The 72,089-nt window shown below is 38.2% G+C and overlaps 1 protein-coding gene across 1 annotated transcript; it reads left to right on the top strand.

Moving 5' to 3' along the window:
* Positions 1-17,707: 17,707 nt before the first annotated feature.
* On the top strand, positions 17,708-55,570 carry SLC28A3 (solute carrier family 28 member 3). Its single transcript, XM_054004476.1, has 18 exons — positions 17,708-17,764; positions 25,256-25,360; positions 29,287-29,369; positions 31,864-31,955; positions 33,338-33,527; positions 35,390-35,534; positions 36,756-36,869; positions 38,219-38,296; positions 42,785-42,865; positions 43,833-43,913; positions 44,914-45,039; positions 45,354-45,484; positions 46,252-46,420; positions 48,058-48,255; positions 50,283-50,364; positions 51,182-51,280; positions 53,693-53,816; positions 55,333-55,570. Exons 1-18 carry the CDS (start codon positions 17,708-17,710, stop codon positions 55,433-55,435), a joined length of 2,058 nt encoding a protein of 685 aa, XP_053860451.1. The 3' UTR covers positions 55,436-55,570.
* Positions 55,571-72,089: the final 16,519 nt, after the last annotated feature.

The following is a 72,089-nucleotide window of genomic DNA, read 5'->3' on the forward strand; positions in this document are numbered from 1 at the left end:
CTTATTTCTGTGATGGTTTATCAGTAACCTCTCCACATTTCAACTAATTACATTTTTACAATGACATATTTTAAGGCTATACTGTATTTGTCTCCAACTTTGAAATTCATGGGCAACCATAAATTCAGAATTTTAATACAGTGTTTTAATGTTTCTTAAGAGAGGAGAGCAGGTGTAGGTATGGAAAACCTCCAATTCAAAAAAAAAAAAAAAAGCAAATAAATACAAAGCAAGGAATCAAAGGATTTTAAAGCCACATCAGACTCTTCATGGGGAGTGGGAGGAGGAGAAAAAGAATACAATATACATTCTAGCTGCAAATACGTCTTTGAGACAAGATACCTGCACCAATTTTTTTCATCTTGCTTAGCTCAAAGTGCGTAACACTAGTATAAAATCAGATCTCCTTGCTGGGGGTATCTGTCTTACAGATATGCTTAAGCAGGATTTAGAGCCAGAATCTGGGGTGAATGCATCTGTATCTGAATCCATTCAGATGCGAAAATGAAGCTAGGAAAGGTATATTAACTCTCCTGTTTGACCTAAAATTTTGTGAGACATTATTGGTTCTGTTTCTAAATTTGACAAGGATTGTCTACCTCCCACAAAAGCATACAAGAAAGAGTTCTTTGATAAGTACTGTCCAGTTGAATGTTGCAAGTACATTTCTTAAACACAAACTCTGACAAAAGTTCGTTCACTGCTTTGTCTCAAAATGCAGCCAAAAGAGATTGCCTCATTTTTGTAATAAACAGCAAATAAAGCAGTCATATAGGCAGCAGAGAATCAGTTTGTAAGCCTCCTCTGATGGGATTCAAGCCATGAAAATACCCAACTGACCCTGTTATCATCAGAAAAGATATAGAGAAAATTAGGAATATGAACTCGCATCCCTTTCTCCTACCACCTTCTCTTTTTGGTCTGAGAAATTTTATACTTTTTCCCCAGTCATGATATATGTGCAGGAGAAAAGAACTTGTTGAAGACAAGCAAAAAGTTGAGGAGCACAGGTTGAAGACCTGTACCAGCAAGCTTGTCTACATGGAGTGCCTTAAGATCAAACACTGAGGGTAGTCTAGCATATTAAGATAGCCCCTACCAACTCCTCAACCCCTCTTTAAAGGGATAAAATTTAACCACATCCCTGCTTTCAGGTATTTCCTATTGACTTATTCAGGTTACAGATTTTCTGGGGCACTATTCTGAAATACAATGCCCTTACTTACAATAAAATGAGAGAAGGGCCTACAGCTCTAAGGTTTATATTTCGGTCCTGCACCACAACTTTGACTTCCAGATGTTCATATTTATTGGTTTGAATTCTCATTTTTTAGTGGCATTAGGTCAGCTTTCATAGTACTCTCACAGAATATGCCAGAAGAGCACTAAACAGTCCATCCTTCAAGAACGACCTCATGTAAACAATTACCACCTTATTTCATACTGGTTCAGCATGTAGCTCACTTACAATTTGTCTTTAATGAGGTGATAAGTCTTTCAATTTAAGACAAAAACTGCAGCGACACCTTTGCTCTTCACAGATGTGCTATTTAAGATTTCTCTTTTTCCACACCCCAGGTGGTAGCAACTGCTATCTTGCTGTAGGTTGCCCCCCTTGCAACACAGTGCGTGTGGATGATTCCTATCTCCCTGGCCAGCAAACCAGCTGCATTAACTTCAACAGTTCATGTAATAGTTTGAATTAACTTAGTTTATTTTGCTTGATCTGAATTAGTAAGTATTCCAGGACCAGTTTAACAAAACACAATAGTGGGAGGTGGAAATTTCAAACCATCCAAGAAAGATACCCACAGGGAGAGAACAGTAACATCTTTAGGTGATGCTACTGCACTCATAAGGGAACATCTGTCCATTATATAAAATGCAGTTTCAGAGTCGATAATACTGGAGCTTTAAACTACTGAATTACCAGACATTATCAATTTTATTTGAATCAGGTGTAGATATATAATTGTATTTTTATCAAAATAACCATTGCAAACAATTCCTGATCCAATAGAAAGTTGTGGCAAATTATGTTTGTTCCAAAATAAAATTTGCCTGCAATGCCACAAGCAAAATACATTAAAACCACTTCGGGAGGGGAAGGTAAACATATTACTTTGGTAGGTTTTATCATAGTAGTGCAGCTTTTTTGATCCATATACAAGTACTGCAAAGTCTAGGATTAACATCTCTTGAACTACATGTGGTTTAAAATCCTGGCTAAGTTTCAGATCAACACTTAATCTCAACATTTAGACCAGACATTTAGACCATTTCAACAATATTGCAGCTCCTTTAACATCTAAGATAAAGGAAATCTATAAAACTAAATTAACCAGACTAATAAAAGTTCCTTTAGTCAAGTGAAGTCTGTATGTGGAGAAAAGCCCTGCCCTTGCCATTTGTATAGATGTGCTGATGAACAGCTGAGTGGGTGGTTGCAAGAACACAAGTCTTCTCTGCTCATCCAAACCGGTTTTAATTGACAAGGGAGACAAAGCTTTCTACTTTCTGGCTGCTGGTTTAGGTCCTCTGTGCAAAATCTAAAACTAAAATAAAACCCCAAACCAAAACCAAAACCCAAAACCAGAATCTACAATGCAATGCACATTAAAAAAACCTCCAAAACTCAAAGCAGAATCACCACCAACACCACCAATAATTTTTAAAAGACCCACAAAATCCCAAAAAACCAAACAAGCTGCTCACAAAAATTTGCAACTCAAAACCAGCCTCCTATAATTTTAAATCTGTAGATTATTTTTTGTTTGTAAAACTGGGAAGGCAAAGAACTAGCTCAGAACTGATATTTGCACTGCAGATATTCTAGCCTCTGTTCTCTGAATTGTTTCTGTTTGCGTTGGGTTTTTTTTTGTTTTTTGTTCTATTGTTTGAGTGGAGTGTGTTCAGTTATTATTTCTATTATTATTTCTGTATTTCCTAGAGGCACTAAAGAGAATCTGGGTTCGAGTAAATTGAGTTATCCAAGACATTTAAAAACTTGCGTCTTTTTTTATGAGTGGATTTTGCACTTTTAGTTTAAATTACTGGGAGCTTCATATAGTGAACATCTTTTCAAATGAAGTCATTATCTCTGTGTACTCAAGAAGATAATGGGACACTCCCTCAAGAAGATAATGGGATAGTCCCTCTAAAAATCCCTTTTACCATAAAATTTCAATGAAATTTTTCTGTTTGGGTAAAGCAGCAAATAGTATTACATACTCCTGAGCACCATCTACTGGTACCTGACTAATTCTTTATTCACTAGAGCAATTACTGTTTTTTCTCAGTGAGCAGCTTTGTATTTCTATGATTTGGACTCTTAAGGGGGGTGGGGGATCAGAGCTGTGGGGAGACTTCCTGTTTTACTAAAAAGGGGAGAAGCTGACTAAATTGAAAAAAAAGATTGTATTTCACAAAAATATTCCTGTCACCCACAGCAAATGCATTACAAAGCTATCTCAGTTTTTACAGCTCATTTTTGGAATGCATCAGTACCTTGGAATGCACAGTTCAGGACTTGTAACAACCCAGCTTTTACACATGCAACCCAGGGCAACAGGGGCTTGGCTACATAGACTCACTTGGGAGGACAGCAAGAAAAGATTACATGAGATACTAGGGTATAAATATATAATGGGTCTTAATAAATTATGTGGGTTTATCTCACAATGGCTATAGTCATTACAGTTCCAGCATGAAGCAATAATCCACTCTCCAGAAGTGGTGCCTTGGGAGACAACAGCAACCAGTGTTTCTGTGTTGTCCTTCCAGTATCCCAAATATTGACCTGTCTATGGAAAACAGTTGGCTAGGAGTTTCCATGGGAAATGGCTTTTCATATAATTGTTTTAACTGTACTCTGTAAAAACTGAAATTTTTCATGAAGAGAGTCCAACAAAACAGGTATGGCTGTATCCTCTCTGGACTCTTAACAGCTAGCTCTGGGAAAGCACTGGAACCACCAAGGGCTGCAGTTGCAGAATGGTATCACATTCCTACTAGGTATCCAGAGCTGGAGAGAGCCTCAACTGTAGGTTTCAGAACACCTAGCTTCTCCCTGGGAGACCTATAGCCAAGTCAGTAAGTTCAGAATGTGGATTCACAAAGGAAATAATAAAAGACCTTTACAACTATACCCTAAATAAATTATTTGAATCACTGATAACTAAAGGTCCTCAAATTCTTCATCCCACAGAAAATGCTAGAAAACTGATTTACTTTTTCCAAAGAGAAGAGAATATTTTTTGAAATTTCCATGGAGGGGAATTTCAGTTGCCAGAGTGTTCTGAGCAAGATTACTCAGTGCATTGCTATCTTCCTAAATCCAGCAATTGCTAGTCATTCCTTCAGGAAATGAAAAAGAGACCAAAGCTCTCTGCTCTCTCCAAACACATACACACACACACACATACATATACACACACACACATATCTTAATATCTCCTGGAGCCATAGTGATTTCAGCAAATGATTTCAATGGACCCTGTAACTTTTGAATTCTGATTAGTTCAACTCCTAGCTCCCAGCAGTACTGCTTCACTTAGCATAAATTATTTATTTATTACCAAGAATTTCAAGGGGATGAGGAATAATTCAGCTTGATAAAAACAACAACTACCAGAAGGAGACTGAACTTCCCATGCAGTAAGAAGGGAAAATTAATGTTCACTGCTTTTCAAATAAAAACATATGGAAGGACGACTCAACTGGACATGAAAATCCCCCAGTCTCATCACTAAAATTATTAATAAGTGGATCAAGTATGTAAAAGCAAGCAATACTAAATATATACTGCTTTATATCAACTAAAGACCTCTCTTAGCATTTGAGGGAGACTGAGTTGTTTTCTTGTGTGATTTTTTTTAAATCTTGATGTCATTTTTTTTGGGCAAAAAATCCAGAGTTTTGAGCATTGTGAAGAAAGCCATAATGTAACATGAATTTATTGCATACTGTAAAAACTATCACATGAGACCAACAGATTCTCTCCTCTGAAATAAGCAGGAAAAGAAGAACTGAAACTGAGAGGAGGGGGACCTTAAAATATATTTTCAGTCTAATTAACTGTAAAGAGCTGATTGCATTAAGGAAAGAAAATATCTACCCAGAACTCTTCATTGCTCAGTTTTACTGGGGCATCAGAATGTAGCTTTTACTTAGTGGTACCATTTTAATCTGCTGTTCATGTGTACAAAAACAAAAAAAACAGACAAAACCAAACCAAAACTGAAACACGAGCATTTACACAAATTTTATTTGATAATAAGGTAGGTTTGATGCAATTTTCAGAGCACAGAACAGGTTGAAATTGGGTATTGGTATATATGTGCTAAGGTGGTTTGTGCATTCCTGCTCACTGTAGCCCTTGTATTGAACCAGGGTGCACTTGCCAACTCCCACTAGATGGTTTCTTGACGCCTTTCTTCCTCTGCCATTTCTGTGCAGCATTAGTAGGGGATTGGTTTGGTCATCTGTACAGGCTAGACACTCTCAGTTAATCACTTCCAAAAGTATCACCAGTGGTGAATCAGTAGGAAGCTGTGCAGGAGGCTGTTCATTACACCTGGGGACTGCTCTCACCTACTCACCTACTATGTTTAGAATTATTCTATAGCACCTGCAAGTTAACAAGTACTTCAGCCACTGCAGAAGAATTGTAGTCCCTTGAAGACAATAATTATTGGAGGCTAATGCTGTCATAACAATCCTATCTTCACTTTTAATCAATAAAAATGAGATAAATGTTATTAGCTGCACTGTGATAGATTTCAAATCTGTTTACCTAGCTTTTGTCCTGAGATCAAACACACAGGGTCAGCAAGAGCTCCCAAGGTAGAAAGTCAACAATAACTAGGAAAATGAAATAGTTAAAGGAAAATAGTTTTTGGCAGCTGTGGCATTAGGACTGAAGAGACTAAATCATATTTATTGTTCTTCCACTCCTCTTCTGTGACTCCCTTCTGCCCTGCACCCCTTTCCCAAAATGTCTACAGCTCTCCGGAGACTGCATTAAACAGAGCTAATGGAGTTACCAGTGGAAGAACCCAGAACAAATACTGCCATCAAGTGTCCAACAGGCCTGTTTGCAATGCAGACTCTTCCATCAACATCTGCACATGGAGATGAGGGTGTTAACTCACGGCAGCCATTGATGGTGGATGTTCATCGACAATTCTCTCTGATAAAAACTCAAACAGTTAACAAATCTGAACGTACAGATCAATGCAAACCCATCCTCCTGGGGACAACAGAGATACATTAGAGTCTAAAAAGTGTAGCCAGGATGGGAAATCATCATCCCCATGTCTGGGCTTCTGTAAGCTGTACAGCCTATTCTATTTCCTGGAATGCCTCAAAATTGAATTTAAGTGTTTTCTCTTGGTTCAGAACTTAGGTGTGCTGTCAAGAGCTTCAGCAGAAAGAGCACTTAAGGGTGGGATCACTGCTGCCACCCTCATGGGCTGCCATTAATGTGGGTGTCAGTCAATGCACTGACCACAGTGCAAAAACACCCTACAACATCCAAAAGGATCTCCCAACCCACAGGGCACCCCCAGGGCACTGCCCACCCAAAGGCAGGAACCAGCTCCTGGGCCTTATCCCTTCTTCCCCCTTATTTACTTGGGAGGTGACACCACACTGCCTGCCTGGACCTCTGATTTACTGGCAACAAACCCTTTCCCCCTCTTTATCTTTTGATCTTGCGGCTCAATTTCAACAAAATCTAACTGAATGTATGTAGTTTTTGAAAATTGGTGATTTCCAGTAAAAACTAGAAACCATAGCTGAGTTTTATTCTTATTAATCTTGTGAGATGGCTGATTCATAAAAATGGCAGGGAACAGATGCCTTTTCATTAAAAATATTTATACTTCAATTTTTCACTGTTTATTATTTTAGGCAGGTAATATATGAAGAGTTCTTTGTAGTCATCAAAAAAAAGTGTGTCCTCTGATGATGCTAATTTTCACTCTGTAACTTACTATATGAATAATGTAAATAAAAGTTTTGAGGGAATTGTGTTCAAACAACAATAATCAGTACAAAAAGCAGGAGCAGGAAAGTTTTCTGGTTAAACTGTCGTCAGAGAAGTTTGAAGGAGACTGATGCTGAACAGAAATTGTGCAGCTTCTTAAAGCTTAGGAATCACCAGGACAGGGTCTAGGAAGTTGAAAGGCCGAGAAAGAGATTAAAGAAATGGTAAAATTAAAGGATTAGGAAAGCCAACTGAAATTATAAGGAATTTACAATAAATAAAACTGTAGACTAAAGCAGAAACATCATTATATGGAACAACCAAGGTAAAAACATAGAAGAGATTAAATAGAATACATAGCTTCAGTATTACATGTGGCATAAAGGTGAAGACTAAAAGCCTGAATATGACATAGGAAGATAATCAGATAATCAATATCTCTAAATGGAATCCAAGACTCTTAACAAAAATATAATTTTATAGGCAGCAGTGGGTTAATTATTCCATGTGTATTCATTATCAGTATAATAGTAATTAGTACTACTGACCATAGTTGAAATTTGGGATCCTTATATTGACAAAGAAAGGAAATCCTTACTTAGGAAGGCTAGATGTAAACAAGATAGGAGTGATTTAATATAGGTGTTGAAAAGAGGAAGATTACAGTTAATCCAAGTAGTATAGATACCACAGCAAAACAGAAGGTGGGATTTCAGTATCAACAGAGGACATGTTCCTGTGTCTCCACAAAGGATCTGGGACCAAGGATGACCTCCCCGTTTGAGAGCTCTCATAAGCAGCAGGGGAATCTAGCAGTCTCTTTCAAGTCCAACTTCGACACTTGTACGATGTGAATGTACACTAAAGAGTGCATCTGTCAGTATGCATGGACCAGATACGTCTTTTTCCAGGGAATTATTTCCCTGGATTATTTCGTCAGGGAATCAGGGTATACATATGAATAATCATGTACGAGAAATAGGAAGAATAATGCTTACATTCACTATTCGGACCTGAAAGACAGCTCAAAAGACCAGTGCTTGCTAACACTGTCACTTTAGAATAAACAGAGACTTCCTGCTCTGACAGTCTCTGGTGTGTGGCCTAGCTGGAGAGCCCCACACATATTGTATTTCTGCTACCAAGAAATGTTACTCCTCTGCTTAAAATTGCATAATTTATTAGAGCTTGTTTCCCCATTCCAAGAAAGAAAGGGGTCAGGAAGTGCACCTAGCCTTTCATAGTTCTGCACATCAATCACTACGAGGACGGTAATACGATTCCCACACAGTGTGGTTTGGTGCTGCCTAATAATTAATCTTATATACAGCTGGTGCAAGACAACTCTGCAAGGCAATTTGCTTCCAGTGGAATTTTCGAATATACTTTAAAGCACTTATGTGTAATGCTTTGTAAAATGAATAATCCATCACAAATAATTAGAGCTGTCCTTAGAGGAATTGGCTACTCAGTCAGAAACAGATGTGTCGTGTTACTGGTTAGGCAGGGCCTGAAGAGTCAGTTTTTCTGATAGAAGGTCTGACTTGGATGTTAGTTAGCAACTCCAGAGGGTGTCAATGGACAGTCTATTTAATGTGAAAGAAGTCCACAAAGGAAGGTAAGAATCGAAAAAGAAGTAGCAAGTACTTTTTCAGTGGTTAAAGGGACATGTGACAAGCTATTTACTGTTTTTTTTTGTTGTTGTTGTTTTGTTTTTTTGTTTTTTTTTTTTTTTTTTTTTTTTTCCATGTGGTATTCACTATTCAACTGCCAATTGCTAGTTTTCTGCAACACAATATCTTTTCTATCATTATGCTCTGCACCCGGTTCCATAATTAACTAGAACATCTTGCCCTCAGGTTGCAATTCTTTCCTGCTTTTAAACTAATTATGTACTTTTTAGTCCAATGGTAAACAAATTATTTTCCCCCTCACTACTTTTAAGCTAGGTTTGACTCGTCATACATACTGAATATGCCTGACTCACGCTACTGTGTTGTGTTTGGGTACTCAACAAAGGTTTGGAAATGGATCCTGGAAGGATTAGAGTTTGGCTTTCTTCATGGTACACTCTCACCTACTTCTTAAAAAGGTCTCATTTATTCACCACTAACATTCAAGGATCTCATAAACTTATACAGGACAAAACACGTGGAATTAAAGACATGTAGAGAAATTCCAACCTGTCTGCCACAATTCAAAGGAACTATATGGGGAATAAGAAGACTAAAGTGAACAGGATCCTCTGTGTAGAAGCTTTGTGCATATGTATCACCAAATTTCAAGAGTGTTTTTAGTTCAAGATAGATAAACAAGCTAGTGTCATCAATCTTTGTATCTAGGTCACACAAATCTGCTAGACAGCACTCTGTTGAAAAATCTGGAAGAAAAATTACACTAGTGGTAGGGTGAAATAAGATAGATTAGTTTTTTCTGTCAGAAGCACAATAAAAATTGTCTTTAGGTTATGCTGAGTCAGTTTTATGAACAGGTTACTCTATCAAGCAGTATATTTTAAGAAACTCAAAAGGTCATTAGGTCAGGAAATATTTAGCTGAAATTGTACTAATGAACCAGCAATACATACAGCCTGCGGTACAGAAACATTATAATAAGCTTTGGAATGTCTTTACGCACAGGCAAACGAGAGCTGCAAAAATGAGTCTGCAAATACAGATTTCACACTAATAGATTAGTTGCACAAACACAGGATCCACTGGTGAAAGGAGGAATAATTTATGGTACTGGTTGTCCAAATCCACTTGTGCCCTGTTAAGCCCTTTACCTTGACAGACAAGATGTAGTTTTGTGTCTCTTGCATTTTAAATGAATATCCCAAATTTCTTAGTGAGGAGTGGGAGATTGCAACTCCTTGTATTAAACCGCGCGTAGAACATTTATTCTTAGGCATAATTCCAGGCTGGCTATCTTGCAAGATGAGTTTGACTGTTTCCTAGACAAAGCAAACAGTACAGGGCGTGGGTGAAACGGTCTTGCTGGGATGACACAGGGCACAAACACCTCCAGACTTCAACACTCAGTACATTTCAGCTGGAAGAACTGGTCTGGGCAAGTCTGCTGTGATGCTGGGGCAGCCCAGAGGGCTCCATATTGTTCTCTAAGCCGGTTCCTGCCTGAAAGCTATTAGGATGACAACAATTCATCTGTGTTAACAGCGGTATGTTAAGAGTGCTATTTAGCCACTGTTGACCTCTTCTCTTAACACTTCTCAGCTGCTGCAAAGGCTTGAACTTCTAAATATCCATTAGCAATTCAAAAGATCATTTTAAATAGTGCTTCTCCCTCCCCTGGAGGCAGCAATTTTGAAAAATGCCCTGGAGTTCAAACCCAGTGCGCGTGTTGTCCTTGGTTGGTGTAGTATTTCAGAACCCTGGAATTTATTTTCTATTCTGAAGCATGTTTTACTTTGACTTCTACATATGGTCAATAAATGCAAAATACACAGACAGAAAAAATATTAAGAGGGCGCTCAATCATATTTAAGTATTTCAACGAACCAAGTTCTTGATATTCAAAGGGTAGGATTCTTTCTTGTAAAAGGTTTTCATGCTTCTGTTTCTTTCAAATTGCATTCAGCACTCAATAAATGACCTCTAATAGAATCATGCTGGGTGTTCCCATTGCATCAAGCAGAGAGATGCTGTATCATCTAGTGCACCTAGGGAACCAGTATGAGGGAGACATTTAGCACAGTAACTTAAAATTCAACCTCATTTGTCTTCAAGACTTTATCCTCCATACTGGTCTCATTTTGGAAGATTTGTTCTTGCTGTAGACCTCTGGAATATTAATTCAAAACCTCAGTGTGTTCTTGCCCTGCTTCCAAGTCATCCACTCCACTAAAATTTATGTATGTAATTAAAGTAGTATTGTTTAGTGGAAGTGTATGAATACTGTATTTGCCAGTCTCTCAGAGGAAGTATCAGCATCACACAAGCAAAAAAAAAAACCCAAAAAACCAAAATAAAACTCAACCAAAACAAACAGACAGACAACCAAAAAGTAAAAGTTAATGAGTAAGAAATTTGCCCCAGAAGAGCTTGTATTATATAGCATTTCATGTCCTTGGATAGGCCTTGTTACCTGTCCTAGATAAAAAGTACTTCTAGTACTAGCACACCAAATCAGAGGTACTCAGAGTAGCATGCATCCTCTACCTCCCATAACATTTTTTTAATGTTCTTAAGGAGCCCCTGACACTAGAGGTGCTGTAAATTAGAGCATAACCCTTAGCTCTGTTATTCCAAAAATAGAAGCTTGCTGAACTGCCAGTATGACCAGGTGATGGTTTTTAAAAAAAGGAAAAATAGGACCATTTGCTGGCAGTTAAGACAGTCTTACAGAGACTTCAAGGTTAAATCTCTCATCAATGCTGCTGCTTTTCAAATCTAAGCAACTTGGACTGCAGTTGAAGGTACAGTTCCGTATAAAAGTTCTCAACCTCACTATGATGGTTCCAGCTCTATAAACTGTGCTGGTTGCCATTTTTATAGCAGTGAATCTTTGTTGTCTGCATAATGAGTGTCTCCACAGGGAACCACACTGAACACTGTATATTCACAGCAAATTACCTTGGATCCCAATAACAATGAGTGATTTATCATTAAATGTAAGGAATGTAAGTTCAGATTTTTTTTTACTCTCTCTTCATTTCCCAGCCAGTGATGGTTCCCACTACCAGGTTTAAGCTCCTGCTTATCATCAACCTCTTGCAGTTCCAAGCTCCAGAAACCCTATTAAGTGTGCAAAGAAAGCAATAATCACACAGAAGAATAAGTTCTGTGTTATGAGTATAGCTTTTCTTGTAGACAGACATCTAAACACTTTCAGAACTTTTGCCCAGGTTTTTTAGTTTTCTGATCTATGGCTGTCCTCTTTTTACTCCTTTTGAAATTCTTTATTATAAGGAAAATGTTAATTTATGCTGCTAGAGCTTGAAAATCGATATTGAGCATACACTGCACTGTCAGGATATCTCTATTTACTTATGTAGGAAACAGTTCAAGAAGTAGGTAAGTAGTATTGTTTGGATAGCAACTGCAACAAACAAATACACAACAAGCACTGAAGAAAAAAAACAAACCAACTTGTAAGATTCTCATCTCACTTTTAAACAAGTAGCAATAGTTTATGTTGGTTTATACCAAATTGTTTTGTTTTAAGAAGAATACTCTCTGACCTGTACACACATTCACAGACTGAGTGGTAGTTACAAAAATTATTTCCTGTGATCTTTTGCAGTGATAATGTAATGCTTTTGTGGAGAACCAAATCTCTCTAACAGGACCGTCAGTCACTATGCAGATGGTGCAGGACTCCCCACTGGAAGCGTTGCAATGGCATTTTCACTGGATCAGATCAGACTCCTGAATTGTATAATTGAGATAAATTTTTACAACTCTAGTGATCCTGCTAGATTCTTGTCCTATAAGTAGGATAACTACCCTAATAAGGACATAATAAATTCCTATGGGCTAATTTTAAGTACCTACAAAACATTCTAATTATCTTGGCAGTGGATGAAAGACTATTCGACCTTACTATTCCTACATATGCTGGAACAGTTTCTAGTCGTTATTCAAATTTTCTTATCTGTGCACATTTTGGCCCAGAGGAGCTATCAGGATTACTCAGTTCCTCCACCCAGGATATCCATTGGCACATCTCAATGTGCACGTAACACCTCTCAACTTGTGTCAGCCCCGTATGGGAGCTGCCAACATAAAGCTCTGGGAATCCAGCACTTGGGGAGATCCAGTGTCAATTAGGTAATTGCTTTGAGACAAAGCAAGCTAGGAGTTCAGTGAAGTAATTTGTCACAAACGAGTCCATTGTCTCACCCGTACAGAAACAAGCTGGGAAGTTCCCCTGAAGCACTACAGGTACACCCAGAGGCATGCCTTTGTATACGCAGTCCTTGCAAATGCCAGCTACAATGCAACTAGAAAGAATTTGACTTTCTTCCTTATATCACTATTATAAATTGATTTCCCAACTGGGTTGGTCATATCTGCCTTACAGGAAGTGCAACAAGTAATTGTAGCTGTAATTAACTTTGCACCTCAGAGGTCCAGTTTCCACAACAGGAGTGATTGGCTGCCCAGGTTTCCTTTTTTTTTTTTTTTTTTTTTTTTTTTAACTTTACTTTTGCCTTTTGCCACAAGGACAAACACAATAGCCCTCAAAGCCCTTGTCTTTCCTCTGAGGAGTCTTAACCCCCAAATTCATTGCTTTTGTTAAACATGCACTTCTTTTGAAGTGTTTTCATCCTGTGAAGGGGAAACTTTAATTCAGCTGGGAAGTATGCAAATGTTTCATTTCTACTGTCACAGAAAAACGAGGAAGTGGAAAAAAAAAAAAAAAACCAAAAAAAAAAAAAAAGAAAAACAAAGAGAAACAAGGAAGATAGTAAGTCTGCTCAAATTCATACTGATTTCAAAAGATCGCAGAGGGAGAGCTGTGAGACAGAGTAAGAGCTGGAGATTTACTGGGCCAGGGTCTATGACTAGCAAGAACCAAAAACTGAACTCAGAGCAGAACCTGGGAGTAATGGAGGCAGCACCTGGCCACTCATCCACCTCATTTACAGTCACTTTGTACAAACATAAACGATTTTTAAAAATAGAGATCCAGGGGTTTGTGTCCACATGTCATCAAACTTGACACCATTTTGATTTTTTTAAACTGATTTTATCTTACTAAGAGCTTTTCACTGTCTGCTTTTCCTTTAAAAATGTAAGAGCAGTACCTGAGAATTTGGAGGGGAAATTGCCATTTCATAAAAACAAGTCCCAAAGTCACACTCTCCAAGAAAGTGTGAGGGACAATTTGTGTTGAGGGACAATTTTACACGCATAAAAAATTGTATTTCCTTTCCCCAAGACAGTACTTTCTTCCCTTTGCCTTTTATTCTCAAGATAATGTGGAGGGTTATAGTTTATCTTTGACACTGGTATGAAAATATTTCTAAAAACTGAATAGGCCATACTGCAAAAACCTGAAGCTTGTAGATTATAGACGTTAAAAAAAAAATCTTTTTGGCCCATGTTTTTTCAAATATGGAAGGTACCTTTTTCACTCTGAGAAGTCAGAAGAGGGATAAGCAGTACTGGCTAGATAAATGTTAGGATATAGAGCAAAATGTAAATCAATCTTCTACTTCCCAACCATTTTTCAATGGTAACCAAGGTCTTTTTCATTCACCTTCCCTCTGAGGTGCAGTTTACTTAGGGCATGTATGAAAAATTATGATTTGATTATCTCAATGCTTTTGAAATTTTTCACTGAAATGTTCTTGAAATCACAGCTGAGTAATATTAACGAACCTATACATAATGAATGGGATCAATTAAGAATGTAAAATTTTGAATTTCTGAACCTTGCGGGTTCTAACTATGAAGTTGCTTCTCACAGTTCAACAATGAAAAAAACCCAGAATGACTTTACTCTTTTTTAGATACCTTACTCATTTCTTCATACTCCTGCTAATCTTCTCTATGCACCTAGCAAATTATTAAGAATTATGTTGCTATATATTTGCCTGCTGTGTGTACAGTAAGCTGTGCTGTTTGTTAATATTTTTATACTACCCAAAAAACCTTTCTGGCTTTCACCATTCTGTGTGCCAATATCAGAGCAAATTGAGCATTGCTGTGCCCTTACTTGAAGAAAAAAGAGGTTCTGAATGCTTTACCATGTGACTAGGATTTCAAGGCAGAATTATATAGCAGTGGGAAGGTTTCATTTGCTAACAAAATATTTTATTTACTTGACACAGTATTCCGTTTCTTTGCCACTCAGACCTCTAAGCAAAAAGCCATCTGAAAGCCTTTCCTACTAACAAGATTTCTTGTTTCCTTCACCTACATTAGAATACAAGGTAAAACTCTCTAAGGGTGTGGCAACATTCTTCTTCCTTAAAAAATTTCTGGGGAATGAGAGAAACCACCTTTCTCATGTTTTGAGGACAGGATTCAAGAAAATAGCTGATTATATTCAAACCTTTTAAAAAAACATTAATTAAACAAAAGTTTATTCATTTTCTACATTTTGGTCATGGGTATGATGAAATAACAGTAGTTTGCTGTGTCAGCTCTACAATAATATTGTAAAAATACCCAACATGTTAACATTAAATTTTCTTTAGTCTGTATATGAAAAGTAGTTTCTGCTTTTCCAGATTGTTGGTTTAATACAATAAAATGCTTTTTTCCCCTAGTTTCTCAGGCCTGCCAACTGAAAAAAGCATCATTCTGTCAATAAATTGATAAACTTCTACCACTAAAAATGAAAGTGAGAAGCATCCAGAAAAATTATTCCTTCAAATGAAAATAAACTTCCTCCATGTATTTTTCACACTAGGAAAAATATAAATCTCATTTATATGTGAAATTCAGTGAGACAATTAGGCCTTTTGATTGGTCTTCCTCTAAATAAGACAGAGATTCCAGAGTTTATGCAGAAATAGTGGGATGGAAGTTTCCTATCACTATTCTTTCAAAACAACTCTAAGATTATTGTAAATTTTTTCTCTGATATTAGTCAGTAGAATTTTGGCAACTCATATTTGTTTCAGCCTAGCAATTAATCTATTTTTGTAAAAACACCCTAAAATTTAAGAATGTGAGTCTTTAATGCTTTCTCGCGGGCAAAGGAATCACATAAGAGAAAAACAGACATCCAGGTTTGTTATCAGTTGAGATGGTGAGATGCAATATTCCTCAGACACATAACATATCTTGATATAAAAAAATCATATCTTCAAGTAAGTATTAAACTAACCAGAAACAGGAAGGGTTTGCTGTAAATCAAATATTAAATATAATTCTGACTTATCATGTAAAAAAAAAACCAGTTAATTACCTAATTTTCTTTAAATATATGGTCCTCTGTCCACCAAGAAATAACAATATTTCATAGTTTTTATAGTGAGTTCAGGATTTTTCTTGGATGTGTGGGTATTTTTGTTTTAAAGATCCTATGAGTTTTCTAACATAAAATAAAATTTAAAGGAGGAAACCACACTGAAATTATTGAGTCAGTGTTATTCTGAGGTTTTTTTTTTTTTTAATGAGAAAAATGTTTCAAAAATTATCTAATGGCAATGAGGAACTGTCTTGTAACTGTTAGGAGGGTAGAACTTTCTTCCATCCATGCAAATGCAGATTACAGATTTTAAGATTGTATAGACTGGATTTCAAAATTATTAATTTCATTGTTTCCCCTACCTTCCTGTGGCAAAAGCATGTTCAAACCTGGAGGTGGGAGAGAAGGAAGAAAGGAAGGGAAAGCAGCTGAGGTATGCAGAAATCAGCAGGCAGTTGTATAAAAACTTCCGAAAGATATTTGCAGTTATTTCTTGCTGAAGATTATTGTGCAGAGAGAAATAATTAGTCAGAAAATGTCCTCTATTCACAGGGCAAATGCAATCACTAATAAACAAGTTGACTTCAAAACCTGGGTCTCCAAAAATATTCTGAACACTGCAAATCTAAAAATCATTAAAAACCATGCACTCCTGGCCAAAAAAAAACCCTCAGCTAGTCCTCCTTTTTGAGCAGTAGTTATAATATTCAGAAAGCACATATTGCAACAGTATGATTTATAATACTGTAAAACAGTTGGAAGATTACTCAGAAAGATGCATCATCTTAATTTTCATGTAATTGTTCATTATTTTGAATAATATATTCAGTCATGCCAATCCATTCTGGTTTTATACGTAAAACAGGGCACAGTTTTTTGCTTTTTACAGGGTGAGGCATAACTTGTGACATTTTCCATCTGCATGTAAAAAGTTATGAATGTAGGCAGCTAATGAATTCATAAATATGCTTTGCTGTATTTCCAAGAAACAGAACACTGTCATTTTTGCTGTTCTTAATGGCAAAATTTTTATTGACACAAATCCTGTCTGACATTGGTGTCTGTAATAGTGCTAGAGTTTTCAGGACTTATACAGAACAAGCTGTATAGACGAAGTCCATAGTCAACAAAAAACATGGGTAAGAGGCCCAACTGATAGTTCTAAGAATATCTATTTTCAGTACTTGCAAACAGTAAGCCTGAAAAGTATCATAAAACCTCTTCAGTTAAAGATGAGTGATCTGTGGACAGATAATCAAAAGACTCTGTGCCATGAAATACAGGATGCCAACTGAAAGTGGTTTTACCAGCACTTGTCAGAGTTTTGAGTGTTGTTCACATTCTCGTTTTTTTTCTCCTGCTAGGTGAAGTCCCCAGCTACTATGAAAAATAAAGCTACCATAATATCACAAAAATAATGACTTGAGAATACCTTTAAAAAGGGGGGGGGGGGGGGGGAATTTATTGGCCTTTCAAAATCTGAACGTGGAAGTTTTCATCCCACGCAAGTGAGGAAAGACAGAAGTCATATAAGTACACACATTTGCCTTTAGGACCACCCAGAGATATACTGTGTAAAATATGTTTCTTGCAGGTATCCTCCATTCTTGTCTCTGAAGGCCGTTTTCCATGCCGGCCAAAAGGGGCTGTGCTAGTGGAGCGAGAAGGTGGAGCTAAGTGGGAGTAAGAGTAACCTGAGAAGGCCTCCAGCTAGCTTGACTTCAAGTGATACCGGTCCTGTGGATGCATTAAGCAGGTCCTGGCTGATTCTGCCCAGTAGTGCAAGTAGCTTCCAACATTCCAACATTCACCCAAAAACTCCATACCAGGCACATGGAGCTGACGGAGACCAACCGTGATCACTCAGGAGTGCACAATTTGGCCTTCCAGGTAAGCGTGGTTTCCTTTGCTTTCTGGGAAAGAGGAAGGAGTTAAAAACATTGAACAATGTTGAATTCAGACCCCGAACAAAGAAAAAGCATTTTCTGCGCTCTGCCTGCAGGTATTTTACAACATTCTACGTGCTGATACCCTGCCAAAGTACACGGCTATTGTGAAAAAAAAAAAAAAAAAAGCTGAGCACAATTGACTTATTCAGGAGTGTGCTCTACTCAGTGGTATACAACTAGCTTTGAAAAGTGTCCTGACTTGGTAATATTTCATAGGCTGGTGGATCTCACAACTGGCTCCCATTTGCTGTATCAGTTGCTGGCTTTTCCTGAGGATAGGTCATTTACAGTTCTGTTGAAGAGAAGGTCAGCATTATGCAGCAAACACATAACTCATCAAAGCAATGTATTTCAATAATATGAGAAAAATTATAAAGTAATAATGTAATCATAGTGGGGCATATCATTCTTCCATGCATGAAGTAAGCGCAATTGTCTTCTACTCTCGAGAAGAGAACAAACAGAAGGGACCAACCCAGAAGGTTTTGCATTTTCTGGGCATAAAGTAATATTAACAGCCATTTAAAAACCGCAGATTTCATGAGCGGAAGCACAAACCACTGCAAAAAAGCAAACAAACACCACAAAAAAAAAAAAATCAAAAACCCAAAAGTATTTAGTTATTGTTTCTTAGTGCCCAGCATCCCTGTGCTTTCACTGGAATTAGAGCAGACACAAACAGAAACTTGCGAACCCGCAGCCGGGCTGGCTCACTGTACTTGTTGCTGAAAGTAGAATAAGTCGGGGAGAGACAGTGGCTGTGAAATACTCTCAAGAGGGCTATATTAACAAAGCAGATCCTTGCTCTCCTGTGCAGTCTCCGATCCTTACACTGCCCCTGATCTCAGCTAGCAGGAAGTGGCTAGCTGAGGTGGGTATCTGCCCACACTATCCAAATAACACAGAACGGTCTCTGTGGATGCCAAGCATGTGGACATAACATCATCGACATTCAACCACTCTGTATATTTATTCATTGCGCTATATGGACAGAGAGGCCCGTCAGGAAATATTTAAGGAATGTAGGTAAGAGAGTTAACTCTTAAAACACGATCGCCCAGTGGTTAGGGCTTTCTCCTGAGTAATCAAAACACCCTCAACTCATTTGTGCTTCGGAGCAGATAGATAAGCAAATTGAACTTCGGTCTGTCAGTTCAAGTGAACGAGATAAGAGGTTTTATCCCGTGTTTTCACACAAAATATGTGCCTAAGCTAGTGCCATCCGCTTCCTAAATCTGTGCTTACGAACTCAAAAACGCTCGGTATTGAATTCTCTTAAATGGCATAAGCTGAAAATCACCTTTTTTCTCAGAGATCTGTGTAGCACAGTGTAGTCACCCGGATTAACCCTCTGCCTTATGCAGCTGGCTTACCGGGCCATTTTTATTTACTTTTACACTGTCTTACCTCTGTTTCAATATGTAAGTCACTCCCTAGAAAAAATAAGACACAGAAGGAAATAGGTAAAATTCCGTACACAAACAAATCACAGTAAAAGTCACTGAAAAGTAAACAATCTCATAATTTCCCACTATTTCTTGTGTTTAAAGCTTTTCTTGCACAAATGAACATTTTAATTCCTCCAAAATAAATGTGTCTTAATGTATTAAGCAATGAGTATCTTGCCTGAACCACAAAATATAAAAACGTTCTGGAAAAGGTGTAATTTAAACCATTTTAAGTATCTGTGTAGGTACCATTTTAAGTATCCATAGGTACCTTCAGATGCACCTGAACCACTTAATGATTAATGCACAAAGGGATAAAGTAAGAGAGGGACAAAGTAAATCCGAATTAGGCAATTTGCAAGGTATCCAAGTTAGTAAAACAGCTCTCAATGTAATACAGAGCAGCTCAAAGCTAACAAGTGATCGGTGAAGGATCATATCAGATATTTATTAAGTCAAGAATGAGAAGCATTGTGCTTTCTATTGCAAAGGGACACTAACAGGATGAAGAAGTTGTAATAATATAGAGTAGTCTGCTTTTTGATTTGTCACACAAATGGTCAAAGGGCGATAACTATGAGCTCTTTTCAAATTCTCAGTTGCTATTGATATGTAAACACACCTCCATTTGTACTGTACTAGGATTTTCACTGCATCACCATTTTCAATGGTAGTGTAGTACACCCTCATTTAACAAATGTTAACTTTCAGATGGGATATGCATCCATGCAGCACGAAGTTAATTACGAAGTTAATACCATTAACTGCATTTTTTAAATGCCCGGTTCTGCAAAATATCAGCTACTTCTTTTGAACACTATGCAGTTTCCACTTGAGCATAGTGTTGAAATTGCAGGTCCTGCATTTTTTATTACCCTGTGATAATGCCAGTACCTGGGAGACCCAGAAGCAACTTTCCCCCTTATTAACAGCTCAAAATGGTCTCAAAAGACAACAGACAATAAACCCCAAACGTACACCTCTGCTGTTTCTCTCTTTGTTTCTCTCTTTTTGATATTAGGAGTATCTCAATTACCAACAGCTATTTGGGTGTAATACAATGAGTGAGCTTTTTCTCTAGGTTTTAAGAAGATACATAGCTTTCTTTACCCATACTGCCAGTCTTCTCTACCACACTTCTACCCTTCAGTAATAAAGTATTTAACTTAATAAAACCCAATGCAGTTGTTAAGACTTACATGCTAAAGTTACCTGCTTTGGATGCTGCCTCACAGGTAGAATCAACAGATTGCTGTACTGTTTATAATGAGACATCCAGATTGTTAATTTTTTTTCATCTTAAAAATGTAATGTAATTTAAGGAATTTAGATCATTATCCACAATTCAGAAAATTGTTCCTCCTAAGTGTTATGTACCAGCATAACAGATTGTGTATCTATAGCTACAATAATATCATACATAATGTGTGGAAATGCTACTGTGTCTCTTGTCTTCAAGGTGGTTTAGTCAGCCTCATACATGGCACTGGCTGGCTGGAGGACCACTATACTGCCCCCAGTTTCCTGCTCAGAAACCCTGTATCACTAACAATCACCCTAAAACTGATATTATATTTACTTAGCTTGTCTTTAGCCCTCATTAAAGAGGCAAAATTTTTATCTGATCAGTTCTGATGATTCAGATCTCTGATAACATTAGACATCAAGCCACACTTGCTCCATAAGGAATGATAAAAGCTGCATCTTAAAAAGGAACAGTAGGTGGGATGAATAAACTGCCCTACAGTTAAAAGCAACACAGAGGCAAACGTAAATACCACACAAAGGGAAGATAACAGCTAATAAATATTTATTGTTCACTGGCCTCCTATTCCTAGCATTATGATGCATTAAACAACCCATACCTGTTTCTGTAGCACAGCACGGTCTTAAGTTGACTTGAGGAAGGATCCCCTTTAAAATTATTACCTTTGCTCACAGTGCATAGGACATTTCTATTGCCATAATGTATGCATCCATTTAATTCAAACAAGGATAAAACATATCCTAAAAAATGCAATTTCTGTTTATTTCCATTTTTCACAGCTTCCTAGATACTCTTGTCTGGTTGGTTAATTAAGACTATAGATGTTATTAAGAATTTATATTTCATGAGCATCACTGTTATGTTCACCCTCGGAAACCAGATCCAGACAGAAAATTATGTAATCCTGCTCCACATTTTCTAAACTGGCTTTCCAAAGCCTTTTTTTTTTTTAATTAAAAATCCGTACATTTCAGGATAATAGCCAACTATCCTATCGTGACAACCTAAATTTTTTAAGGAAAACAACTTAGAGGTGGAGAGTCTTATTTACAGTCCTTTTCAAAACAGCCCACGAAGATGTAGCCTGCTAAATTTATATCTGGCAGAACTTTTTTCTTATCTGTTGTTTATACAACTCATTTGCTGTAGTTTAGTGCATGGATAATTAACATTCATCCTTCCTGCCTTGTAGACTGAGTTTTCTAATTTGAAAGGTATTTATGAGTGCTGTAATTATTAATTTAAATAAATTCTTCCTCAATATTTAAAATGCATTTTAACTCCAGAATCACGCACTGGCTAACAAAAGTTAGTACATGAGGGAAAACCTAGATGCATGGTGTTCAGGGTTACTGAATATTTAAGAAAAGCAAGTTTGGAACTGTAAACTAGATGGCTTCACTTCTACTGGGCAAATACAATTAAAAATCTTATGAGATGCAACAAAATCCGATATTATAACTTGAACTATTTACTTTTGAAGCATCTGTTTTCCTAAGTTTCTTGAGTATCCTTATTCTAATCTCCAGTATAATGTAAGGACCGACCCTTAAATTATAAACAGTTTAAGCAGCTGCCTCCATGCAATGTTGGCCAGCCTATTTTCCTCCTTAACCAGCATAAGCAGTAACACCATCTACTCCAGAGTGTCTGCTATTGTTAAAAACACAATAGAAGTTATTAGCCCTTTGCAAAATCCATTCTTCAAAATCAAGGAGGAGATGGCAGGGTACATCAATGAATGTAGTCCTGCAACACTTCTGGGTGAATTAACAGCTTGTCAAGAGGGAACTAAACAAATATTGAAAGAGCATACACAGTTGGGATAGCTATGTCCTTGTCATTTAATCAAGTATTTTACAAGAGGGGAATTCCAAGCTCTTAAAGTAAAGCAGTTTGTGAAAGCAGAAACACTGCAAAGCACTTTTCATATTACAAACATTCAAAATAGATGGACCAATACTGTAATACTTTAACTGTGCACTAAAGCAAAGAAAATTTTCCTATCGAAGCTTCTCTGTGAACTTCCTGCTCTCTCATGTCACCTGGAGGTCGAGCAGGTTCAGAAGTGACTTTACATGCTGCTGTACTGGCTTGTGCTTATAACAGGATTGTGCTAACTGTAGTTCCTAAGGCTTGAACACCCATTTTCTCTTGCACTGTTTTGTTCTCCAGACATTTACAGGGAGCTTGAAAAGGATACTGAGTAAATGAGGTAGACGTTTTCTGCCTGTGCTGAGTTGCTTACATATAGCAATCAGCAACAGTAGGTGATAAACACAGACTAAAATTTTGTTGAGTTCCTTCAGCACCTCAGACACTAAGTAAGCAGGAAAAGGGAACAGGCAGTTTTATTTGTCGCTTGAATATTTATCTTCTTATTAGAAATTTAAAATGGATTTTTTTTCCTTCAAGCAGTAGGGTTAAATAACGTGTTTTCACCAAACAAAACAAACAAAAAAAAATCTATAAGGGGAGAATGAAGACACAGTTCTTAAAAATCAGCTGTGAAATAAGAAAATTACTCAGCTTCATAGCACTCATTCAAAGACTGTTCTAGTCAACAGAAATCTTACTAAAGTAAACGTGTTATCAATAGTAATTAACCAGTTTCTACTGAATCAGTAATAATCCAGAAATGTGATATGATCAGTTGAAATAGCAGCATTTTAAATTCACAGAGAAGGACACCAGTCTATCCATCTGCAGCGTGGGCTACTGAATTCCAGCAACTGTGTGATGTTCTTACTGGTTTTGTTACATTACTCATACATTCATATATTTTAATTATTCTATAAATGAAACTTCTTATGTAATTATTGCACTTGAGCAGTGGGTTCACCAAAGTGACTTCTAGAGGTGTCTTCCAACATAGATTATTCTTTTCTTCTGTATTTCATAAATAGCAACTTGCATGCTTATTTTTCACACATTTACTGAAAAAAGTTCTAAGAAATCTCTGCTTTTTCTTCCTCAGCAACAAGTATAGAAATCTTCAAAGACACCATTCTCAGGAATGTGTGTATGTGAATTACAGAAGTATAGCGCTTTGACTTTGCTGTGCTGTCCTGTGTAGTATTTTAATATATTTCAATGCTACAGTTAATCTCTGCTTCTTGTGATTTTTTTTTTTTTTTTTATTGTATGGAGTGTTCAGTAGTTGTGTTTGTTGCTGGCTGCAAGGGCAGTTACAGCAAACCCCTATGATGGTATGGTTAGAAGGCACAAGTAACAAGTGTTTCTGAAACAGAAATACTTCTCTTAAGGGAAGGAAAAGATACTCTTCACCCAGAAGTGAGAAAATTGACATATCAAGGCCGCAGCACTTGAATAAACAGCCTCTTGTGACTCCTCTCTTCTCCGATACACAAAAAGTTACAAAACCACTTTGACTGAAACTGATTTTTTGTGACCTTTAGAGGGCAAAGTATTTTTTAAGGAAAAAATTTACTGAGCATTGTTCTAGTTGCTTCTAAGGCCATGCTTCTGCTAAAAGGCAAAATTCAATTTATTTCTAGTAGTACTGCTTATTCCTGCCTTTAGAAATTTTTATTAATTTACTATGATTCCGGGTTATTTTGTATTGTTCATGTGGAAGTGATTGTTTTCATTGTAAATACTAATTTACAGAGTCTATTACCATGTAAATAATGAGATACTTCATGCAGTAAAACCCAGTGAAATTACCGTACTGTAACTGCTGCCATAAGAAACCACTGAAATACAAAACATTCACAACAATTGCAGATGTAAGTTATCTGAAATTTTGTTTAGGCAGCTTTCTTACAAAATCAAGAACTAGATGTTCTAGGTCTGTTAAAAAGAGGTAACTTATTCTTCAAAATTATAAGGAACAAGAAAATTGAGATTCAGGATTTATTTTTTTAAAAAATTAGAAATAATTGGGCTGGTAATGTCAGTCTTCATCTCTCTGATAAAAGGTATACCTTAGACGATTAATGTGGTAAAGCTAACTCCTCTCTTTAAAGATACCCTGAGTGTTTTATTCTAAGAGCAATACAAGTACATGTTCACATTTACTCCATATGTATAAGGAGCATAAATACTGGAGCAAAGGTACAAACAATTGGGGAAGGCCCTAAAGAGTCCATTTTGCCCTTGGTGAAACAGCCTGGATTTTTAGAAACTTGTTGAACCAGTCTTGAGACAATGAACAGCACAATTCACCATGGGAAACGTTTAGTCAAGAAAACAGCAGATTCACATTAGTTGAGCACCATTCATGACCAAGGCACCTTTGTGCTCTAGTGCAGGGACCCAGCCAAGCTTTGCACACCAAGTTTTGGGCTCCCTTTTGTGGTAAAGTTACACAGAGAATTGTAGAATCATTTAGATACTTAAAGACATATAAGATCACTGAGTCCTACCATTTTCCTACCATAGCACCATCATGTCCCCAAAGTGCCACATCTACATGTTTTTGGGACGCTTCAGGCATGGTGAATCTGTTACTTCCCCAGGCAGCCTGTTGCAATGTCTGACCACCCTTTCAGCAAAGAAAATTTTCCCAATATCTAAATAATAATATTTTTTTTCCCAATAGTCTAAACCTCTCATGGTGCAACTTGTCCCCATTTCTTGTCACCCATTCACTTCCTTCCATGGTAGCCCAGGCATCAGATTATAAATCAGTTCTTACTATACACAAGAAAGGCTTTCAGCTTCTGATTTGAACCAATATAATTTCTGCTTCTAGAATGACAGTGATGATCATGTGGATGATACAAGTCTGAAAGGCCTTGGAGACAATTCACACAGAATCAAGAATTCACAAAATAAGGAAACTGTGCATATTAATCAGGTATGTTTTTTCCTTTTTTCTTTCTTCCAAATAACCTTATGAAAGTTAGTAAACCTCAAAGTTAATGTCAACAATGTATTAGTTTATCCAAGACAGATATTCTAACAAAATCTGAATATAATTTAACATGTATAAATGGACAGGGAAGTATGTTCTCTTCTCAAAAAATACATTAAAGAAAAAAAAATTCCATGTGTAGGGTTCAGAAAAAATGTATTCCAATGTCATAAGGGCTTCATACAAGATACAAAAGAGGCATCAGAAATGGTAATCAGAGGGAAGACTGGACAAGGAGTTGCCCTAAAAGCATTTTCTCATGAGAAGGTGAAAAAAGAGAATCTGTAATCATTGGTTTTAGAGATACAATCTTTCAGTCAGACAAAGAATTCATAATACTAAGTGTCTAATAATAAATTAATATTTAATTATTAAATAAACGTCCTAAATAGGGATAATTTCAGGCAAACACAAATTGAGGCAACAGGTCCTGTGTAAAACTGACCAGAGGAGAAGAGAGCACAATGCAGATTATTGTAATAATAAACACATTCATTTCGACTTCTTTTGACTGTATGTTTGTTTAAGCCCACATACTGAGTATCCCACTATGAAAACATGAGTCAGGTTAAAAAAATCCGCAGGTATTTTATGATTGTTAGGTATTAATATTTTTACATCCTCACTCCAGAAATAACTTGCTACTCTAAACATTCTATTCTGTTGTAATCATATCTACTTGCCAAGTTTGGTAATGGTACTCAAAGCAGCATATAAGAAATACTTGATGCAGTTGGTACTCATTTCTATCTTCTACTGTTTTCTTGAATATGATCAGAGGCAACAAAGACATGGTGCAAAGTAATGTCTCTGCTTTCAGAGCTGAATCAATTACAGATATACTGTGATGGAAAGGATCACTTAGAATGTTCTGATAAGCACTCCTGGGAACTAGATTGGAATCTGAGATCCTAGGAGAGAGAGGTGGTAGATGGTGTCTATACCTTCATCTTCAAAAAAGCTGGCAAAAAGGAAATTGTTAAAACAAAACAAAAAAAAAAAAACTCAAAAAGGATTTTCAGAACAGATTGAAACTGTAGAAAATTGGAGAAAAGTACTGACATCTATGAAAGCAGCTTTATTTTTATCAGAGAAACCAATTTCCCGACTGAAAAAGTTCATCTGAAAACATTCTGCCACTATTTGGTGCAAGAGTATCAGAGATGTGTATATTTGCACCAACAATTTCTCTGGCACACTGTGACAGAGGCATAAGAGTGTATTTTGAGGATCTTTACAGTACGGACTTAGCAGCGTTTCCCTTTGCAGAAGTCCACATGCTCCACACAACCCTTAGGTAATTCTCAGCAAGGGCCAATACTCCCCACGAACCAAACCTGGTATCTTGTTTGGCCATGAAAAAAAATAAAAGGGGTTTGTATCCATTCTCCAATTTCCTTTTGTATCTACACGCTTTCACACAAAGTTGTCTTTGATTTCAGATTTTTTCACATTTTAATGTCATTGTAGGAAAGCATTTATGACAATAAAAGAGTGATATAGTAATATTCTAAGCATATTAAATACACTGTGAACAATGTGAAAATATGTAGATTGATGCTTTTGTAATTGAAATACTCAAAAGAAAAAGAATAGCTTATATTCTCAAGATAAACCATATACTTCACAAATTCAGAGGACCAGAGTTCAGGCTGTGGGTGATCTAGGCACAGGGAGTATGTTGTGGCATGGGGAAAAGAGATAGGAGAGCATGACCTGGCCTAGGCAGTGCATGAAGTGCTGGCAGTGGGAATGATGGTGGGGATGAAAGCAATATCTGTAGCTTCAAGCTGTGACCAGGGGAGTTGACACAGTGCCAAAGGGAGTGTAGCTGCCTACAAATGTGAAAGCATGGCACTTCCACCTGGAGGGCTGGGGCTCTCCTGATTTTATAATGTAGGTTAAAAAATCTGTGAGAAGCACTGGTATGCAATATATTCCAAATGTAGGCTCAGGAATAAATGATATTTACATATAATTTATGACCACTCAGTGTCCCTCAGACAAGAAGCCTACCTTGTACAGCCATTGAGAAGAGTACTGCCAGTTACCAAAAGTAATAGTAACTTAGTAGGCATTTTTCATGTTTCTTTTATTTCACAATCAAGACCAAAGAGGCAAAGAAGTTGAGTTTAGTGAAGATGCAATCATATATTGCAGTGCAGCTCCATAGAGCTCCATAGAGCTCCATAGAGCTGCACAGCACCCTGCTCCAAAAACTGCAGCCAAGAGGACCAACAGACTCCTGCTGGTTTTATGCTGAGCTTTCCCTAGGAGAGTAAACAGCAGCTTCTGTGTATATACTACTCTGGTCTCACCATGTGTTACTTTTGCCTTTGAGACCATTAAAGCCTGAAGATACTTAACAGGCTGAGAGAAATGTGGCTGGTCAGCTGGGAGAAGAGAAGCTCCAGGATCCCACTGTGGTCTTTCAGCACTTAAAGCGGGCTTACAAAAAAAAATAAGGAAGAGGAACTTTTTATAGGGGGACTGGATTTAAATGGAAAAAGGGTAGGTCTAGATCAGATATCAGGAAAAAAAAAATTTACTGTGAAGATGATGAGGCCCAGAGAAGTTGTGGATGGCCCTGAAGGTCCTCAAAGTCAAAGTGGATGAGGCTTTGAGAAACCTGGTAAAGTGTGGGGTGTCCCTGCCCATGGCAGGGGGTTGGAACTCTGATCTTCAATGATCTTTAAAGTCCCTTCTAACCCAGGCCATTCCATGACTCTGTGGTTCAAGTCTCTCCCTGGCCACTGAGAGCTCTCCAGGGCTTCTGGCAGCATCTGCAGCAGGACAGACAGAATGCAGGGGCCAGGAGAAGGTCTGTGGTGGGCCTTGCTTTCCACAGCAGACTGGGGAATTGACTTACCATAAACAAAAGTGACAGAATAACAAAAGGTAAACTCACCTGTTGATTGCCACTGCTTCAAAAGTGGCTGAGCACTGTGGGCCACTCTTGTAAAGAGGGTAGGACATGCCACCAGGCCAGGCCAAGACTGTCTGTCATCGCCCTGGTCATGGCCAGACACTCCAGGGCAATCAGCCGGTCACGGTGCTCAAAGGGAGAGGCACGAGTGCCACATGCAGGTACGCTGCGTTCTTCGAACGCAATGGTCGCCTGCACTGGGCCCTGGCCACTCTGCAAGCCCCACCATGAGCATGGAGGTAAGTAGCCATGGGACAAGCTCCTTCCTGGTGCCCCACCAGAGTGGGACGGGGGAAGAGGTGCAACGTGGGCATGACAGCCCCCACGGGTGTGCTGAGCAGCTTTGAGGGGCTGTGCCCTTCCTGGCTGCCTCGAGGCAGTCCTCACACAGGGTGCAAGGCAGCCTGTAGCTGTACAAAAGCTTTAACAGTGCCATGCTTATGTGGACTCAGGCAACAAGTTTTCTTAAGAATAAAATTGTTGGCTTAGTTAAATTTTTAAAACACTGAGATTCGCCTTATTTAACCAGTCTCCATATACAGAAGTTCCATCATATTAAGGTTCTGCAAAGAGACAACCAACAAAACTGTGTCTATAGTAGGTGCTGGACAAGCTGGCTAATTCACAGCTTGCCCTTTTCAAATGTATGCAGTTGTACTACCTATGAGGCCCTGCCCTCTTCAGCTCTGAGTAATGCCGGTATTTCCCGGTCCCGCCCTTTATTTCCCTTTTGAAAATGGTGTGAATGGCTTGGGAAGCTCCTCAGCTGGTCTAAACACTGATGACAGATTTGGTGGCAGATGGGAGAGCTGGAGCCATGAATGCAGTGCAGACAGGAAATTCTAGAGACTGCTTCAGCCAGCTGCCAGTGGAGATGGTTTTTTGCACCTTACCTAAGAAGTATAAACCCCTCTGACAATCTCGGCACTGATCTGCTTTCCAGGGGGATGAATACATCAATATTGAGAGTGATCTGCATGAAAACAAACGTGCCTCCACAGATGATGAGCAACCACGCTTGAAAGGGTAATGTGTTTTTTGCATGAGTAAGTCTACCACTCCAACCTGGCTTAAGCAAAAACCTGCCAGTGTTTATGCTTCTGGAGTGACAGCTCTAAATTTCACTGCCAACCCCTATGCTACACAGACCTTTGTATTGCTTAGCAGTTTTTGTAATGCAGAAACACACACAACTTGTTTAAAATTATTATATCTTACAAATGACATCTGTGATTGTGGAACTATCCTTTTAAAGCCTTGCAAATTAAAGGACCAATATTTTTTTTTCTGGTATAATAACTTCTTTTCCAATATTTCTAGAGCAATGTTTTTTACACAGAAGTCTTAAAGAGTAGTCTCTTTCAGGAAGTTGAAGATTCACTAGTGTCTTTCAGTTTGCACAGCCATTTGCTCCAGCACAAAGTAAGAACAGAATAGCTGTGAAAAAAGCCATTTTGATGGAACAAAAGTTTTACTTTGTGTTTGCTCTAGTGATCACAGAGTGAAAACACACATCCACATTTTACTTGAGGATTAGGTATTTTTTGTGAAAACTACAAATCCTGTTTAAGGCATTAAATAAGTTAAGACACAATACTTAAAATCATACTAAATGTTCATATGTGTCACTGATCTCTTTCAACAGATAGTACTGAATAGCCTGTAGTCTAAGACAAAGCCCTTTTGAAAGATCAGCCTGTTGATAACACAGATTCACTGCAAGTGCAAGGTTTTAACATTCCTTTAAGTACATGCACAAATGAGAATTATTTCCGAGTTACAAAATGCAAGCAATAATAGTTTCGACATATATAAATATTTTATATTAATGTGCTTAAGTGGGATCTGTTTTTTCAACATCTTCAGTTATATTTCAAGCCTATAGGATCAGCTTTTAGAAAAGAATGTTTCCATATTAAATTAACCATATTTCATAAGAAACATTTTTTATGCCACCTTTCAGAACAGAGCTACATATTTATGACCTATGAGCTTAAATATTTAAGATATTCTGGTACCAAAGTCATAATAGTCTAAATTAATAAAATAAAAAGGAGAGATGTTAGTAAAAGAAGAAAATACAAGAAATTTTCATCTGAAAGTGACAATTTTAAATCCCACAGTGCTCATAAGTAGCAGTTACAGTATTTTTTTCCTTTTCTTGGGTGGACCATAAATTTGATAAAGTAATTGCCTTTTTCATCTATTTGTCTCACATTTCTCCTATTTTCTTTTCCTGTTGTATCTGATCTTTCTGCTGAGATTGGATAGATAACCTAATGTTCTTACAAGTTAGAAAAAAAAAAAATTATGATTTGTGAAGCAACAGGAATTCCAAGAACTGAAACTGAAGTATCAAAAGCAATCAAGATTTCTCTGAGAACCTATTACTCTTTGTACTTGCGAAGGAGTGTGTTCCTGCTCTGTTCTTCAGTGTGCTGATATAATTTAAATTAATATTTCTTGTTTCTCTCAAATTTATTTTAAATTAATTGAATTTTTGAGTGCAAAAAAGAAGAAGAATATGCTGGATTTCAGCGTGCATCTAACTCCAGCTGCATTAATTTCCAAACAAGTACAGTCTGGATAATTAGCATCTCTAAATATAACATTGCCTTTATGGACTGGGAATGCAAGAGACTGCTTCAGAGATGCCTCTCTAAAGCAGCACCTCTGAGATGACAGAGACATAGCTGTAATTTTTTTTCCAACTTGCACAATATGAAGGTGTTTTTTTAACCACTGCTTCTGTAATTGATATATGTTCACGTTATCAGCATATTTAACATTGGAAATCTCTGTTGAATTAACTCCCTTAACTGCTATTTCCCTAAATTTTGACCTCCCTCATGAAATTGTGCTCTTACCTTTAGTGAGGAAAACAAAGAAAGTGAAATATGTTATAATTGGAAGAACTGATACTACAGCATGACATTCAAATATAACTAACCATTTTAACTTCTAAGAGGTGATGAGATGAAAAGTTAGTGTAATAACACCCAAATTTTAAAAAGTCCAGAAACATCTATGCTCACTGTAATAAGGTTTTAGATTGGTATTGGTTATTTTACACACACAAATGCAGCCTTTGGCCTTCACAATTACAGCAATACTACTATTCCACATAGTAATGCTGGGCTGCCTGTATTAACAGACTTTGTGGGTCTAGTAATGGACACTGAATCTTTTAACTACCTACTCAGTTTGCGCTAACCCTGTTAACAAATCTCTTCACAGAAGAGCTGCACTTCAGAGGGTAACAAAACTGGCCTGCTGAATTTGGCCCATTATGTAGATGATAGATTATCCCATTAGATATCTGCCATATTTTCTTTTTCACCCGTACAATATCAACCCAAAGAAGTCCCTCTCAAAAGGCACTTTATATTTGGCATTTTGAGATCCAAATATAATCCTCTCCAGGTTTAGTGAACTTCAGCGGAGAAATTTTTATCAATTTAACACAATTTTCTTCTGCAAAAGTTTACATTTCTATTCTTTGTTAATATTTTTTTCCTAGGCATTTAGAAAAAAGGTATGATGAAGTCTGTGAATTTTGCAAGAAACATAAAACCAGAATTTATTATGTGGTCTATGGAATTTTAATAACAGGTACAGTGTATTACACCCAGGATTCCTGAAGCCTTATTTGTTTACTTGTATGAGATTATAGGCTGCACTGTCTTTGTCTGGCATAAAAACTCTTGACTCTCTTTAACAATATATTTCAAAGTAGTTAAGAATTTAGTCCCAGAGAAAATTCCAGATTGCAAAACTTCCACTCATTCCCAAACATAACAAAAGCACAAATCTTGCTAAACTGCTTCTCCAGCATGTTTAAAGTCTGACTAGCAATTACACTTGTGATAACAGCATAGTTCAGACTTTGTGTCTACTCCATTACCAGCTGACTCCAAAATTGCAGTTTCAGTAACTTGTCCAAGACCATGAAATCACTTTAAAAACTGTCAGGCACCAAATAGGACTGAACTTAAGTCATCAGGCTGGAAATGAAAATTTTCTTTGCTGACCCATATCACTCAATATTCACTGCAATTTTTTTCTGGAGTAAATGTATTTATGACAGTATGCACTGCAAAATCATTCAGATATTCTTCTTTCTCCCTTTCCTAATTAGCCAGTAGATTGGTTTTTTCCTTCTACTTCACCAAGTTTGTTTTTGAGATCTTCCTACTTGAACACTGAGAACACAGAGACTTGAAATGTATCTATGAGACAGTACACCAGGAGGTGGTTATAAAAGTGTTGCTTGCATGCTGAGTATCCTGCCCTCATAACTCATCTTGTCTTGCTTTATCATAGTACAGACATATTCCAGCTCAAGAAAGTGAGTGAGTTCTAAGAATATGTCAGGATTTCATACATTAATTCCATAAAAACCAACTTGCATTACAAAAATCAGTAGTCCCTCTTTTTTTTTGCCACAGACAAAATCCAATCATTCTTTACAAGAACTGAATTTTTTGGCCAGCATTTATCTACAGTGAACCTGTCAAATAAATAATTCCATCGCTACTTTATGAAATAAATTAATTGTAAGCTTCATGATTACTTGAGGTCATCAAATCAGTCAATTGACATATAAGAGTTTGTTTCTAGTTTTATTCTCATCCTCTTTTGAAAAAAGGAGCATGACTCATGCTCTTAATTCATACCTTTTACACAGGAAAAAGAAGTTCTTGTAGATGGGTTTAATTTTTCTGAGTGATTAACATGTTTCATGTGAACTTACCTTGGCAAAAGCATATAATCTGCTTTGACGGAATGAGAGTCACCTTTCATAGCAATAAGCATATCATAAGTAACAAAATTATCAAAAAAGTAAGATTTTTCTGTATTTAGGCTGAGAGTCAGAAAAGTACCGAAAAGATAAACATAGGCCTGACTTTGATCACCTCTTATAAATTTAAAATTTGATCCTGTTTTTAAAAAGACCAACCTAACTGGCATGTATATTCTTGTTTCTGTGACAGCATACTTGGCAGTAGTCATTGCAGCCTGCAGTTTGAATTTTCAGAGAGCTTTGCCACTCTTTGTCATCACTGTCCTAGCCATCTTCTTCATCTGCTGGGATTTTTTAATAGCTAAGAATGAAGACAGAATTGCTGTATTCTTTTCCCCTGGAGACCGATATCTGAAAAAACAGTGGTTTTGGCTGAAATGGTAAATATTAATTACTTTCTATTTATGTTGAAGGACAATGCATTAGTAAAGTTACCCCTATGATTTTATTTCAGCTTACTTCCCTATAAGAACAGGGAGATGGGTCAATCACATATAGCTCAATAAAATCAGTATTTTATCAGAATAATTCAGTCTTTACCAGGAAATATCAGAAACATATTCAGGATTTCAATGCAGTAGCTAGGGATCAAAAGTCTTGGCAGAAAGCATAGCAAAGTACCACAAATTGAGCTGGGAAGAGTTTGTGGTTTAAAGAGAATATGTTCACAAAAGTTTATGTGTGTTGCAGCCTTTTGTATTCATTCTGAAAACCTGAAAGTTCTTCACTATTCACAGAGCTGTTAGGTCATAAGAACCTTAATTCTAACATTTGCAAACTGCTAAAGTATATTATCTAGACACTTTTTCCATGTATCCCCCTGGCAATTTTTACTTGACCTTCAGGAATCAAAACATGCCAGCCAGATTTAATGTCATAATAAGGTTGTATAACCTTAATTTGGGATTAGGAGACATTCATCTGGTAGATAAATGGTAGATAATTATACATTGCCAGACACTTATTTCAAGTGTTCCTGAGCAGTGATCAGGGATCTTGAAGTTATCCCTGGCAAAATGAGGAGAAAAAGGAGTCTTGTAGACCAAAGAAAAAACAAATGAAATATCATTAAAAAGGAAGACAAAATTGGCCAGCTACCATCTGTTTCAGCTAGGTCACCTACTAGCTGAGAGAGAAAGAGTTTCAAGGAGTTTGGGATAATGTCCCAGATTATTCTTAAAATTTAGAAATGGCTTTACTAAGAAAGGTGTTAAAAAGTTTGTGGTCCTTCTGCTTAGGAGCCACATTAGAGAGCAGACACACAGAGGCATTTCCATTAGATGATCTGGCAGCCTCTCTGGGAGAAGGAGCAAGAGGAACAGGAGAGCCCTGATGAGTAGATGGAACAAGTCAGGAGCAGTAAGTGCTGCAATCCTTAAACTGTATATATCACAGATTAGGTGCTTAACTGTTTTCTTCCAAGAGACAGAAAGTCTCTCAGGTGTAGAAAGGGTTACTCAGCATTGCAATTGCCTAGCCATTTTGTGGAGTTTGCCTGCAAGGTTTTTAATCCCCATCTAAAGATCAAATTGATGTTTGTAGGTGCCACTGAAATTAGTAAAACCTTACCGTTAGACAGAACTAGCATTAAAGACTTGGGACAGAGTTTGTTTTCTCTCTGTATATGGGATGATGTATTTTGTTGCCTTTCAGGCTGTTGTTGCAATAATTCCCTTCAATAAATGAGCTTAACATGGTTCTGATAGTAGGGACCATAGAAACACTGAAACACAGATATACGTCATTGTTTCTGAGATAGCTGAACAGACTATAAATGGTTACAAAGAAATGAGCTGTTTATAGGCTTCTCCTTAGTAGAGTGTGCTTCGTAGGCCCACCAGCTAAACAGCACAGTGCAAATCGTAAATACCACAGCCTCTCTTGCCCAGAACTAAAGATTCAATAAGGGAAAGGAAGGGAAAGAAAATATGGAGATAAAGTGAGAATGGAAGATACCACATTTCATTTAATAGAAATAGCACCCAGACAAGAATCACTCATTTTTTGTGTTTCCTCCCATACAATGGCTTGGAGGACATTTCTTCCAGATGCCACCAAGTGATGTTGCCAGAGGTGCATCAGCAAAGGCAGGTTCCTGCTTGTGTAGAGCTGCAAGTTTCAGTGCAACACATTGTACAGAGAGTGTATTCACAAACAGACATGTAAATGTTTTGGGTATGGAAAGGGAAAGGAATATCCCAAACATCTTTTTCAGGATATTGTGGTGCTTTTTACTTTCTAGGGTGTTGTGTGCAGCTCTTACTATAATGATCATCTGCTGGCTCATCTTTGACACAGCAAAACGAGGATCCCGTCAGCTAATCTCTTTTGGTGGGCTTGTGATGTATGTTGTCCTGATGCTTCTCTTTTCCAAATATCCAACCCAAGTGAGTATTCCATGATGCACTTTTTTGCACTGTATTTCATTTCTGAGGAGAGTAATTTTGCTTTTGGGGACTCCAAGGTGTTGGAGTTGTACAACACCTGTCTCTCACCATTTGGGAAGCTGCTGCCTACCTTCTCTTCCAGCCCTGATACAGTTCAAGCTGAGATAGGCCTTCTCCATGCTTTCACCCACAGGAGCCTCACCACAGTTCTCAGCGCATCACAGTCACTTATTTGAGGACATTGTCATAACATCAGTACAAATTGCCTGGAACCAGGGATATGATAGACTTGTGTAGGTCTTAACCCCTCACAAGATTGTTTTCCACTGCAAATTCAGCAGCTGGGGCTGAGCTGATGTCCTCACTTTTTGCTCACCCACTCCCATAGGTTCACAAATGCCATTTATTTTAATTTTCCATCAGAAATGTCCACTCTGTTTTGCTGTGGTATTACAAAGGGCTTTGTTCAGCCCTTTACCAATTGCCACTTCAGTTTTTAATCATGTTTGCATGCCTCATATACCTCTGCATTTTTTCATTAATCATAAATCCATTGTCCAGGTCACTAAGTTTTCCTAATACTTTTCATGACTTCCATCAGCGCTGAGACTTTCTCAACAGGTGAAGTCCTGTCAGCAAGGACTAATGGACTTGCCCTATCCTTTGCAACTGCTGCTGTCTCCAGCTGAGGTGAAAACTCATACTTCAAATGTTTTATGCTCTCCCATGAGCCCTCATTACACCTAATTGGTTTGTGTTATTCAAATATGATCTGATTAAATTAGAGAATGCCATCTCATCTCTTTGTTTTGTAAGTGATTTGATTCAATTTTCACAAAACAAAGACGTTTTCTGAGGCAGCAGAACAGGAATCATCAGTGTAGTGAAGAGAAACTCATCATAGGCAGCCACAGTTTCTCCTACAACTGCCTTTATATGATGAATCACTATATAAAACTGAACAGTTCTCAAGTATCAAAAGTCTTTAATGCTACCGGACAGAAACAGAGTTGAAATTACCCAAGGGCAAGCCCTGTAGCAAAATCTCCTTATGTTCTGTCCAGATTTGTGAAGATCCAAGTCCCCTAAAACCTGTTTTGGCAGCTGCTCCCATTCTGGAGTATACTCAGATTATCTCTTTACATTATTTAAACAAACATCCAAAGTAAACTATTATTTATTTAAACAACAAGCAGCTTCTTTATTTTTCTGTCTGTCTAGGTTGCTTGGAGACCAGTATTTTCAGGAATAGGAATGCAGTTTATTCTTGGGATTCTTATTCTGAGGACCAAAGTAGGTTTTGATGTATTTAACTGGCTAGGCATTCAGATCCAGGTAAGCTGTTGAGCAAAATCCTTACTTGTTTAATAGAATTTTCTGTCTTGAGAGTCTTACATTATACAAACAGGCTGTTCAAGGGTCCATTTGTCCCTTGATTTTTTCTTCTCTTGAGAAAAACTGGATTCTCAGAAAGGTAATTGACTTCCTGAGTTCAACCTGTTGTTGTTGTTGTTGTTGTTGTTTAGTTAATACAATGGCCAGATTAATACCATTTATTAATGGCTTTACCATCATTGAGCTGAATTTATAAATTGGAACTCTTGACACACAAATTAATGTTGTGTTAGGGCACTCATAGGAGCTGTTAGAAATGGCTCAATTCCAAATCATTCTTGCAATAAACACAATATGCTAAAAAGCCTTGGGATTTAGGGCACAGCCCTAATTATCTTCAGAGCAGCAACATTCCTGGCATCAGCGACATTTCATAGTCCTCATGACATATAAGAAAATTAATTCAGCTACATACAGGAGGCAAAATCCAGATCTGCATGCTAGAATGGATCTCTAGAAAGCGGATGGGATCTATCCACAGGTATCCCTGCAGACACAAGGTTTTTTATCCAAAATATACATTAGAGAGTACCCACTGAAGGACATTCAGACTTTTCAGCTCAGGGATACTATTCTCACAGCTGTTCTTCACAGGTATTTAAGGACATGTAAAGCCAGAGAGAACAGAATGTACTGTTTCTGTGCAGGAGCAAAGGCACAAATCTGATGTCTGTCTAATCTGCAGGCAGTGGGAGTCATCTGGGTTTTGTCATCAGGTTCTCAGTCTCTGAGTGAAGCAGGTCTGGTGCCCCCTTTTGCTAGCTACATATTTTCAAGTCTTACAGTCTATCCTGTCAGAACTAATTACTGTAGCTATTATAAACTGTATTTTAACTCCATTTTAAACTGTATCAGTAATGCATATATTTGCATCAGAAGTATAAAAATGCATTGGGTCAAAATTTAAAAGAAGATTCCCTCAGGCTAGCTCTTAGCTACACCTTTCAAAACTCATTACGTCAGTTGTCAAATTTCCATTTTAAGCTGCATAATTCATTGAACTTATTTGCATCAGATGGAGCATAGAAGCGCATGACAGCACTGAGATTAAAAAGTAAATGTTTTTTTCAGTGTAGCTTATGGCCTCTGTTGTGTCTGGTACTCAACAGAACACAGCAGATACCCTCAGTTCAGCCAAATACAGTCAGCAAGGCTTGGACCCCTACAAATCAGAGCCCAGGCTTCTTGGACCTCACCATATTTCTGCAAGACAACTAGCAGTATTTTGTTGGGTTTTGGCTCTGGGTACCCAGAGCTTACGGCTAATTTACTTTGGTTTCTGTTCCCAGACGTTTCTGGAGTACTCTGATGCAGGTGCCAAGTTTGTGTTTGGTGACAAATACACAGATCATTTCTTTGCTTTTAAGGTAAGATGGTTGTTATACGCTGTATGTGGCAGATAAACAATGGTAATTGGAACAGTATAGCTGGGAAATAAATGGTGTAGCTTGTGATACCTGTGTAGTCACCAGAGAAATCAACAGGTAAACTATTCCTTATTATGTGATATTCTGAATAGAAAATTTGGGAACACTTTCATTCACTGCTAATCACTGAGTTAGATTGCACTTATTTAGTCCAATTATAACAACATATCTTGCATGTAGACAGAATTTCGGAATATTTTTCTGCAAGGAATAGGTTAAAAGGCTTGTACCTGTCCACTGACAGAAATATTACTTCCTTTTATCTTACCCACCTCTCCATGACTAAAAGTGCTCTGCCATCCTATGCTGTTGTGCCCTTAAGTGCTGTACAGACCACTGCTTCACAGACTTTCCCCCTGAAAAAGTGGAGAGCCTAGATGTGTATTTATTCATGCCTGGGAGAAGGGCTACAAGCTGCATAAGCAGGAAGAATTACATTATATTGCATTAGTAAGATCACAGGGAGATTTCCCATCTCTGTCTTAAGAGACCTTTTTGGAAAACAGCTGGAATACAGCTTATCTGCTCTGTGGTCTCCAATCTGCACCAACATCCTTCCTGGTTTTGCTCTGAGAAGTAGCTCATGCCACAATGCCTGCTTAGGCTGAAATCAAGAACATACAAAGCAAAAGAAACCCCAAACCAACCCAAATAACAAATAAATAAACCTCAAACAAATATGGTAAATGTATCAAGACTTGCTTGGAGACCATTCTTTTGATATTTCAGATATCTGACCATGAGCTTACATGCCTTTTCTCCTATTTTTTTCTTGAGGTGATATTCCAAACTAGATGTTCTGCAAACTTAGCTCTTTCATTACTTGAGAGAGAAAGCGCTATCTGTAAAATAGCCTGCTACTAAGAACAGTAAGAACATCTCAGAAGGGGGAAAAAAAAATTAGGCATTTTATCAATAAATATGAATTATATTTTAAGAGCAGTTTTTTTGTACCTTTTATTTCACCTTCCAGGCTCCTCCTACCTTTAGTTTGGGAGGTATTTACTTTACTTATTTGAGCACTCAAATAACAATTTTGATTCTCAACTACATGTTTTAGGGATAAAACTATTTCATTCCCACCTCCCCCCATGTAATTTTTCTCATAGTTTTTGACAATGCTTTATGAATATGATTCCTTCAAGGTGATTCCTATCACTGATGATACAAAATACTCTGCTTACTAAAGCCATAACTAGGGACTAGACAGCCAAAAGTTTGCTTCTGCATAGGCAAACATACATCAGTCTTATCCTATGGTTCAAGCCATCAAAACCATGGAATTTCTATAAGATGATAACCGGAACAAGTAGATTATTCTCATCTTGAAAAACAAGAAAACCAGCTGGTTTTCAGAGGTGTAGATATATAGGAATATATATACATACACACACACACACACACACACACACACATATATATATGGTAAATAGAATTGCAGACAAGTGTACAGCAATATCAAAACATGCTCCATCTGCTCCTCCTCTAGACAGGGAATTCCCTCTTCCAACAACAGTGAGTGACAACCAGCCTGTTCTCCCTTGAAACACTTACCATTTATTTAGACATTAAGTTGGTCCAAGGTGCTTTTTTGTGTCTTTCAGACATTTTATGGGGTTTGCATGTTGTGACGAGCTCTTCACAATCTTGCCCCAAGATATTTCAAAGCATTGTCCAAAAGGCAATGCCTAGCTCCTGAGAGATTAGACAAGGGACAGGAAATGTCTGTCAGAGTCCAGTTGTATCCATACTGCACCCTCAGCAATATGCAGGGATATACCAGTTTTCTGCCAGGTGAAGTGGACATGTTACCAGAGCAGACAGATCCCATTTGTGCTTATGCACACTTGTTTATGTTCTGACCAGTTCCATCAGTCCCACAGTGTCTTTGAGCACACAGTTCTGGAAGCACTAGTTAGTCAAAAATGCACATATTTGCATGCATAAACCAGTTTATTTTAAACATGTATTTGTGCAGGCAGATGCAGAGTTTCAAGAGTTCTGAAAAAAACTTGCTTGCCCACATAAATAAGCACTTTCAAGTACTTAAGTAGATGGAAAAGACCTTTTAGTATTAAGTCTTTTATCCTGGTGACTACGAAAGACAAAGTTGGCTTTGAGCAAGGAAGAAATTAGACTTCTGTTATATCTGTAGCTTCTTTTTTACACCAGGGGAACTATGGTTCCCTGATAAAAGCTTTGCTTTGAAGGTCAAACTTTAGGAGTGTATGAAAAAGCAGGATGTTTCTTAAACATCAATAGCAACTTCTTTAAAGGAAAATAGTGAAAAAGTTAAACATCAAGCCACAAATAGGAGGGGAGTTGAGAGCAGCCAACAGTTTTAACTTCCTCCTCTGTATGGTAATAACAAAGGAAAAGGCAGGGGAGAAAGATAATAATTTTACAAAACTAAACTGTCTGCTGTTACTGCATGGCAAACTATCCCTGCAGAATTGCAAAAAGAATCAAGGAACCAAGCTAGAGAAAGCAGCATTATATTAATTTATTGAACAGCACAACAATATTGGTTAATTGCACTCCGTCCTTTCAGTGAAAGGTTCTGATCATCAAAATTGAGTTTCTAAATGTTTATCAAAATTGTTTATAGTACCAACTCTCCTCTAGAAAGGCATAGAGTCTATATACTGAAAAGATCTGAACTAACAAAGTGGTTTGTTGTTTTTCATTCTGTTACTTAATTTTATTTATAATGCATTATGTCATTAGTGAACACACATGAAAGCTTCCTAGTCTTCATGGCTGTGGGAAAATGACTGCAGACCCTGTGGACTGATAACTGGGGATACACTTCAAGGAAACTGAGGGGTTATATTCCTATTTTAACAGGAGTTATAATGCAGAGTTAATCACAGTTACTGCTTTCTGGATGGAATATGGTTGGTGCATGACTTGAAACTCTTCCAGAATGATTCTCCATCACCTGTTAAGGGGGACGGAATGGAGGGTGGAGTGGAGTTGAGGCACTGCAGCCAGACTCTGTGGAAATCCTTGCAGGGAAGGGAACTCAGTGGTACTTTGTAGCTGATAAACTGCATACCAGCTGATAAACAATATACCAGGGAAAGAGGGGAAGATGTTTCACTGGTGAGCCAGCAACTGTGGCAAAATCCCTCTCCTTCGACAAACTTGCTTCATTAAAGCTTAATAATAATATTAATGTACACCTCCATGTCAAAGTTACCTGCTCCTGATGTGTGAACACCCCTCATAGGAATGCACTCTACATTCTTTTTGACTGTATTTTTAAAAGCAAAGGGAGAGAATTTTTGCTAATCAGTAACAAAGGTATGTATGACTAGAGTCACTCAAACTCCACATAAACATAAAGAAATAGAATATAAGTAAGTTGAGAATAGGGGAAAGTTAGGGGAAGCTCCATCTTAACTGCTGGGATCAGTCAATGAGCTGAACCTGTCTTCTTCCCCATAGGGACACTTGTAAAGTGGTAAGAACCAGTCTCTATGTGCCTTGAATACTTTTACTCGGGAGTAGAGCCTGTCTTTGTATTCCTTTTGCAGTCAGATACAATCAGCAACAAGCTTCTAACCTAAACATGTTGCAATTTTATGTTAATGAGAGTGTTATTCCTTAAATTATTAGTGTGAATCCTTTATGGGTGCTGGCAGTTGGCAGCAGGTAATACACTCTAGTAAAGGGCAAGACCTGCTGAGAGGACTCCCTTATGCTGGTGGTGTGTTTCTCTAAGACAGTCAAACCACTCTCCAATCCAGCAGGACTGCTCAGTTAAGGGTCTCCCTAATGGGATGCTGAAAGACTGATCAGCTGCAAGGGTCTTGGCTTTCCTGGGACATTGACAGACAAATTAAATGCGAAGGGGCAAATAAGTCTCTCCACACTAAGGGTCTAGGAAGCCTTCCCTTTTCAAATGACAGTGATACTGTTTTAGCTGTAACTAATCTGTCTGACTAATTTTGGACCTTTTGGGGGTGGATTTTTCTTTCTGTTGTATACTAGCATAGAAATGGTGGTGTCCTGTGTATTTCACATACTTGAGAATCAAGTTATATTAGTTTTATTCAGGGTGAAAACCCAATCAGAGAGTGGTTTTAATAGCCCATCAGAGAGTGGGTTAGGCATTCATGCAATTCTTTTAAATTATGTTGAAAGTATTTTTCAGTATCCACTGTAAGAGACCTATATTCACTTTTTGTATTTACTAAGTATATACCTTTAAATAGATTCTTTTTAAAGGATGTAAATGTTTGAATTGACTTAAACATAGCTATAAACTTGTGTATATTATGCTAAGCTAAACAGTTTCTAAACAATTAGAGTTGTGTTATAAAGCTATGTAGATAAATGAAAATTATTTAATTACACTGCAAACAGGAAGGTCAGGAAGGAAACCACTGTAGAAGTTTTAATTATCTTCTGTCTTCAATTCAGGTATTGCCAATTGTGGTTTTCTTCAGTACGGTTATGTCTATGCTTTACCACGTTGGATTCATGCAGTGGCTTGTTGGAAAGGTATGCATTTTTGCCAATTAGATGTTCATTTGGCTAGTGTGGGAAATGTTTTGAACATGTGCAGAGGAGCCACAGGCTGGAAATAGTTCCAAATGTTACCATTGCAAAATCTTGATTGGCATCTCTCAGTCTGGTTTCTTTGCTTATGTCATATTAATTGTTAGATTTGTCTGGTTAGCTTTAGCGTTCCTCAGATGCCATACTTGCTTAAATCTTCCTTTCTGCCTGCCTTTCTCCCAGCCCTCAAAGTGCATGATGGAGATTAAATCACTGAGAGTGGATTTCTGCTAAGCATTTCAGTAGCAATTGCATATACCTTCCTATCACAGATACCCAGATAAGATCAAAGCATGTTCCTCATCTCACTCTCTTAAGTGTTCATTTCTGTCAGCATCTGTGTCAAGTGCTACTGTCTACTAAGATCAAGTCCACTTTCTGTTGTCTCTGTCCAATAAATCTGTCATATGAGGGAAAAGATCTTCCTCTATGGTGTTAGTTAAACCTATTTTGAAGATATTCTTAAATTAAAAGTTCTTTGCCCTTTACATTCCCAGGATTGTTATATAGGCACAATGAACATCGTCTAGCTGACATTAGTGTGCTAAAATTGCAATGAGACATTTTTAGCCTTAGTCTAAGTTTCACATTTTTTTCCCTTCATATGATCCAAGTATTTTTGGACAAGAATATAAGTAATAAGAATACATCAAAATATCTGTTTTGTTTAATTTAGTTTAACATTTTTATGCCCAGAAGGAGCCTGGAGTACTTTCAGTTCTGTTAAATTACTTCTCCGTCTTATTCTAGCATGTACCAATTACATGAATGTGCTATACTTTTAAGCTGAAATCATTAACTCAGGAAGTATTGTAACATATCTCTGAACTCTTAGATTGCTATGATTAACTCAAGAAGGGCATAGAACAGGCAGAACAAATTTTTGTTTCCTTTTTTATAATCATTTTAGGTTGGTTGGATAATGCATGCCTTCATGGGAACTACTCCTGTTGAGTCTCTGGTAGCTGCGGGTAACATATTTGTGGGACAGGTGAGCTGGAGCACCAAAAAACATGCTAACATGTAACAATATTACAGAATTTAGGGAAATAATGCTGCTCATTGAACAGCTGTGTATTAAAAAAATAATCTCTTTCAAAGCTAGGATTCCACTACATCAAGTTTGATGATATGTTTCCAAAATTGCAGTATGTTCATTGGCAATATTGGCAGTGATGCACAGTGGAAAGGATTTGGGAAACGATATGTTTTCCCAACAGAAGGTCAAGCATAAAGTAGATGATAGATCTCCCTGCTAGACTACTCCAAGGCTATGAAGAAATAACAATTTCAGAGTTCTTTTTCAGTTGAGAAGGCCAGTGATACGAAAATATGGCACACAAAGGAGGCAAGGGCAGGAGAGAGACAATGAAGAAAACTAAGATCCAGGGTTAGCAGCATAAGGCCTTATTCACAAAAAGAGTAGACAGCATCTAACACGCCACTTTAATGGGAAATGTATTAAACCCACATTTACAATAATGTCTGTCCCAAGCTTAGTAGCAATGTAGAAAGATCAACAATTGACATCCAAGCCCAAATGCACTATTAGCATGATATTTAGCAGTGGTGCATCACCACATCACACTGCTTCAAGATTTAGAGTGGTACCATTGCGCAACTCTGCCTCCAGGATGTGCTCGCACATATGCCAGAGGGATGTGTTTCACTTGACTAACAGCCTTATTTGTGGGTCAGACCACAAATAAGGCTGTCTCTAAGTCACCCAGAATTGGAATAGAATTTCTTGGCAGTTTCACTGTGCTTTTCAGGGAGACAGCAAACCAGCAAGAATTGTCTTCAGACATTCTCTTTCTTGGGATAAAACAGCCCAATCTATTGAAATTGGAGCACTTGCTAGCACTAGGATTAACTAGTCAAAGATACCTAAGAGAGTATGATGCAGACACTCATTTTCCTGCTCTTAATAAAAGAAATCTTTGGGCTTTTATTAGGGGTTTCTTAATTTGGTGCTTGTTTTTCACTTCCAGACAGAGTCTCCTCTCCTGGTACGGCCCTACTTACCATATATCACGAAATCTGAACTCCATGCAGTCATGACAGCAGGATTCTCAACTATTGCTGGAAGCGTCTTAGGAGCATATATTTCTTTTGGGGTAAGACAGGGGAAAAGAACTAGAAAATGTATAGTTTATCTGAAATATTTTGAGTATTTCACCCAGCTACAATGCTTTGAAAGTATCCCTCAATAATTCCCACTGTTTGTGGGGCTTTCTTTGTCTCTGAAGGAATTAGCCACAAAAATCCCTGGTCTCCTGGCAGCTCATTCTCTTAATTTCCTTATGAGCAATATGAACTTTTAATGACCTCCTATAGAAAAACCATACAAACTAAAAAAATTAATTGCATTCCTACATGTTTGTGCGTAATATGGTTATCATGGAGTATTTTCTGTCACCTGGAATTCTAGGTTTCCTCCTCCCACCTACTGACTGCTTCCGTTATGTCAGCGCCAGCATCATTAGCTGCCTCCAAATTATTCTGGCCTGAAACTGAAAAGCCTCTGGTAACTCTGAGGAGTGGCATACAAATGGCAAAAAGGTAAGCTGATCTAGGTACTAGTTAATACTGCTGCAAAAATGAGGTCTGGAAAAATAACTCTTCACACATAAATTTTAGGGCAATTATGTGGTAGGTGTGCAAGCAATAAATTAATTACAGACTACATACTGCAAATGGTTGATTTATGAATTCAGGTGAATGTGCCCCATTACAATCTAACATACACCAAGCACCTGGGCCAAGATGTAAACTCTCAAAAGAAAGAGGGAAATGCCTACCTGGGGTGACCTGCCAGGAGGCTTTCTCATTTGTAATGTTGCTGTCTTTTTTCTGAAATGAATCTGCAAATGCAAACCTGTAAAAACAAAGTCAAAGCAATCATTTCACAGCAGCAGCAAATTTGTTGCCCATCTGCAGGGACACTTCTCTTGTGAATGACAGGCAAAGCAAAAAGGCTTCTAAGGATCTGTTTTTGAATGGCCCAAGCATTTCTCTAAGGGCTGTGTGGAAGTGACCACTGCCTAATCCAAGCAGTGTTACAGTTTTGAGATCTGATCCATACCTTGCTCAACCCTGAATTTACCAGAATTCATCCTCAGGGCACCACAAGCATATGCATCGTGTCTGCCATGAGGATTGACAGGAAAAGCCTACTTCACCTCATCATTCCTCTACATTATTTTCTCTATGAGTGTACAGGCTGCTTCAGTATTAGAATTCTAATCAAATGCATGTAGCTTTTAGTTCTGTTATTTGTTCTTGAATTTAAAGATATTCATACTCTGGTTTTCTCTTCATTGGCAAAGTGAATCAAAGAATCTGCTGGAAGCAGCCAGTCAGGGTGCCTCTACGTCCATCGGGCTAGTAGCAAACATTGCCGTGAATGTGATCTCCTTCCTTGCACTGCTGAGCTTCCTCAACTCAGCCCTTTCTTGGGTGGGCAACTTGTTTGACTATCCACAGCTGACCTTTGAGGTATGATCTCCAGTTTCTTTGTGCAGCTGACTTACATGCATAATTTGTCTTTCTCTAATTTAAGTGCTTGTGTGGTTTGTTTGTTGTTTTTTTGTTCTCATTTTGTGTTTTAACATGATTTAAACCCATATTTTATTTGCATGTTCTGAAAAATTTCTTAACAGTTGAAGTAAAATTTTTGCCATTTAAGTATTTCTGTATCTATTTCTGTATATATCTACTGAACTGTATTGGTTTGCATATAGTCTCCCTGTGTGGTGTTCTTGCTAATGCTCAGGGTATCTTTACACAGAGTAGGGTAGCACCTGCCTCCTCTGACTTGGCAGTGCAGCACATCTGTCAGTTACACGCTTGCCAAGCCATTAACATCTCCTTCAGCTAAACATAAAATTGGCTTTAGCTTCAGAAGGTCCCATCAAACCCTTAATGCTCACTTAGATAGGCAAACTGGGGAAAGGCCGGACTTGCCTGAAACCAGACTTACTTGATATCAGCTAGTTCTCAGTACAATTACAAAGTAATACTGTACCCAAATCACTCAACAGAGCAAATAGGTTTCAAACAGGACTTCTGTTTGAACCTAGGTCAATATGTCATTTTTGACCCAATGCAATCACCTAGTTTCAGTGGTTTGGGCCTTTTTGTTTTGCAAGACCCTAATAAAAGCCCGGTGAGAAACATAGATATAACTTGTCTTAAAGGTGCTGCCAAAGTGAATAGCCACTCATAACAGATATGGCTTCAGCAACACTTAGTTATTACCCTGCCAAGCTTTCACAGATATCTCACTGCACCCTGGACACCCATAGCTGAGGAGAGGCACAAGTATACATTCCTTAGGCATACTTGTGCAGGGGCTGGTATTTTCATAACTGCTGGGTGGACAGGTACATAGTCCACAAGGAATTGAGACACAAAGACATGATGCATGCAGTCAGTCTTCCCTTGGGAGGCACATTATCGTGTAACCTTCTGTGAGCAGAGAAACCAGCCAGAAATAGTAACTGCTTAAAGACCTCCATTATATTCCCTAAGGACAATCTGACCAAAGCCTTTCACAGTTGGAAATAAGCTACACTGTGATATGGGATTTCTTTTTCAATTTGCATAAATCTTATAATGCCAGGAAAAAATAGGTACAGCTTTAATTATGTCAGATGCACAGCTTTTATGCAGAGACAACTCTTTTGTTTACACCAGTTGGAGTCCAATAACCTGATAATTAAGCATGTTCATTAACACATTTGATTTAATCTAGCAGAAGAATTAGAATCCTCAGTTCTCTTATCAGCTCTTTTAGTTCAATCTTCATTCTTTTTGTCACTGTGCCCAATTTGAAGCCATTATTTGACGGAAAAGAAGGCACAGAAACCTTTGTTTTATTTTACATATAAAATTAGGGATATATAAATATTTTCTTATATCTAGACTCTGGATTAACGTTTTAAAAGGTACTCAAGCATGTCTGACAATTAAAAACTCCCAGAGTTTGTGTCAGCAAATATTGAAGGCAAATTTGAAGGCAAATTTTCCTCTGCTAAAATAAAACCATCCTTATTTTAAGTTTAGAAAACTTACTGTCTGCTATTGTTCTTTGGCATGTATTTTGACCTGTTTTTTTCTTATACGTTCTGCAGAACATTTGTGCTTATGTCTTCATGCCATTCTCTTTCATGATGGGAGTAGACTGGGAAGACAGTTTTATTGTTGGTGGACTACTAGGTTACAAAACTTTCTTCAATGAATTTTTGGCTTATGAGCGCCTTTCAAAACTGATTCAAAACCGAGAAAAGGGTGGAAGCATGTACATTAATGGTGTGAAACAGTATATGACAGTAAGTAAAATTTTCTATTCTACAGATTTATTTGATCAAATACTTCAATGCTGAAACTCGACATATTTTTAATATGGGCATTAAATGGTTGCATAATTACTCTAAGATGTGTCTTTGAGCAACAGAGTTCAGTTATGAAAGTGTAGCATTGCTCTGTGCAGTTGCTGTGACTGTCATTGCCCTAGCTGAATTCGTCCTGAGCACTGGCAACTATGATATCCAACTTTACACCTCCATTGATCCGTCTTTCTTAAATCGAGACAGATTGTCACTGTAGAGAAACCCTGAATTAGGAGGTATTTTGTACAGCTCTTATTTGCTTCTTTGAATCAGATTGGATGCTGTGGATACCTCTTATATTAAAAATCAAAACCAAATTCCTTACCACTTGCATTCCTGATTAACAGAACATATTTCACATGTGGAGGCAGAAAGCCAGGTGTTTTGAACAAATATTCATACTCTTGTCTGAGCGTCCATTACCAGCGTTCCTCAAATTTTGGGCAATAGAACCCTGGGCTAGAGTGATCTTTGATGTGCCATATTATAGCTGTGCTTCCTTCTACTACATGAATATGACACTGAATTCCTGCATGAGTGAATAAGGATTTTTTAGTATGGAACAGAGCCTTAAAACACAGATCCTAGGACCTCTATTTGACTTTTTTTTCCCCACATAAGATTTCATATAGAACTTTCACATTCACTTCGAATACCTACAAGGAGCTGTATCAACTTCCATATACAGGTGAAAAGCTCTGAGAAACAAACAATTTTGATTCATAATGCTGGTAAAAATTGGCTGATAAGCGTTATAATTATAGCACAACAGTTCAGGTGAGGGTGTGCTTGGCTTCCATTTTTAATTTCTCTTCAGCTTCAGAGCTCTCTAATTCATCCACACACAGATATTCTGTCAGTCTGAGCAAACAAGTGTCTTCACCTGAGTCATTAATTACATGGCTTCCTGTTTTCAGAGCTAGGAAAGTGCAAATGAAAGCAGGGTACACAGAGCTTTTTCTAGGAAAAGCTGGTAGAGTGGGTACTTGAAAAACATTTTCCTGCATTTGTACAGATTGATTGAAAGTATCTACAAATTGATGTTCATAAAAGAGGAATTAATCCAGAGGAACTTCTAATAAACAGGAAACCTGCTAGAACACTCACTCATTTTCGGCTTGAACCTAAACCACAGTAAATAGGAATTCGGAGCTGCCAGGGGAACAAAAATCCATTTGCTGAGATATGTTGTCTCCTTTCTCAAAATGTTTGAACTACATTTATCTGAAGGCTTGCAAGGTTGGTAGCCTGATTTCACCTAAAGGACCATTTTGTGTCCTGTGAGGGGTCCCTCTGTGGAGACAAAGGCCAACCTTGTCTCTGCTCTGCAGTCCAGGCTTAGTTGGTGTTACCCAAGGGGAGAAAGGTGGCAGAAGTCAGTACAGAAATAAGCTGTTAATGGGGATTCCAAAATCATAATGTCTCTCTCTGCTTGTCAACACACTCATGTACCTACTTAGTAGTAGACCAATTTGTCTTTGCACAGGGTGGAAGCATGCACAAAGTAGCTTTGTAATATAGAGCCCTCTGCTTCTTCAGGGTAAAAGAATTCAGGGATGCATACGAAAACTTGAGGTTTCAGAAGAGTTTTATAGAAGCATCCAGCTGTGAAAAACAAGTTGAGTTATAGCTCTCTGACTCATACTTTCAGAAAACAGCAGTTAAATTGCCACTAGTAAGATAACATTTTTTTTTCTTTAATTACTACTACTCACTTCAAAAAGGCACAACAATATATGTGAAAGATAAAATCATTACATAGTTTGACAGTCCTCACATGGGCAATGGGTGTAAAAGCCTGTGACTTTCAACAAGGGAACAAGTCTACCTTTCTGAAAGCCACACCTTGGGCAGCAACCAAGCAAAACAGTTATTTTTGTACTCAGAGCCACAACGCCATGTTTTCAGACCTTTAAATCACAATGAGCTGTTTCAAACCACTCAGAGGGTGTGTCTTTACTTTTCAGGTTCGCTCTGAAGTCATTGCCACCTATGCTCTCTGTGGATTTGCCAACTTCGGCTCCCTGGGACTGGTAATAGGAGGCCTGAGTAAGAACCACTCTCATAGACAATTTGTTTGTTAAGCAAATCCCAAAGAAAGCACCAAAAGGAACAGGCTGGGGGTGAAGCTTAGCAGCATTAGGCGCTGAGCAGCTGCTCTGCTAAAGCCTAGCATTCAATTGTGAATGGAAGGGCACCCAGAGAGGTACAGGCTTTGGTGTGGAAGTTCTGGGAGAGGTGCTGAAGGCAAGGGGAAGGAGCCAAGCCCTTCTGATAGACTTCCCTGTTTAGACCTCAAACATGAAGTTGAGCTACTACTGCCCATGAGCTTCAGGAGAAGCAGGTCAACTCCATAGCATGCTGGTTTGAGAGATGAATTTGGTTATTTCCTGTAAAAATACCACATACATGCAGTAGGCTTATAGGGAAAGAATTTAAAAAAAAGCTTTTCAGATCTCAGTGGAAAAAGAAAAATATAAAATCTGAATTCCTCACCAGGCAGCCAGATGGCTGGCAATCATCTTTACCCTGAAGCCACAGTGGGCTCAGCAGTGGGGGAGCATAGAGGAGCGAAACCCAGCCATAGGGACAGACCCTTCTGAAGGGCACAGTCATCCAGCAGAGACATGCAACCTGACAAAGAAAATGAAAGTTACCATTTTAAATATAAGCCACCCTCTCAACAAAGAGAGCCAACACTGGCACTTGGCCTTCAAATAACCCACTAAAAAATGTCCCATTTTTCCTCCATGTTTCCCCGAGTTTAAACTGCAGTGTGGAAATTACTCCTGCAGGGAAAAAAGCTGGCAGATTCACCTTCCTTATATGTATTTCTGTTTGACATACACTTTTGTTTTTCTTCTAGCAAGCATTGCTCCCTCAAAAAAGAAGGAAATAGCTGATGGTGCTTTCAGAGCAATGATTGCGGGAACTGTGGCCTGTTTCATGACTGCCTGTGTTGCAGGTACAATGCTCGGGTTTGGCGTCCCCTACAGTGAGTGACCACCACGTGGCAGTGCACCAGCACCATACTATATCCACTTAGGCTGCCCCTGTCACTCAAACACAAGTATTTCTGTGCTTGGCAGGATTCAAAGTTGATATGAGATAAAAGGTTCTTGAAAACTAGAATTTGAAAAGATGTAAATATTTCAGTTCTCCATTATGCCCGTGTTTTTAGGAGACAGGTATGGGTATGGTGTTTTAATGAAGGAGTGTTTTGTTGGGTTTTTTTAGTTTGTTGGTCTGTGCAGAACATGTGACTCATAAAGCAAATTATAGATGAATTGCAATCCATCCTCCATACCACTAGTTACAGGAATAGAGAACTAATTTTGGAAAAGAAACAGAAAAGTGGAATGAAAGAATGTAAAAGAGTAACAGTGAGTGAGAATCTGAACAACTCTTTGTCATAATGTTAAGTCGATATTTTGAGAGAATATTATTTCCACACAGCACTTAGGCTTGTGAAATGGTTCTAAAATGGGACTCCTTTTTTCCAAAATTTCAGCTTCAGTTTGAGTGAAAAATCACAATGCAACAGTCATTTTAGGGAGTAAATTAAAAAGAACAAATTAATTATTCAAAAGATTAATTAATGGATATGTTTCAGTATGTTATAGGTAAAAATTGACCCAGCCAAATTAAGAAGAAATAAACAATTTTTATTATAGCGATGAAATTCTATCTGAGCCAGCCACAAAGAGAAGGACAGTGCCGAGCCCGTGATCAGCACTGGGTGAGACACAGGTCTGACCCCTCTAGCAGAGGGTCTCTCCTGTGCTTCACACCACCCGTTCTGCACGAGCAGTTTTTATACAGTTTATTTTGCTTGAGGCCAGGATTTTGGTGATCAGCCTTTTCTTTCCATTCAAAGTCCCACATATTCATAAAGTCTCTTTTCTCTGTGCCGGGTTGAACAATCCGAGGTCCGGGAAGCGATGTACATCGGTGATTGAGTTACGATGTACATCGGTGATTGAGGTACGGGAACCCAGCATTGAGATGCATCTTCCAGAGTTTCCAGTGATCCCAGTCTCGGGTAGATATCGGGACAATCATCGCCTGGGAGTTCCTAGATCATCTTGAGAATCCGGGGAGCCACATGTATTAACTTGTAAATGAAGCCTTATCGGCAATGGTTTCAACATATGTGAGGCAACCCCCCTGACTCTGGCTCGCCTGCTTTATGCCTATATTTTAATCATATAAAACTTCTACCCATATATCACTTTATAGGCGTGAATTATACATACTACGCATAACAAATAGGTTATAAATTTATCCTCAGTATGTCACAATCCCTTTTCCAGCTCTCTTTACTGAGCATGTGGTAGACAAAATTGGTATGACATGATATGACAAAGGTTAAAGCACTCATATTTCAACAATGAAGAAAGATCTTGGTACTTTATGTAGCTAAAACCACTATGTCCATTTCTACCATAATTCTCTATGCCTTGGTGTTCATGGTAGCAACAGAAACATACGTATTTTAAAGAAAAGCTCACACTATTTTCTGAAGGCTACAGAACCAGCACACTTGAAATAACATTAGTCTCACAGCCATCCATAATATTTTAATATGTGACACTACTCTGCATAACTGAGGAACCAGGAAGCCCTATTAAAATGTGTCATTTCACAATACTGATCTTAAGAATAATATTGTGAACAGCCACTGAGAAAATCTCTCCAAAATAATAGAATGTGCTTTGGAAAGAAAATTGCATTCCACCCACTCCTGCCATGGTAAATGCTTTCCTTATGCTCAGGAGAAAGTAGAAAAGCCAAGCAATTTCTATTACCCCAGTTAAGATAAGAACATATTAAAAATGTGTCCAAGTTCTACAACATTACATATAGAAGGAGCTATCACTTTAATACTTTTTGTGTCTCCATTACTCCAGTGACTGATGTCATTTGTATTTGTAGGAAATTTTAGAGAATACGTAGCAAAGCAAACTCTAGTTAAAACAAAATAAGAGGTTCTGTATTTACTTGCACTTGTATAAATGCAGCATAGCTTCATTTTAGTTAATGAAAACACACTGACCCAGCAGAGAGAAAGGCTTTACTATATAATATTAATACCATTAGAGGCAGGAAACCAAAATTATCCAAGTGTAACAGGTTACTGTAGTTTAATTTCTACATATAAAAAGTAAATAAATTGTTGTGGTTGCTCCTTAATTCAGTATTTAGATTTGAAGTCCCACAGTTCAAAGGTTTTGGCCTGGTACATTTACATAACCACTTCAAATGGTGATTTTGTGTCCCCCAGAATGGTTAATTTGATCATGACTTCATGCCTCATATTCTCAGATCTTATCTTCCTCTTCATTATTCATTAAGAAAATTGTAACTTACTTCACAGGAATGCTGACTGTCCCTAGTCTGGAAGTTCCTTGCCACATCTTATTAGGAAATGCTTCCAACTTCACAGATTTCCCTGCCAACAGCACAGAGCTAGTTGAATGCTGCCAGCAACTCTTCACCAGGTATTGAGAAGCCTTTATCCTCTGAGAGTAAAATTAGGGAGTTCATGTCTTCACTGGAAACCTTTTTTTTTTTTTTTTTTTTAATTTGGCCTCTTTTCTTAGGCATCTGCTTTCAGTGAACTATTGTCTTTTAGAGGAATGGCTATTGAATTGCTGTTGAATTGTATTCTTCTTGGGGCTTATTTTTTTTTCTTTGGGCTTATTTTTCCATTGAATAACAAACACCTACAGAACCAACAGACAATTCAAAATATCTTTGTTGAAACCTCCTCATGAGAGAAGGGTCAAGCACTGCTCTCTCTGTGGTGACCAGTGACAGGACCCAAGGGAATGGCCTGAGGCTGTGTCAGTGAAGGTTTAGGTTGGGTGTTAGAAAGAGGTTCTTCCCCCAGAGGGTGGCTGGGCACTGGAACAGACTCCTCAGGGAAGTGGTCACAGCACCAGCCTGACAGAGCTCAAGAAGCATTTGGACAATGCTCTCAGGCACAGGGTGTGACTCTTGGGGATGGTGCTCTGTGCAGGGCCAGGAGTTGGCCCTCAATGATTCTTCGTTTATCTCAAATACTAACAAGAAAATAAATCAAATATTTGAACTAATATAATGTTAACCTAGTATTTGAGGTTAGCAATAGCTTAAAAAAAGTCAGGAGCCTTTCCCTCCCTTCCCTCTTCTGTCTGTAATGTGACTGAAGATAATAATAATCAGGCCTGTTTACATTGAGAACTTTACATGCATTTAAAGTAGAAAAGTATTTCAAGATAAATGTATTTCACAACTCTCTATCCATGGTAGAGAAGAAAGAAATACTGATATTAATATATATTCAGATATACTTAACACTATCTCACAAAGAACCAAAGGTCTATGTGTTTAGGTTATGGCAAGAACCTTTCAAATTTGTCCTAATGCACTTTCTTTTTTATTTTTTATTTTTTTCTATTTTCAAAACTAATTACTTTAGAAATAAATGCTCTTAATTCATAAGTTTTTTTTTCTTGCTATTGAAAAAAGAACTTACACAGCAAAAATAATCTCTGGGTACATTCAATCATTGTTATTTCTTCATTACTCCAACTTTTCCTCATCACACTACTTTTGGCTCTACCATGTTGCTACAAAGACAAGAACCTGTTCTATTTTTAGCAGAATCAATGTTAAGCAGATGCTTTTAAAATGTAAAGATATTGAAAAGGGAAGTGAAGCCCTCAATCATTTCAGTCATCTAGGGGGATATACCAGAGGCGTGAGGACTTGCTACAGAAAACCAGAAGTTATCCTGATAAAAAGTGAGAACATCTGGATGTAGCACTTGGCTGGAGTTGGGAAAGTCTTCTCTCTGTTTTGTTTCTCATGAAAATGTTAATACATCTAAAGTTGCTTTGGAGAATGTGTGTTGCCATGTGCATGTGTGTGTGTGTTTATATATATATACTGCAGAGAGAGATTCCCATGACAAAATTATGTGATTCTATAAAAAGGAGTTTTATCTGATTTCTGCTTTATTTCCTCCCCCAGTGCAAATCATTTGGAGGAGATCTTTCCTGGAGGAAACTACAGTCTGAATTCCTGGAAAGTGTGTTGCCAAATACTGGGTCAACCTGCTTTTCATTGCACTTAGGTTAAGTTTGATTTTTTTTTGACAGGATTGATCATAAAAAAAGAACTGTGTTCCTTGGAAGAAAGGCAATTTAAAATTTGCTTTGCTACAATGAGTGTGAATTTCCCCATGCAATCTTTATTTTTCATCTCTTACTAGTCCAATTCCTCTGACTTGTTTGGAATTATTTATAAATTAAACTAGCATAAATGGAAGACACCTCTTGCTGCAGAATTCTTCTCCCACTACAAATCAAAATAGAAGAATATTTCTAAGCCTGCTTCTCCTGCTTTTATTTCTACACTGAAACTAACTAATTTGCCAGATTAAACTGCTGTAAGCATGAAGAAAATCAGACTCAGAAGATTTGGCTGCCAGAAAGCTATGAACTAGAAATAATATTCAGTGTTACCATCAATTTCTAATACTATTTCTGCCATTTTTTGATGGCAAAGAAGTCTTTACTGCATGAAGAGAAATTACTTTTCTGCAACAGAAAATGCAGAGAGATGACTTTTCCGCAGAGATAATTATATGCATACACATATATAGATATATACATATATATATATTCCTACCTATACCTAGGTAGCTATAGCTGCACATGAACTGAGCTACCAACCTGCTCTACGTTATCAGCTTGGCCACTGAAGCACCCAAACTGGAGGCTAGCCACTCAGCCACAGTCCTCCTTCTGCCCAAAGGAGAGTGCAGGAAGTTGGTCACTGTTTACAGTTAACTCATATGAATGAAAATGTCCAGCCTCCAAGTAAAGTTTCCTGTATTAATTCTTCTAAATCCATGTTTTTAACCATTGTGAAAATTGATCCTGGAGGCACCAACAAAGAACTTTTATACACATTTGATCATTATCAAGAACAGGAAAAATCAGGTCCATACCATGACTATTCCTGTCAAGCAAGCTTAATGTAGGAGATGTCCAGAGGATCCCCTTGAAGAAGAAAGTGTGTCATGATTTTAAGCTTCAGAACTTCCATAGACTCAAAAACTGGTAAGTTCTGTGCAGAGATGGGGGGGGGGGGAAGTGATTACTATCCTATGACATCGCTAATGCTAAAGACTTGGGGAAAGGAGGTCAGAAATAAAGTACAGGAATATTGGAAAATTCTGACACATTCCGCAAATAAAAATTGTGCAGATGGTCTATTCAGGAAAAGCAATTACTAATTTTTCAAGCTTCTATTAATTACTGCAGAATCTTTTCCAGGAAATCCAAGTTCATAAACTTAGACAGCTGCCAGTACAGTTATTTCCAGGGAGTATTTATTTGAACTTACTGTGAAAGTGCTAGTTTCCTGTAAAGATCCGTTTATTAACTTAATCCCCAGAAAAGTTATAAATGTCAGTATTGCTACTACTTGTGATTTTTTATCTCTGGTTTTATATTGTTAGGTGTTTTTCTTTGGCCTAATCCACCTAGGTATGTCATCCTCAATTTTCAGTGGTTTTAGAGGATGTTGATAATGCTGATTAGGACAGATATATGCTCATATATTTAATGTAAATCCATCCTAAAGAAAATGCTTGGATTTGATCCGTGAGTTTTATCCAGCATGCTAGTTATAGCAGGGTTTGGATTTCATCTAAGTTTAGAGTCTGAAATAGAGTAATATATTATTTCAAGGAAAATTAATGAGAAACATTAGTTCTTGCTGTCAAGAAGAGCACACCCCATGCTCTGTTTACAAACCATCACCGGCACCCTCCTTCTTGCTGCTCTCTACTATGCTCTATTTAATATCAGTCTCTCAAAATGGCTGCTCTTTCCATTTCACAACTGTATGCTGGGTAAAAGGGCTGCTTAGGCTAGTAAATACAATCATGCATAAACTGCTAAAAAAGCCTCTCATATAGCTGAAGGTAGCAGCCTTCCTCCCACAGAAGAGATATTGTGGGTTTTTTTTTTTCCTTTTTAAGACTCCTCTACGGCTGGATTGGATGGAAGGCAATTTTTGCAGAGTATATTAGGTATTTCTCTACACCTACTCAAAGAGATTGCCCACCTGGTTTGATGATGGCTTAATCTAAAGACAATATATGTGGGACATTGCATCTTAAGTGCAGCAAAACAGTTCATCACATGTTGTCTTCACCCCTCCTTCTTCCTCAGGAAGAGGAATCACAGTGAATCCTCCCCTCTTCCACTGTGGCATCCCTACTATAGCAGACAGTCCTCCACAAACTTCTCCAGTGTGAGTCCTTTGAGTCCTTCCATGGGCTGCAGTTTTTCATTAACTGCTCTATGTGTCCCTTCCATGGGGTACAGTTCTTCAGCAGCAGGCTGTTTCAGTGTTAGTCCCCAACAGGATCACAAGTCCTGCCAGCAAACCTGCTCCAGTGTGGGCTTCTCTCTCCACAGGCCTACTAGGACCCTGCTCCAGCACCAGCTCCTCTTTCCATGGGGCCACAGGTCTTACTAGGAACCCTCTAATGTGAGCTTCCCACAGGATCACAGCTTCCTTTGAGCATCCACTTGGTCTTGGGTGGGTCTTTTCTGTGTGCTGCAGGTGGATCTCTGCATCCTTATGGACATCCCTGGGCTGCAGGGGCATAGCTGCCTCACCATGGACTGCACCACGGGCTGCGGGGGAATCTCAGCTCTCTGCCTGGACCAGCTCCCACCCCTTCTTCTCCACTGACGTGGGAGACTTTTTCTCTCATTTTCTCACTCTTCTATTTTGGCTGCTTCTTCTGCAGCAGATTTTTTTCCCATCTCTTAAATAGTTATCACAGAGATACTACCACTGTCATAGATGGGTTCAGCTTCGGCCAGTGGCAAGTCCATCTTTGAACCAGCTGACATTGGTTCCATTGGGCATGGAGGAAGCTTCCAGTAACTTCTCAAAGAAGCCACACGGTAGCTTACTTCCCTCTCCCCCTCCGCTACCAAAACCTGGCATTGTAAACCCAGTACACACACTACACCTATAGGCTCAAAGATGTAAATGAACCTTGTGTCAATTCATAAATAACAGAAGTCTGTGTGGAGGTAGCTCTGTTTCAAAGGTCTTACAAAAAAGAGAGTTTAACTTTCTTCAAAGTTATCGGAATGGCAGTGCACAATAGGTTGGAGCTAATGAAGGTGGCAAGTGAATGAAGCATTCGTGTCATGACTCAATTTCTCACCCTCACAAGCTACCCACCGGATGTCAGTACATATCTAATAGCTTTGTGCTGTAGCTTTCACAGGGTGTTAGTCACTAAAAGTCACTGGTAACAATTCCAGGAAAACTTTTATGCAGTTTTGTGTGCAACAGTTCCAGGAAATCTACTGTATAGCCTTTATCATACTCAGAGCATGTACAATCAATGAAAATTACCCTTGAAATAAGACGGAGTTCTCTCTCGACCCAATTTAGAAAAGTACCAAAATATGTAAATTAGAGATGTCTGGCAGATAACAGGAATATTTCTATTTTAATTGGCTAAGATGAGGGGCAGATGGAAAAAACAACATTTAGGACATTTAGAAACAACCCTTTTCTAATTCTACATATTGGTTGCAGCCATTGCAACCTATATACCTTTGTGAACAAGTGAGTAGTTGATTCTATGTTGTGATTTAACTGGCAGGCAGCTAAACACCCAGTCACTTCCTCACTCCTTGCTGCTACCTGGGACAGGGAAGAGAATTCAAAGCAAAAAAAAGAGTAAAATTTGTGGGTTGAGGTAAAGATAGTTTTAGGGAATAATAATAATAATAATAATAATAATAATAATAGAAGTGATACATAAGGCAGTTGTTTTCTATCCACTGATTACTGGCTACTCAGTCTCTAGGCTGCAGCTCCCCAGCCAGCCTTTCCCCCAGTTTATAAACTGAGCATGACACCATATGACATGGAATCACCTTTCAAACAGTTTGAGTCAGCTGTTCTGGCTCTCTGTGTGTCATGGTTTAGGAATGGTACTCCCCAATGTAGTGCTCTCACTGAGACCCTCCAAACCACACCACAAATCACTCCCTTCCCCTCCTGCTTCCCCTTCCCCCTGTGAGTGGCTGGAGAGAATTCGAGGCACAAAAGGTGAAGATCACAGTTGTCATAAGAACAACTTACTGGAAACAGCAATGAGATAAGAACAGTAACAGCAGCAATATGAAGAGCAAGAATGTACAAAAGAGTGTGATTCACATGCAGAGATGCCATCACTACAGAGCTCAACCTGCCTGCAGCTATACCATCCCAACAGCTCCATCAGTGTCAGAAGCAGAACTGCCCAACTTTTCCCCTCTGTGTGGAAATCAGCATTACTCTACTGCTCCTCACTTACTCCCAGACTTACTCAACACTTCAGCAGAGACTCTCTTCCTCTGTACCTCGGCAGTGATGTGAGGTGGTATAGAATAATGAGGTGGTACAGAATAATAAGTTCGTATAGAGTAACTGCCAGGTCCTGGCCACACCCTCTCCTGCCTGCAGCAAAAATGAACCCTCTCCTGTCTGGAAGCAGGACTGTTTTTTCCCTAATTCTTGTGCTCCCCCACAGCCTATTTACTGTTGGGGTGGTATGAGAAGCTAAAGTTATTGACTTAGGGTAAGCACTACTTAAAAACAATTAAAACATCAGTGTGTTATCAGCATCATTTCATCCTAAATCCAAAATGCAGCACGTTACCACCTACTAGGAAGAGAAATCCCAGCCAAACAAGGACACAAACAGGCATGTCACACAGCAAGTTATGAAGCCAAATCAGTGTTCTCCAAAACAGGTACCACCTGTTTCTTACAAAAGTCATGAATAAAGAGAGGCAAGATGCCAAGGATACAGAATACTAATCCCAATTCTTCTACAGGCTGAAGCTGGTTTTGCTATGCAGTGGTGAGTTTACTTCTCACTAGGTAGTGCCATAAATTCATTGTTCCCAAAAGTTGTGAGTCTGTTGATCACTGACAGACTTCCAAATTTCAACTAGAAACAGCTTGCATTAAATGCTTAGCAGTGCCATGTAGGTGTGAAGGTGTCTCTGAATCTCAGCCCCACCAGTTGTTGTAGAAGAGAAATGTGTGTCAAGGGCATTGGTGCAGGGCAAGGGAAGCTCTCTGTCCTTGTGAGGTACATGGCATGGGGAGCACAGCCCTGCTTGGCAGTCACCAGCACAGCTGGATTTGCCCTGGGAGAAGCTGGTGTGTGACAATTGTGGCCACAGTTCATCCATGTGGGACCATCTCAATTCTGTAAGCAGACCCAAAAAATATTTAGGTCTGCTGCAGCCCTAGGCTGTTTTCTGATATCAACATAAAACCAAGCATCAGGTCACAACACTTTTCATATTTGAGAGGCTGAATCAAATTCTCTTCTCATTTGCATCAGTCTAAACTTGGTGGATCTTCTGAAACTAGAGTTATACACACTTATGACAATGAAAATCAGACAGGAGTTGTTTCTCCAATGAAAGTACTTAATAAAATATTGTGTATTGTATGTGTATGGCTGTACACATGATTCTGTTTTGTTTTGTGAAGCTATGCATCTGAAACATGAGAAATACAAAACTAGAAAACGAACTGGTGAAAACCAGTTCACTCTTTATGTCTTGATGGTTTTCTAGAGGGGGGGGGGAATCAAAGCCTTGTTGCTATGGTATTCTGCAGCATAGGGATTCACTGTAGCAACCAGTGTATTATGTCATAAGACATTGATCAGAATGCATATGTTACCATGGTTTCCACAGTGAATATTTTATTTTTGCTGTATTGATTGATGCCTTTGATGTCAGGTGGCTAGAAATATGAGGGAGATGGGAGCACCCTACATGATAATCCGCTTGGTCCCTGACAGCAAATATAGATGGCAGCTAAGGATCACATTTGTCTAGATGAAATGAGAAAATTTTGAATTTTTATATGCAAACTCTTACTTGTAACCAGAATTAAACATAAGTAAGAAATATCATTTTTGGGTTTTCTTGTTTACTTGTTTTCCACTTGCTAGGGAAGTGTTCCTACCTCAGCACCAATTGCATTACAATGTTTGGAGTCCCCATGTTAGGGAGAATAGCCCTATACCTAATATAATAAACCTGAATATGTGTCCACTTGTGAGTTTTGTACCCCATGTTCGCTTGGGAAAGTTTCTCATCTCTGTTCCTGATCTGTAAAATGAAGCAGTAACCTGGGTGTTTTGCTGGAAGCTGTGTTAAAATAAAAGTTGTTAGCAGAAATGAGAGAGTGGGACTTTTGCAGGTGTGGGATTATACACCTGGAAAATCTACTTGTGTGATTCTCTGCTGGAAAACAAGGAGAAACTATACATTACATGCCTAGTCTCTTATACATGGATTGAAACAGATATAATTTCACCAGCATAGTACTTTGCCTGAGCTAACAGCTCTGGTTTGTGGTTCAGAAACAAGACCATGGATAGGTTCATACCAGTGTTATTTCCTCTCTATGAAGTAAAACTCTCACACTGCTGCAGCATCTTAGCTCAAGTAACAGCAAGGACACAAATTTGGTGTCCATACCAAACAATTAGTTACATCACACAATCCCACATGTCTTCCACATTGTTCATAGCCCTAAATAATCCAAGTTTCATTAACTGCTGACTGAAATTGTCTTACAAAACTGTCTAGCTTTGACTCTAGCTGGCTATGTGGCCATATTACAATAATTATTACATAGGGAAATTCTCTGAAGTATCTTACCTCTTTATTTGGAATACTTTCTTTGTTAAAAGTACTTCCCCAAGGAGCCACTAAAAAAAAAGCCTTTCTCTATTTTCAGTTCAGGAATACCACATAGAAGACATTCATCCTCCACAGTTTTTTGAATAGTCATGCTCAGGCATTTCAAAAAAGGAACTGATCCTTGCAGCTATGTGCTATTCTTGCAGACAGCGCAGCTGAAGTCAGCTAAGGTACCCTCTGTTCTATGCATATTTTCCATTTATAAGTGATTATGGGACCTGGCTTCACCTGAAACCAGTAGGAAAAGTAAGCGCTCTCCCCATAATAATCACTTTGCCCCTTATGCTACTTAACTGCCGTAATAAAACCACAGCAGAGCCCAGACTAAGACTTCATTTCCCAGGTATCTTGAATTCCCAAGCATCTTGCTTCCCTCTCTTTATCCTTTTTATCTCTGATCATTCCATGACTTTACAGAAGCACTCTTCCTATCTTGCTTTCTGTACCTGCTAATTTTGATCACCTTTATTTTGATTTCACGCACGACGACGGGAATGCTGGAATTTTATCTTTGTTAGGTCACTAGATGGCAGAATAGACTCAGTAAAAACTCTTCCCCAGAAAATAGGTAGGGGTCCAAGTATCTAGCCTTTTTACATATTGTGTGGACCACTTGTGGTTTTTGTTGATCAAAATTTTGCATTGAGTACTTTTTTATCCTGTTTTCAGGATTTTTTTTTTTTCGAATTAAAAATGTGATATGCTCTGGCTACGGTGGTTTCCTTTTAAGGGGCCACTCTGGGCACCTTACAGCTCTACTTCCTGGAGTGGCACACAGGCATTCCTGAAGACCATCTTTTCCTAAAATGATGTGTGCTGGTTGCCCTACATTTCTTATCACCATTGTAGGTTCTGGTGAACGGTGTTAGTACATGTCTGTAGTAACCTTAGAGAAAGTAGTAGAATGAATTATGGAATACATAAAATTTAGATGCTGAAAGAACTCACAATAGATGGAGGTGTGAAGAGGGTAGTTGTGTATCCTGCTACAAAATCCTTGTTCTATTTACCTGCAGGTAATACGGAGCTAAAGGTTTCTCAAAATTATGCATGGCCTAGAATAGCAACAGCATTAATAGTTCCAAAGTCCATTTTATTGTAATCCCCACCACCAGTGCAGCTCTCAGCTTGTCCTCTGCCTTTAGGATTGCTGGACACAATAAGGCTTTTCGCAAGCTGATATTGATGCCTAAAGATTTTTGCATTTTGTGTAGCTTTATAGATTTTAATGTATAGCTGTATAATTTCTAACTCGTTGTCACTTCAACATAGTAGCTGCACTTTCTAAGATACTATGTTAGCTTTTTGGAATTCTGCTTAGTCTTGCTTTTTAGTCTAGCAAGGACACTTTGTTTTCCACTAGAACTTAAAAGACATAACAAGAAAGCTCCTGGAATTACTCCACTGGGGCAGAACACAGGGGGAAATTACCTATTCAACTGTTCTTTTAATTGGACAATATTTGATAGGTATACAAATCAACTAACCCTGAAAAAATTGCAGGTGCACTATGTGTGCATATTGCCATATTGTGCACCTTGAAAACTTTTTAATTAAGGGTTTGATTGTATATAATAATTTTAATTCTGTTTGGGAAAGATGGTGTTTTATTCCAGGCAACAATAAAGTTTTCCTTAGTTGCCTTGTAGAGGTAAGGGGGAGCAGGAGCAATTATCTCACTGTGGGAGAGAGGGTTCAGACAAACATACTAATAATGAAATAACCTTGAGTACTAGTCCTAGACAGTCCTAGAAAATGGTACCCTTGGAAAGGAGAGGGAAACTCAGTGTGGAGAAAACAATGACAAGACATCCTTATGAGATGTACTCATTTACTCAAGTAAATGGTTTGTTTCTGGACACAGTGTCTGGCAAACTTTTTATTTACAAGGAAAAGGGAAGAACAATGAGCCTTCCTTGCCTTCCAGAGCTACGGGAGCCACTGTTCAAGAGCTTAAATGCTTACTTCTAAATACAGCAAAGTAAACCACTTTTCAGAGCAGTAACCTGTTCATAGTTATTTGCAAAAGCTTGAACAGAATTCAAAAGGCTCCTTAAAAGAGATTGGATGGATATGGTATTCTCAATACCTAAATAAGAAGGTCTCACCATTACTTTCACTACAACTGTGAAAGGTTTCGTCTAACAATATGAGACAGCAGCTACTGACTTTGGACTGCTCTTCATCTATCAGATCTATGACTGCTAATGGGAAATTCAGGAGAGGCAGAAGATAAGAGCATGTATCCTTCAGGAACCATCCAAAAACACTCTCAAATACTTGAAGGGCTCAAAGCCCTTCAACAACAATGTACTGTTGAGAGCTTAGATAGATTTGGCTTTCTTGCATTAGCTTTTCTTCATATTTCCTTATGTCATTCTATAAGGCCTGGTGTGTATGTTTGTCAACAGAATGAGCTGCAGCCCTTGGGAGCAGTACAAGATGGGTGGTGGATTTGCTCTTAATATTGATGCCTTGAGAGACTGACCTGGAACAGAGACTAGACAGAGCTAAAAGAATAAAGTAGGTATTAAAAAGCCTTAGTGGATAAACCTTGGGCAGTACAACAGCCTGCCCAGGACTATAACTGAGATGGACCCAAAATGGTCACAAAATGGATGACCAGTCAAGAGGTCTCACACTTTTATTAGTTTTGGCTGATTTACATATTGGGGTTAATGGTCCAACTAACCTGTTGTTTATACTTTTTGGGCCTGGGGCTTATAACAGTTGTCCTTGGTCTCAAGCTGGAAAAGGATTGTTTTTTTCTACCTACCCTGTGAAGAGAACATACTAAGACTTAATATGAACTTCAGACTTACACACCAAGGCAGCACAGACTCTGAAAAATATGAAAAATGAAACTTAAGGTATCGCTAGCACTACCCAGATTTGATCCTTTTTTTCCTGGTCACCTCAACCTGACTGCTTCCAAAGAAGACTTTGCCAAATAATGGTCGAAATGAAAAAAACTGAAATGTTGGTCTTATCCACCACAGTATTTTGTCTATTTTTTTTTCAACAGGGAAATTCTAGATTTTAAATAGAAATAGATTTACTTTCCATAAAGCTTGCTCCCTAAAGTTCCTTCAAAATATTCATGCCAAGGGGAAGAACTTTCTTTTCCACATCTGAGTGTATTGCAATAACTATAAAAACATAATTTTTTATCTAACCATTCCTATTCTGATCTCTAAATACCTTGTTCTTTGTAGATTTTTAAGGATTCAATAGGATGCTAAAAATGTACCAAATTTGTTTCTGCATTAGAAGTTACCTTCACTCCCTCCTTAGTGTTTAAATAAATAATCCCTAAAATAGCAATAGGTGCTTTCAGCTGCATCCAGATTTATTTCTTCTTTGAGGCAAGGTCTTTGGTCTGTGCAAACATCTCCAAAAAATCCTACAACACACACATCAGGCAAAAATGGCTTCTGCACTAGGCTCCCTTGCATGTTCTTAGGCAAAAAAGTATTTTTCAATGTCTTTTACTCCCAACTAAAACTGCATTAGGTGGCCACAGTTGGTGAACTGCATTCTTTCCATGCTTTATGCCTTCCCAGATACATTTGTTATAGTTTTACACAAACCCAGTCAGATAGTTTACTCACTAGCCATAAAAAACAAAAACAAACAAACAAAAAAAACCCAAACAAACAAACAAAAAAAAAAAAAAAAAAAAAAAAAAAAAAAAAAAAAAAAAAAAAAAAGCATGAATCTACTAAAGAAAGCTTCCATTCAACCAAACTTCATAATGCTGTCCAAAGCACAGGAGAATGTTAATTCTCCTCCTGGTTTATTTTAGTAGGGGAGATGGAAGAAACCAGTTTTCAAAATACAAGAAATCTTCCACTTGCAGATTATCTTTGCAAATATAGACATTGGAACCCTTACTGTTGTCTTTGTAAAAGTGATCTCATTTACAATTCTTGGAAGATCCTCTTATGCTTACATGCCTGACATGGTTTCAGCTAGGGTAGAGCTAATTTGTTCTCAGCAGCTGTTACAGCGCTATGTTTTGGATTCAGAATAAGAATGGTGTAGATAACACACTGATGTTTTGGATCTCTGCTAAGTCATGCTTATCTTGAGTAAAGGACTTTTTATTTCTTGTCTCATACTCCACCAGTTAGGACATAAACAAAAGAAACTGGGAGGGATCACAGCTGGGACAGGTGGCCTGAACTCACCAAAGGGATATTCCACACCATAGAACATCATGCCCAGTATATAAACTGGGAGAGTCACCAGGAAAGGCAGCTGATCTGTGTGTGGGAACAGGGTCTGGCATCCATCAGAGGAAGAGGTTAGGGGCTGAGCAAGCAAGCAGCTCTGTGTTATTTAATTTCCATCTGGGCTTAAACTACAACAATGCCACAGGAAAAAAAAAGGACAAAAAAAATCAAAACACCAAAACACCTGCTACTAGATGTCTGATTGTGACAAAATAAGACTATGTTGATGGTACCTGTTCTGTCTGATGGCACTGTCTGGCAAAACATGTTCTAAAACACAATAGGTGTAATTCTGAGTATATTACTTTATCAGAGACAATTAGCAGGCACAAAACTCCCTTTTAGTCTACATTATGGAAAGAAATAGACCAAACTACAGAGAGCTTTTGATCCAATTTTTATGGAGCAAACAGAAGAATGTGTAGAGCTCAAGGCAACAGACACTGGTGCATGCAATGGTAATCATAGAAGCACTGCCATAAAGTCAATACAAATTAAGCAGCCACTAATAATAAAATACAGAGCACAATACAAATATGACCAGGCTTCTTTTCTGAAGCAAGAGTATGAATGTGTTACACTTGTATATTATTTGTGCATTGTAGTTCTCTTCTCAACTGCTGGTAAAACCATATGCTGCAATCAGATAATCTGCTTTTGACAACATTTAGTGGCCCACTGCTGGGTCTATATCAGTCAGTTCCATTGCTGGCAACGGATAAGAGACAAAGGTCTCTTTTGTTATCAGAGATGGGCCCTTGGGGCTTTGTTCACACCACAGAAAAACACTGCCTCTTGGTGGGTTGATACTTGAGTTTTATATACATATGTCTTCTGAAGAGACTCATATATTGCTGTAGAATCAGTGAGATTATTCAGGGTGAGTATTTCTTTTTAACCAGTCTTAGCCCTGGCCTCTTCACCACAAGTCTAGGCAGACCAGGACTGAGCACATATGTCTCCCATGGTGCTGCTGGCAGCACCTGTGGGGCTGAAAAACTGTCGACAAAGACAAACTTTTCATAACTGTTTGTAAAGAGAGAGGATGGGAGGCAATTTCATTTGGAGATATTGTTTGCTTAATTTATAACTAGACAGCTTGATAATGACCAAAAGTGAAAGAATATCTTGATTTTGCACTATCTTGTTCAGCTCTGTGCTACATTGGTTCTAGGACTGGTCAAAGAGGTGTAGATGGCTCTGTGCTAGATCTCCACTGTAAACCAATATAGGTGCTGCCACTAGAGCTCTTCTGAAATCAATGTCAAAAGTTATGGAGCTGCTCTTGCTGGAGCACTTCAGCACACAACCACACAGGAAGCTGTATACTGTTTTTATGTGGCAAGGTTTTGGTAGTGAGGAGCTGCATGTTTGCCCTTTGCAAGAAGAGACAAGGGCTGTCCCCATGTGAGACGCAGCAAGCTCCAAAATGGACCCACCACTGAAGTCCACATATTTTGTATATGAAAATACTTCCACAGGCTGTCTATGTGCAGCTATGGAAAATATTCAGGTTATGAAATTGGTCTGAATGCCCCAGCAGACTGGCATAAAAAAGAAAAGAGTTAGCAAATTCCAACTAGTGTCTATTAATAAAGATTTAGAAATAACATAAACAAAACTAACGTAAATATTACACTTTATACTATCCCTCTGTCTCACTAGAGATACAGAACAAGCCAGTTTAACAATATTATTTAACAAAAAAGGGGCTACATTAAGGAGTCTGACCCTTCTAATTAGTGTGATCATAATCTATGTTATTTTTTTCTTGTATAAACTCTAAGAGTCTTTAAGGATAAAGTTCTTTTTTTTTTTTTCATTTCAGTTACTTGAGTTGCAATGTATTCTTGAATAGTTAAAACCTGCCTGGTAAAGTCAAAAGAAGGAAAAGGACATCTGCAGAGGAAGGCTTTGTTTCTATTTCTATATGCATTTTTACAGAGCTCACAGAACAACAGAATTGCTAGGATTGGAAGGGACCTCTGAAGATCACCCACTCTAACACTCCTGCCTAGGCATTTCAATCATGCTGGCACCAGGGCTGCCCTGTGGTTCCACTCCCAAGAAGTTTGAGTGCAACAACAATAGAAGTGACCAGGCTCAGAGCTGCCATGCTTCTGTACATGTGTTAGAAGAGTTTGGGGACTGCTTTTCAAGCATGTCTCACTTACTTTTACATGCTCATTATCAAGCACTTGGCATCCTGTCACACATGGCCAGAATGGCCAGAGAGGTCAGAATCCAGAGTCTTCTACATCTAATGCTGAAATGGGATTTGCACCCTTCCCAAACTACGTACCAACGGAGTTCCCTGAGTGAGCTTGTCAGAAGACTTTCATAGGGTTTAGGCTTATGAACTGTGGTGGTCTCTGTCATCAGCCAAGTTTTTTTCCAAATACACCTTCCTCATCACCTTCCTCAAATTTTTCTACTTAAAAATGGCTTCAAGGTTGCTTCAGTCTGCCAGAGCATTGGAATCCTATGATTCTTCTACAAACATGTCAGAAAAGAAAATAATTTTAGAAAACAGCAAATAACCAGCAATGATGGCATGAGATATGCAGGATTGAATTTGAAACATTCCCCGGGGTTGAGAGGTCCAGGTGACAGTTTTGTACTTCTCATCCATCAGTAATAAAGTATCCTAAAGTATCCTGAAGTATGCCTACTACTCTAGGTAGACAGTACTGCCTATTCCTCTGGATTTCAGCTCTAGTCAAGGAAAAAGCAGCAATTCACGGGATTTCTGGAGGAAATGCTTTATGCTATAGAGTTTATTATAATGATATGCTCTCAATAGATGAATGTTACAATTGAAAAGAAGTTTGAAATCTTCAGACTGAAGAATCCTAACCTCTAACCCATCATATGTTTCTAGTCATCATTTACTACTCAGATCTGAAAAATCTCCTCCATGCTGTTTGCACTGTGAGACTGTAATGATCCATATGGCATTGGTGACATACTGACATATGTTGTAGCATATGTTGTGAAAGCTTCTGAGCATCAATCTTCTCCTGAAGAGTAAGAAGGTGGGGAGGCAGGAAAGAATGTGCATCTCCAAGCATGGAAGGCATGGACACCTCCTCCTACTTGAGTGTTTGTGGTTTTGGCAGATATTTCTTTAAGTCTGTGGCATCTTTTTAAGATTTTCAAGCCTCTTTTCTGTCCTTCATGTCTGGTCTGACCCTTTTGTGAAGGAGTTTTCCAAAGGTCAGTGGGCTCACTCCTCTCGCCAGCATCCATGGAATGGGGACTTCCCTGTTCCTCTCTCCATTCTCCCTCTGACCCTTTTCTGTCTCTTTTCTTTTCTCACCTCTGTGCTTCCCTGTGTTTCCTTGTCGCTCTTTTCAGAGGCCAGAGTGTGTTGCTGCCTCCCAGTTGACTGTTTCCCTCTGGGGGACAAGAAGGAGGACAAAGGGGTTCCACAAGAAGGAAGGGGTGTAGGGAAAGGAGCCGTGGGACACACAGTATGGGGTGGGATGGGAGTGAGGGCTTTGACCACATGTGGAACACCCAATTTCAAAGCTGTCTTTGCAAAACAAGAACCTAAACACTGCTCATGAATTGAGGACTGTCATACTCCAGTAGGATTTTCAGTACTGTGTCCTCTGGAAATACGCAGAAATACCTAAAATTTCTCACCAGCCCAAAGGTAAAAGATGATAGCAGTTAAGAAACCCTGGCAAGTGGACTTGAAATACAAAATTCAAAAGAGTAGGAAATGAAAACCTCTGTACATTTTCCATGCAACTATTATTTTCTGAGACAGATTTTTTCAGAACACACTTTGGTTTTCTGTATGATGGCTGAGACCATCACTCATTTTTCTTAGTGTTCTGTGTTTGTACTTCCCAACCTGCCAAAATTATTATCTGTAACACAACTGACATATGATAGGTTCATTGCTGCTAATCAACCAATTTGTTTAAAGTTGTATTTTTTCCTGATACAGACGGTGACAAAAGCTTAAATTTAAAATTCGTTTTCAAACAATATTTTAACAATGTGCATGTCCAGAAAAATGTGTAATAACTCCCATCAATGTTGAAAATTTGACTTCTCCATCTCTCATTTGTGAATCTCATTGTGAATGTATATATTTAATGTTATTGTCTGATATTTCCCCCAGTTCTTGTATCACCTGGTTTCCAAAAAATAATTTTAAAATTTAAATAATTAAAAACAGAGGGATGACTGGAAATGTTTTTCAGAATTGGAATTAATTTTTACTTTGTCAACTTCTTTACTTCCTGGATGGGTGTATGTCTGTTTGTTTGTTTGTTTTGTCTAGCACAACATCTCTTCAAACAGCTAGGGGATATTTACTGTGATGAGAAACACTCTAGAAAGAAAGGCTTGAAACTTGGCTTGTATCCATGGGCCAACCACTTTGTGGGAATGACTGATCTCACTTCGAGCTTCCTGTTATTTAATCGTAAGTTTTCTGAGCTTGGGTTTGCAAAGCATCAAAGAAGTGACAAGCAGAATATTTGAGAGAGAAGATGATAGAATAATAAGTGCACTCACTTTTCATCAAGTGAGTTTTCTGCAATAATCATTCTTGAGCCCAAAGAGGCCTATTACTTAAAACACCTGTCTCTGGAAAACTCTAAGCTTCAATGTGAAAATGGAACATTCCAACACTCCAAATTTTGTGTAGACTTTCACAGAGGCATGTTTGTTCTTTTCTCACCTCATCATCTCTGGCTGATTGAAAACTCATCTCTAACCTCTTCATTCTCTGAGAATAATGGGAAATTCATCTACTTTAGAAACTTCTGCCACCTTCTAAAATTTCCTCTTTTTTAAACTATTGCTTCTTTGCTTCTTTTCTCTGGTTTTAAGCTGACTTTGTTCCAGTCATGTCCTACTGACTCAGCTGTGTGCTCTTTCTGTAGTTCCACACTTTTAAAAATACTTTTCTGAGCCTATTAGCTACACTGCATTCTATTTTCTAGTCCTTTCTCAAAAACCTGTTGAACAGTTCAGCCTTTCTGACAATTAAGCATATTATGACCATCAGTCACAGTCATTCCTAGGTTCTTGGCATCCCTCACTCACTGCTGGATTTCATCCTTCTCCTGTTTTTCCAGTCTATTTTTGAATAGGGAACAGCTGTAAATATATGTAATTAAATGTCCATATAACTAATATCTGACCGTAAAAGGGGAGAAGGCCATGCCAAGCATTAGGAAGTCTTCCTGTCTATTGCTCTGTGAGAGAGTCACAGCAATGTACAGCCTTTTTCAAATGCAAGCAGAGTCAGAGGAAGTCACAATAATTTCAGAGAACTTTTGTGTTTGACAGTAGCTGAGGTTGGATGTGTTTTTGTAAAATGATGAAGTAATAGATCTGTATATGTAAAATATTGATTAAGTTACCTGTCATTTTATAACCTGAAGTACATGAATGTAAAAAACATAATGTATGTGGGTTCTTGAGATGCTGCTGTCAGGGGAAATTGATGGGAAGGAGATTGCATGTAAGAGATACTGTGTAGACTTAGATGTTTGACACAGTCTTTTCAAGGTCACTCTGAAGTGAGATTGAAAACATCCAAAAATATTGAAAATAGTAAATATGTGTTTATACAGGACTAAGCAACTAACATGTTCTCTTATTTGATTTACATCTGAATTAATTAATAAAACCCTTGGATTTTACCTCTTTTCCCCTGAAGAAACTTGAAGAATGACATCAATATCTGAACAATGAAGCTTTT

The sequence above is a fragment of the Vidua macroura genome, chromosome Z, assembly GCF_024509145.1.
Source record: "Vidua macroura isolate BioBank_ID:100142 chromosome Z, ASM2450914v1, whole genome shotgun sequence".
NCBI lineage: Eukaryota > Metazoa > Chordata > Aves > Passeriformes > Viduidae > Vidua > Vidua macroura.

What these genes read in the sequence shown, in the direction of transcription:
- SLC28A3 (XM_054004476.1), top strand. Translation starts at nt 17,708, where the DNA reads ATGGAGCTGACGGAGACCAACCGTGATCACTCAGGAGTGCACAATTTG. An exon ending in TTTCCAAATATCCAACCCAA is followed by an intron (nt 35,535 to 36,755) that starts GTGAGTATTCCA and finishes CTGTCTGTCTAG; the next exon opens with GTTGCTTGGAGACCAGTATT. An exon ending in GTGTGAAACAGTATATGACA is followed by an intron (nt 48,256 to 50,282) that starts GTAAGTAAAATT and finishes TTTACTTTTCAG; the next exon opens with GTTCGCTCTGAAGTCATTGC.